Consider the following 72,089-nt stretch of genomic DNA (forward strand, 5'->3'; position numbering starts at 1 on the left):
GATGTCTGCTCATGTGTTTTCATAAAGAAATCTGCATCTGGATTCATTATAATTGTTGTGTACGTTAATGATTTAAATATCATTGGAACCCCTGAAGAGATTACAACAACTATAAAAGCTCTAAAAAAAGAGTTTGAGATGAAAGATCTTGGAAAGACTAAATTTTGTCTCGGCCTACAGATCGAGTATACAAAAAATGGGATCTTTATTTATCAAACAACATATACAGAAAAGATCTTGAAGATATTTTATATGGATAAGTCACATCCATTAAGTACCCCAATGATCGTAAGATCTTTGGATGTGGAGAAGGATCAATTCCGTCCTAAAGAAGAAAATGAAGATATCCTTGGTCCTGAAGTACCATATCATAGTGTCATTGGAGCGCTAATGTATCTTGCTAATAATACATGACCTGACATATCATTTGCGGTAAATTTACTAGTAAGGCATAGTTTCTCTCCAACTAGAAGACATTGGGATAGAATCAAACAAATCTTTCGATATCTTCATGGAACAGTAGATATATGATTGTTTTATCCATATGGATCCAAGTCACAATTAGTTGGCTATGCTGATGCTGGATACTTGTCTGATCCACACAAATGGAGATCTCAAACATGATATCTATTCACGTATGGTGATACAGCTATATCATGGAGGTCCACGAAACAGACGATAGCAGAAACCTCCTCTAATCATGCTGAAATACTAGCGATACATGAAGCAAGTCGCGAGTGTTTTTGGCTCAGAAGTCTGATCCAATATATTCTGTCATCATGTGGACTGATTGATCAGAAGATAGCTCCAACTGTTCTGTTTGAAGATAATACAACATGCATTGCTCAACTTAAGGGTGGATATATCAAACGTGATAGAACAAAGCATATTTCTCCCAAATTCTTCTTCACTCATGATCTTCAAAATCAAGGAACAATTGATGTCCAACAGATTCGCTCAAGCGATAATTTGGTAGACTTATTTACAAAGTCACTTCCAAAATCCTCCTTTGAAAAATTAGTACATCAGATTGGGACGCACCGATTTCAATATATTAAATGATGTCGATAAGAGGGGGAGATTGTACTCTTTTTTCCTTGGTTAGGTTTTTTCCATTGGGTTTTTCTTGACAAAGTTTTTAATGAGGCAGTCCCCATCAAAGGATATTGTACTCTTTTTCCTTCACTAAAATTTTTTCATTGGATTTTTTTTAGTAAGGTTTTAACAAGGTATAATTCTAAATGGTCATCAAAACAGGAGTGTTGTGATAAGATTGAAAGCTAAGTTGGATGCCCATTAATATTTGGACGACTCAGTTTCTCAATGAAAGAATGTTTACTGTGTGATTAATGAAATTTGAAAATTCAAAGCTTCGTACATATATAAATAGAGGTTTAAACCTCTGATAATAAATACTACAATAACATATAAAATTCTCTTTCCTTTCTATTTCTCTCTATAAATTCTTAAGTTACAATATATATAATATTAGTAAATATATTTATCATCTCTATTATATTAAAATAGTAAATGTGGTGAATATTATTATTTAATTATATTTTTTTATTTTATATTTATTACTTCTTCTTTATTTATTTATTTATTTTACAACAATCCTTTCCTTCATTACTATTGAATATTCATATATCTTCAATTTTTCCATTCTTACTTGCTACATGTCATCAACCGCCAAGTCAGACAGTTTAATTTTTGTCTTACCGTTACAGTTACCGCGGAATTTGACGTCCTTTCAAACGTTTCTAAATTGTAAGTTTGTAACAAAAAAATTCCTCCTTCACAAAAGAAAAAAAAAAAAAAAAAACAAAATTTTGGAGGGAAAAACGAAAACAGTATCCATTCCAATTTCCATTATCTTCTTCAACCAATTTTTCTTCTCACCTTTCCCTTTGCTCATCAGTCGTCACCATGATCCGTTCCCAAAACGGTTGCACCAATACTCACAAGAGACCTTTCGCACTCGATTCTTCCTCTTCCAATTCTAATCCGATCAAGAAGAAGAAGCCAACCGCAACAGCAACCGCCTCCGCCTCCGTTCTATTTACCCACTTCGACTCGCCCCTCCTTTCATCCCTAAACGGCGTCGTTTCCACCCCCAACTCCATCATCCTCCATCCGGACTCCCCCTACACCATTGGCCGCACTCCCCGCCACTGCGATTTCTTCTTCCGCCACCGCCACGTCAGCAAGCGCCACTGCCAGATCCTCTTCGATGGTTCCCTCCGCAAACTTTACATCCTCAATGGAGTTTTTCTATCCTGCAACGGTTCTAAAACTCGTGTCGTTCACGAGTTCAGGAAAAGGATAATGTCGTTTAGAGCCGGCGGCAGTGGCGGTGGCGGGGAAGAGGCTTTCGCGTTTCGAAAAGCTTCCAATGGAGTTTTCGTGAACGGTGTCGAGATCGATAAGGGAACGGCCGTGGAGTTGTCGGTTGGAGACAAGGTCTCACTGGTGTGTGGGAACGATGATTGTTCGTGTGGAATTGGGAACCGGGTAGGGTTTTTAGTTCAAAGAATCGTTTTCGAAAATCGGTTTCGTGAAGGGTGTGACGATGATGATGAAATTGATGGGTTAACATGCTCGGGGCACTCACAAGGGAATAGGAACAAGAGGGTTCTTGCTGTTAGGGCAAATGGGTTGCGTACCAATGTGTTTTCAAGATATGAGCGAGTTGTTGAGAGGGCGAAATTTATTTTAGAGAGGTGCAGGGAAATCTTGCTTAGGGATGATCCAGTGTCTTGCATTTTTCGAGCTGTGTCGGATACACAGTTCGGATTGAAGTGTGATCGTGGTGGCAGTTTGGTGAACAGCAGTGTTTCTGCCAATGATGTTAGATTGTTGGTGAATGCTGAAGAGCAATTTGACTGTGACAAGTCACAAAGGATGAACTTTACAGTGGAAGATAGAACTAATGACTTAGCACAGTTGAGTTCAGAGGCTCTTTGTGAAGGTAAAGGGGTGGCCGTGGAAGCTGAAGGTGATGAACTTCATCAGCATGTTTTTCATAAAGGAATTTTGGATGATAATGTTGATAAGATACCCTTGAATTCAGTAGGGGTGGAAGATATTCCTTCTGATAGGTACAAAGGGGCAAATAATGGAGGCATGTTTCATCCTTCGCCTGGGAAGAACTTTTACCTGAATCGCCTTCAATTTTTGGAACATGCTTCCTCAGAACTTCAGCATTCCATATCTCTCCCTGAACTTCTGTATCCCGTTGAAAGCATTTCAAGGATGTTCATTGCAACATTTACAAGTGACATAAACTGGTGTGATCTCCTATTATATATTCGTTATTTTGATTTTTCCCACCATTTTGTCTCTTGATTAATACCAGTAGAGCTGTGTTTTAGGTTCTTGACATATTGCAAGATTCCTTTTCATCTGCCAGTTACGGTTGCTTGTCATAACACTGAGAGCTGTTGGAGTTCAAGACCTAATGAAAGAGTATTTGTGCCCTACCAGGATTATCCTAACCTAGTTGTAGTGTAAGTGTATTTTTTTTGTTTTTTTTTTAAAGGTTCAAATATATGCAACTAAATTTATGCCCATTCTTTATGGTACTTGATTTTACCTCTTTCTTACCTTTCTTTCTTCTCTGGATGTTAGTTATCCTCCATTTCCTGAAACCATAGCATTTGGTAGTAACCACAAGAGACAGGGGATTGCTTGCCATCATCCAAAGTTGATTGTTCTGCAAAGAGAAGATAATATAAGAGTTATCATTACATCTGCAAATTTGGTGGAAAAGCAGGTATGCTGTTAGCCAAATTTACAGTTATCAACACTAATGTTAATTTGTAGTCTTAAGAATTAAAGGACTTCATGGTATTTAACTGATTAAAATGTTTAATTATGCGCTGAATACTTATTACCCTCGTGGATGAAAGATGCTTCTAGCTTTGGAGTATTTTTCTGAGGTCTGCAAACTTTATGTGTAATTAACTATTATAAATCATGCAGACAATATGTTTATAACTATAACTATGTTTGCTAGTATCAAATCTATTGATTAACTTTTTTGTCTATGTAGTGGAACAGTGTGACTAATACTATTTGGTGGCAAGATTTCCCTCGTGCTGTCTCAGCTGATTTTGCATCACTTTTCCCAAAATCGGATGAAGAAACTCAGAGAGATTCAAAATGTGATTTTGCTGGACATTTGGCTGGGTTTATGGCTGCTCTCATGATTGATATACCCAGCCAAGCCCACTGGATTACCCTGTTGACTAAATATGACTTTGGAGGTGCAACAGGACATCTTGTTGCTTCAGTACCTGGGATTCACTTGTACAAAACTTTGATCATGCCTGAATCTTTCCAGTCCAATCTTGTAAGTGCCAAAATATGTCAAGCATATGTTGCTGCATGATTGCAGTGTTGATCTCTGCCTTTACCACTCCAGTGTTTTTAGTTTTTGATATGAACTATAATCTTCTTGTGCTTTTTAGTATTTCAATGTTGCATCCACCTTGCTTTTAGTTGGGGTAGAATATGGTACCTGAAAGCCTGGCTCGTTTTTTGCTAAAGTGAGCATGTAGAAAATTAGTTTTCTTCTTGAATGTTAGTACAAATTCTATTGTCAACCATTTGTCACTTCATGGCGTTAAGTTTGATTTGCTTTCTGCTTTGGATCCTTTGACTATGTATACTCTTTTTAGACACTAATTGCTGTGCATCTTTGTCAATTGGTGTCAAGTTTCTTGGTTCAGTTGTGGCATCTGTGGTTGGTTTGAGCCATCTTTTCCGCTCTTCAGTAGATTCAAAAAGTGCAAGACTTAAAGCACTGGCTACTTTCCTTGGGAAGTCTTGTACAAATGCTTATGGGAAGTTGAAGGTTATTCTGAGAAGAAATCACAATGTTCCTGCTGACGAAAATGCCGTTAGCATTCTTGTTCCAGACCCTGATGGAACTTCTGAGGGAGGTAAAATCTACGTATGTGGGGTTCTCCATTCATCTTTTTTTTTTAGCCTAAATTTATATTTTCATTTGCATTGCTTTTCTTTCATTTCTGTCAATAACCATTATGATCTTTAATTTTCCTTTTTTTTTTTTGGCCCTTTTCCATAGATTATGTTCAACTTGGTTTTCTGCCTAGAAATGTAGCAAAATGGGTTTCTCCTCTTTGGGATGCTGGATTCCTCAGGTTTTCTGGTTATGTTTGTCCCAGAGAGGCCCTTGCAGCTGCCTTAGGAGAAAATCCAAACAAAGTACAACTGATTTTAAATGTGTCACGGGTATGTCGGGTATATTTTCTACTTTGTTAGTTACCATGCTGAATATGTAAATAAATTTATACGATTTTTATGAACATGCAGGGGAATCATTTTCAAGATACATCAAAGATGATGGAATCTGAGCACATTGCTGCTTTTGGATCACTCATTGCTTCTATCCAAAGATGCTATGGCCTATGGAGATTGCAAGAGGTAAATTACACTGAAATGTTTTTCCGTTGACTCCTATAGCTTATCTCATTGAATTTTATCTGTTGAATTTAAATACTCAGTAAGTAATTAACTTCAATGTTGAAATTAAGGCTATATTTGATCTCTTTGTTATATCTTGGTAAAATAATTTCAAATGATCCAGTTTAATGTCATCCTTATTATTTGTACCAGGTTCTGAATCGATATAAGTGGCCTGAGTCATTAGAGTCTGATATTATATATGGTAACTCTATGTTTCAAGTGTTACTTATTTTAGTGATTGCCTTCGCTTTTCCATTAGAAGTTGAAATCAAGATGATGCCATTGTTTGATTGTTTATAACTTTTTCTGCCTATCAGGTGCATCTTCTATTGGTTCATCTGTCAATTCAAAATTTCTTGCTGCATTTTCTGCTGCTGCTGGGAAGAAATCATTGCAACATTTTGATTCAGAAGAGTCTGATCCTGAAGTAATTTCAAGACTTTTGCTATTCTTTTAGATTTCCTTGATACATATATATTTTCTATTTAAGAGGCATAATCTGTTGAAATTGCATTTATTCACACTAGTTCAGCATTCTAATGATTCTTTGTTTCTTTGATAGTGGGGCTGCTGGAATGCGAGGGAAGAATTGAAGAACCCTTCTGTTAGGATCATTTTTCCCACTATTGAAAGAGTGAAGAATGCATATAATGGGATTTTGCCTTCAAGACGCATTCTTTGCTTCACCGAGGTAGAATATGACTTTCTTATTGAGTGAATAAGATCAGAGGTTTTACCTTGGATAATGTGTTTTGTTCCTTATAGTGGATTCCTTTCATATCCTTTTATTTTGGTGAGCCTACTAGATTTTAGTTCATATGTGTGGAATGCATGGACAATATTAAAGCATTTTTTCAAGACATTCTGCATTATCCATGATGGATTTAAATTCTTTTCATGCAGTTGTCATTGTTGTTGTTTTTTATTTTATTATTATTTTTCTAATGGGGAAAAGAAATAGATACAAAGATTTTTCTGGGTTCTAAGGTCTTTGTGAATCTTACTTAATCAGATCAAATTTTGTCATTTTTTTTTTCATGAATTAAAATTTTCGTTTGTGAAGTTATCTTTTGACATTGCATGTAAGATGTGAACAACGCAGAACTGATTATCTACTTTTAAACAGAGAACATGGCAAAGGTTGAAGACTTTAGATATACTTCATGATGCTATCCCTCATCCCCATGACAGAATAGGACACCCGATGCATACCAAGGTAACTAATGTATGCTCTTCTATCTTATATTTGATGATTAAACTTTGATGGGAAAGATTTCATTGGCAAGTCATTTGAGGTGCTTTTGTAATCTTTGCTCGTTATGTTGTGTATTTGGATTGGCATTGCGTGATTAGTTCCTTAATTATAAAAGTGTCTGTGTTTTTCTTTCCCCTGCATAAATATATAGTCATTTAAGTCTTATTGTGAAAATTGGTTTGCTCAGGTGGTTAGGAGACGCTTCTGGTCTAGGAGTACAAGGGATGCACCCTCCATTGGTTGGGTATATTGTGGGTCTCATAATTTTAGTGCAGCTGCCTGGGGACGACAAATTTCGAATCCATTTGATACCAAATCCGATGGACCTCGAAAAGGGGACCCTTGTTCGAATTCTGGGCTTCACATTTGCAATTACGAACTTGGGATTATTTTTACTTTCCCTCCTACTGAAGAAAATATGGATTGTCCTCAAGTTAAAAGCACAAGATTAGATGATATAGTTCTGCCATTTGTGGTGCCTGCTCCTAAATATGGATGGAGAGATAGGCCAGCTACAATGCAGGCTATGAGGGATGCGATGGCGGAGCTCAATGAGCACGAGAGGGAGAAACTTGCAGAAGAAGAAATGTTGGAGGAGGTTGTTGAGGAAGAGGAAGAAGTGGAAGGAAATGATTATGTTGGTGGTGAGGAGGAGAAGGAGGAGGAGAAGGCATATGCTGAGATACTGTGGAGCCAGGTTGATTCTTCCGATAGCACTTGAAAGAAAGCAGGGACTATTACTGAGCATTGATGTATAGATAGAGAGCCCAGTGGTGCAAGTCTGGTAATTGGGCATGAATAATAGGAGGATTGAGGAGCAAAGCAGTTGTTGAAGTGATAAGGATGTTCCCATGGTAGCAACAAAGCATGTCATCTTATCCCGTACGTGTGGTATTTTACAACACCAACTCCCGTGGTTCAATAATCAATCAGCGGCATGCAGTTATTATTGTGGCATCACGGAATAGCAACTGCCAACTAGCAAGGCATGACATGAAGCCATGACTATGCTAAGCAGAGAGCTCCATCACTTCGCTCAACAATTGATACGTAATCAATATTTATTCTTTTTTAGTCTACCCTTTGTGTTTCATATTTTAGTGTCAAAGTGATTTATTTAATAGACTAAGAATTTGAGGATTATTTTAAGTATTTAGCTCATTTGTGTTAAAGGCATGTATAATTGTATACAAAGTATAATAATAAAAAATTTTAAATTTTTTTATCTATTTAATGTTTTAGAAATATAAAAAATTATTTTTTAATAATTTAGTAAAATATATTTTTTATTAAAGACTAAATATTAGTTCAAATTTTTATACCAATGAGTTATAACTCAAATAGCATAATCTCTCCATACTCACTAAGAGATTGCGGGTTCGAATCTTCTTATTTTTGGTAAAAAAAAAAAATTTAGTGTAAATTTTTATAAAAATTAATTTGGAATATTAATCATTATCATATGTATAGTATACATCATAAATTAAAAAAAGTTAATAAGAATAATTTTTAAAAAAATCAATACGTTGAAAGAGTTCATAATCCATTAAAAAAAGTAAAAAATATTTTTATCTCAATTCTTTTAATAAACTAGTATATATAATATACAAAAAATATAAAACATGTTTTAAATAAAAACACGCATAATAATTTTTGTTATAAAAGTTGCCAAAAAATTTATAAATTTTTTTAAAGTTATTTAAATTTAAAGTTTAACTGCTTTTAATATTGACAATTATAAAATCAATGAATAATAATTTTACTCATTTTTAAAATATAACAATTATTTATTGATAGTAATATAGTTTGTGATTAAATTAAAATATTTATATTAGATTCTTATTTTTTTAATTTCTCTTTAAATAATATTAGTAGTTGAATTTATAGATATTTTTTCATGATTTATGAGTAAAACTTTCAAACTCTCTTACGCTTATATTAAAATTTAACATCGATTTGAGCAAGTATAATTTACATGAGATAAAATTTATTCTTGAATTACTTTTTTTATTATCATAATAAAAAATAACTATTTTTATTAAAATTTATCTAGAACTATTATATATTATAGTATCATATTCATTTTTTGAATTAAAATAATACCATCAACATTGATACATGTTAAAACTTATCAACATATTTTATTTATTCTTAAGTTAAAATAATTGTATTGTTGAAAGGTAGTCGAATGACAAACAACCTCTTAACATATAATATTGAGGCCTACAAAATTTCTTCTTCAAAATATTATTTTTAAGATATTTATGAGACAATTACATATGCATATAAAATATTTTTTTGATAAAGTGAGCAACAATAATAACATTTTGTAGTCTGTATAGCACACAAAATTATAGCAGCTCAAAGTAGTTGTATCATCTCATATTCTAAATTATAAAAATAGTTGTCAATTTTATTAACTCAATAGCTCTTTATATAGGATCTCTGGTATCTATGCCTAAATAAATGCATGAATGAAAATATAAAATTATACATGTAATTTATTTTAATTAAAAAAAACAGAAAAAAACTCGCCTATAAAACAAATATTATTAGTGATTGAGAAGTAAAAAAATTTTATAAAAAAAAATATTATACAAATAATAGAAATGATAATCATTAATTATACATCAATAATGTTAAGATTGATCTAGTTTAAAAAAGTCAATAATATAATAATATAAGGGTAAAACACACTAATAAATCATTTCAGATTCAAAATTATGCCAATGTCCTATTTTAATTTTTGTTACAAGTATGTTCTAAATAGTTATATGTAAATCGAATTAATTAGCATGTATATGTTGTACCAGTAGTAAATCAAATCTGATTGATTCGATTTACTACTGAACAACACATATATAGTAAATCGAATCAACTTAATTCGATTTATTACTTGTACAAAATATTGATATTTATTATTTTTAAGTTAATAATTTATTTATTCTATATTAAATTTAAAATATAAATATCAATAAAAAAATTCTCCATTTTGATTCAAATAAAATATAAAAAATCAAAACGAATAAGAATAGAAATCAAATTTTTATGTTTTAGTTCAAACTCTAGAAAATCTACATTTTTATAAATTTATGAATTTAAAATGGAATAATAAACGATTTCTAAAAATTCATTAAAAATCATCTTTTGATTTATTAGTATCTAAAGAATCATTACCGGAACTTTTGATGTTAAAAAAATTAATATAAAGTATAGTCCTCCAAGGTGACATAGGAGTTAAAACTTAAATTTTTTCAAAGTCAGAAATAACAGATAATTATACAATATAAAAATACTAACTATATTTATATAATATGTAATTTGAGAAATAATATATTTAAAGTTTTAATTACATATTATATAAATATAATTGGTCATTTTATATAAAGTATAACTATCTATTACTTCTAACTTTGAACAAATTCAAATTTTAATCCCTATGCCACTTTGGAAGGCTATAATTTATATTAACTTTTTCAACATCAAAAGTCCCGATAATGATTCTTTAGATACAAATGAGTCCAAGAATGATTTTTAATGAATTTCTAGAAATCATTTATTGTTCCATTTTAAATCCATAAGTTTATAAAAATGTAGATTTTTTGTAATTTGAACTAAAATATAAAAGTTGAATTTCTATTCTTATTCATTTTGATTTTTTTTATATTTTATTTAAATTAAAATAGAGGGTATTTACTTAGTGATATTTATGTTTTAAAGTTAATACAATTAACTTAAAAGTAGTAAATGTCAATACTCTATATAAGTAGTAATATGCTGTATTAGTAGTAAATCGAATCTAGTTGATTTGATTTACTACTGGTACAACATATACATGCTAAATTTTGGATTCGATTTACTACTAAAAAGTATAAATCGAACTTAATTGATTCGATTTATATAGAATCATTCAGGATATGCATGTAAACTGTTTTATTTTTGGACATTGGTATAATATTGGAGGTCATTTAATTTGTTTATATTCAGTTATTGGGTTGATGTGATGGTTTTGTCAGAAACATCGTTGATTAGGATAGTCGATGTTACTATAGATATACACTTCCAAATTAATGTCACTCATTTTCAAAAAAAGTCTATGCATATCATAATTTTCTTGAGGAAGTCTCATTCCAGACGGTCATAAGCATTCGTCATATTCAATTTGATTCCTATAAAACCCTTTTGCCCTGTAATCTTTTTTTTTTTTTTCATGTAGTGAAAGATTTTGAAAGCTATCAATTCATGATTTATTATGAGTTTATCCTGCACAAAAGTACTTTGAAATTCTCTAACTATATCCGGGAGGATATATTTGAGCCTATTTGCAATAATTTTGGTAACTAACTTAAAGATTACATTTCATAAAGAAATCGGCCTAAAGTCTTTTGTATGCCTAGGATTTTTAAATTTAGAAATCAAACAGATATGAGTTGAATTAATAGGGGTAGGATCAACATCATGATTGAGAATATTCAGTACACTTTCAGTTACATCCTTACCCATAATCTTCACATTTTCTGATAGAAAAGAGCCGACATTCCATTGAGGCCTGGAGCTTTTGTTGGGTGCATCTGCTTTAAGGCCTTGGCTACTTCTTCCAATGTGAAGTTTTTGTCTAAATAACTTCTCTTGTCCATGTCAATTTTTTCCCTCACCACTTTAGCCGCTTGCTTTCCTTCTATTGTTCCTTCCGTGCGAAAATATTGTTGAAATAATCTAGCAGCACTTCTTCTATCTTCTCTTCATCCTTGTGTATCACACCCATATCATCCTTGATTGTCTCAATCTAATTCCTCTCCCGTCTTTGTAAAGCTTTTTGTTGGAAAAACTTGGTAGTTCTATCACCATATTTGAGCTAATTTGTTCGAGATCTTTAGTTTGCTCTTTTATTCCACTTTTTCCCCTCAAGATCCACCGAGATTGTGCTATGATCCGACTTATATCTATTCAAGTGTTGAACAACTGTTTTTGGGAAGATTACTTTCTATTTCATGGTTTCCATTGTCTTATCCAACCTCTTTTGAATATTGTCGTCACTCTGTTGCCCGTTTGTCCATATAAAAGAGTGCCTCCACAAAACCCAAATCAAGAAGTTCATTCATTTGTATGACCTCTCTAAAGCCTTGCATCTATGAGAATGTAACTAGATTTTCTCATGTTTTTTCTTCTTGACCCACTATCTAATTGAAGTCTCCAAAAATCATCCATGCCAAATCAGAATTCGGCCTAAGTGTGCTCAATAATTCCCAGCTAAGTAGCTTATTTTCGTTTTCTAGGTGTTCACAGAATCATGTTGCTCTCTATTTTTGCTCTGTTTCTACCATTTCTACCTCTATATCAATGTGGTTGATGGATAATAATCTAATTTTCAACTTGATAGAATTGTCCCAAAGTACTACAAGTCCACCAACCCTTTGTCTCCCCTTACCCTCGCAATCAACTGCCACTATATTTGTCATACCTCCTTTGTACCTCATCCTCATCATTTTAACTTATGTTCTTCTCGTTTCTATAAGAAAAATAAAGTTGGGTCCTTGTTGTTTAATGAGCTTTGTTAAAGCTCGAACTGCCCATGGGTTTCCGAGCCCATGACAATTCTAACTAATCAGCTTCATGGTTCTTGGCAGGGCTGCTCACCAGCCTCTGCCGCTTCTCTTCTAGTCATCTCAGAACCTTTTTGTATCTTCAGTTTTAGCTAAACAATTTTCATCCCCATTGTCTCATCTGCCTTCCTCTTTTGCTATCTCATTTTCACATTTTCTTTTTCATTTTTTGTTTTTGGCAGTTGCTAGCCTCGTTTGTCTCTTCCATGCTTTTTCTGCTGTTTTTGTTGTTTCTTTCATCACATTTGTGATATCCACTAGCACCTCAAGGTATTCATATTGTTTTCGGTCTACAATCATTTTTTCTTTAGCCACATTTCCCTTGTTGTCTCCCCCTGCCCTTTTTTGCTTCATTACTCTTTAATTAGTTCTTTGTTGATACTACAGTATCATTTTTTCTATTCTTGACTTCTGGACCTCCCCTTCATTTGTTCCTTTCTTTCGAACTCCCCTTGGGGTTACTTCAATCATGAGGGTTGCTTCTTTCTCTACTCTCTCTTTTCTCCTTCCTTGTTTTGGCATCTCACCCATTGTTAGTTGCTTCAATTTTTCTAGCATTTTTTTATATGTTCTTTTTGGATCTCGTCTTTTCTCTCATCCCTTTTTTTCTCCCTTTCCTTTTTTTCTTTCATCTTTTATCATTTTCACTATCATTCCCACACTATCAGCCTTTAGCCATGTTCTCAATTCTTTGAATCTGCACTATCAGCCTTTAGTCATGTTCCCAATTCTTTGAATATGCAGCTACTTTTTTTCCATCTTTAATAGCTTTTTGGTAGTTACCTTCTTCATGCCTTATTAGTCCACAATAATAGCAGAAGTTTGGAAATTTCTCATATCTGAAGTTTACTCATATTAGCTCATTTTTCTTGTTGCTAATGATAATGCCTCTCATAATAGGTTTGTTGATGTTCAGTTAGATTGTTGCCTTGAGAAATCTGGTTTGGTCCCAGGTATTCTCATATACTTCGCACTCTTTTACTTCACCCGCTGCAGAGTCTATTTTTGCTCACAATTTCTTCGTTTTGCAATGTTCAGAAAGGTTCCAAAGCTGCATCTTTATCTCTGCATTGTCTAGCACTTTTTCTGCTAGCTCTTCTCCTTTGTTTCACCTTTTTAGGAGTACCCAAGAGTTCCTGAATAACCATGGGATTCTTTGCATTACTCTTTCTAGGTCTGCTTCATTTTGTAGGAATATTTGGTATATCTTTGGTTTCAGGTCCACTATTTTTATACCTTCTGGATTCCTCCATATATTTTGCATAGCTAGCTGTATCTAAGAACATTTGACATTTTTGTTTGATAGTAGTCTTCCCACCATGCTATTTGCACATCTTTGTACTCTTTCTTCCACATCATTGTTATTGAAAATGATAAGGGGTTCTTCTTCATCTTGTATTATTTTATTGGTTTGTGTTGTTAGTTTCTCATTTGAGGTTGACATTATTTTGTATTATTTGTAGGTGAATATAATCTAACCGAGTATGAGCTGCACTGAGGCGATTGGGTCACAACAGAACAGAGGGTTGCACTATACTATTTCAAGCCCTAGGAGAGCATTGGGTTAGAAAGAGAGATAATCTATATTGAGACAAAAAATTTGATTTTAATGATAAATAATAGATGGTGTAATATTATTTAGCTAAATTTTATTGGCTAAAATCATAACTCATAAGTGATAGCATTTTCAAAGTAGCTCGAGTTTTAGGCAAAAACAAAAATTTCACGTCCAAATATCTTACATTACATAAAAGTCTCGTTGACTCCACTAACCTCTCTGGCGTGGTGGCGCGTGCTTCACATTCGCGGCTGATTTCCTTCGTCCACCGCTCAAGGTACAATCTCCAATAATTTGAGTTAATAGTCAAAATCGTCCCTGAAAGATATCCCGATCTCCATTTTCGTTGTCGAAAGATAAAATTAATCGAATTCGTCCCCCAAAGATACCCTACCTAGTCACGTTCGTCCTTCCGTCATCTCCTTCGCTGAACTGGCAAACGTCGTTAACTTCCAACGTGGCAAACAATCAAAACGATGCAGTTTTGGTACAAGGCTCTTCTAGCCTTGAAACATTGCCGTTTAGTCTTCAGAAGAAAGATTCAAACGTTGCAAAGCCTTACCCCCATCATCATCGCCTTCTTTTTTTTCTTTCCTGAAAATTCAAACCTAATCCAACCCTTTTCTTTTCCATTTCCGATTTCATTCCAAATTGACCTTGCCTTCATGCACCTTCTCTTTGATCCCCAAATTCCCACCTTGCAAAATCTCTAATTTTCCCCATTCCAAGGAAACCATAAACCATGCTCGATCCAATGACTTTTTGAATTCCTTGCTTTCTCTCGGAGCTCCCCTTCATCTATCTTTGGATTTTGAATTCTCTCGCTTGGGTCGATGAATAACATGCTAATGCACCACTATTTCGTGGTACATTTTATGCTAAATTGAGTGGATTTTATCCATTATTCTCACACTTATGCATATAAATTGCACGTTTTATATTTTCCTTCCTAATTTTGTGCTTTGATTAAAAACATGCTTCTTTGGCCTTAAAATTGCTAATTATTAATCCTCTCTTATTACCATTCGATGCCTTGATGTGTGTGTTAAGTGATTTTAGGGTTTATAGGACAAGAACGACCTAGAGGATGGAAAGAAAGCATGCAAAAGTGGAAGGAAAACAAGAAATTGAAGGAATTACTAAGCTGTCAAGCCTGACCTCTTCGTACTAAATTGATCATAACTTGAGCTACAGAGGTCCGAATGAGGCGGTTCCAGTTGCGTTGGAAAGCTAACATCTGGGACTTCGAAATGATATACAATTTGCCATAGTTGCCATGCTGTTAGGCAACACGCACGCGTGGATCACGCGTACGCATGACCTTGCGAAAGTTCAATCGACACGTACGCATGACAAAGCCACGTGCTGTACGTATCAGAATTCGTTGGGGGCGATTTCTGGGCTGTTTTTGGCCCAGTTCCAAGCCCAAAAACACAGAATAGAAGCTGCAGAATGGGGGAATCAATCATTCATTCATTCACACAACTTTCATTCACATAATTTTAGGTTTTAGATGTAGTTTTCTAGAGAGAGAGGCTCTCTCCTCTCTCTAGGTTTTAGGTTTTTTAGTTTTATTCCTTCTCAAATTCTGAATTTTATCTTATTACAATTTAGTTTTCTTCTACTCTTAGTTGTTCTAGTACTTTAGTTTATGTATTTCTCTTGTTGATCTTTTTATGTTGCTATTTTAGTTTATGAATTCTCATGATAGATTTGATTTCCCTTTTAATGCAATTTGAGGTCTTTCATGTTTATTACTTCTTTTCTCATTTGTTATTATTGATTCCTTGCAATTGGTTGCTTAGGTTTTATTGTCTCTTATTAATTTTTATGCTTTTATGTTATGCCTTCCAAGTGTTTGATAGAATGCTTGATTGGATTTTAGTGTAGATTTCTCTCCTCTTGGCTTTAGTTGAGTAATTGGAGACTCTTGAGTTATCAAACTCCTTTGTTGATTTATAATTGAAAGTTGCTAGTTTATTTGGATCCCTTAAAAGCTAGTCTTTCCTTAGGAGTTGACTAGGACATGAGAAATCAAACTGATTCATCCACTTAACTTTCCTTCATAGTTAGAGGTTAACTAAGTGGGAGCAATGGACAATTGATGTAACAATTGATAAGGATAGCTAGGATAGGACTTCTAATTCTCATACCTTGCCAAGAGCTTTCTTAATTATTAGTTTATTTTCTCCTCATTTACATTCCTTGTTCAACCTTTCAAAAAAACCCCAAAAGATAATTTTCCAAAACCAATAATAAACTACACTTCTCTACAATTCCTTGAGAGACGACCCGAGGTTTAAATACTTCGGTTTATTTTATTGGGTTTGCTTTAGTGAAAAACAAAATTTTGTATGAAAAGATTATTTGTTAGTTTAGAAACTATACTAGCAATGAGAATTCATTGAGGAATTCTAAACCATACAAAAATCCATTCATCAAAATGGCGCCGTTGCCCATGGCACATTGGAGGAGGTTGTTGCCGAAAGGGTTGATCAAATCCTTGTGGCTCCTCCCATCTTTGATTGTTCGAACCTTGATGCATGTTCTCATTATAGCTTCCATTCCCTACAACATAATTTGAACTAAACTCATAGCCAAAGGGGTGAGAATTCATAGTAAAAAAAGAAAGTAAAAACGAAAACTAATAAGAAAATAATGAGAATAAACTCCTAAAACTAGAGACAACTAACAAAGAAACGAAAAAGCAAAATTATTCACAATATTCACAATAACCAATAATAAGGCACACGTGTGCAATTCTCCGGCAACGGCGCCAAAAATTGACGGGCGGAAAATTGCCGATTAAGAATTTATGATAAGAACATCATTGCAAGTACAGTTCTTAACCGATGAAAACTCCTTATCAATTTAGAAAGAGTTGTCACAATTTAAGAATAAAATACTAGGAGACGACCTGGGAACTCTACTCCCAGTATTTTATTCTTAAATTGTGACAACTCTTTCTAAATTGATAAGCATAATTTTCATCGGTTAAGAACTGTACTTGCAACGCTGTTCTTATCATAAATTCTTAATCGGCAATTTTTTGCCCGTCAATTTTTGGCGTCGTTGCCGGAAAATTGCAAACGTGTGCCTTATTATTGGTTATTGTGAATATTGTGAATAATTTTGCTTTTTCATTTCTTTGTTAGTTGTCTCTAGTTTTAGGAGTTTATTCTCATTATTTTCTTATTAGTTTTCATTTTTACTTTCTTTTGTTACTATGAATTCTCACCCATTTGGCTATGAGTTTAGTTCAAATTATGTTGTAGGGAATGGAAGCTATAATGAGAACATGCATCAATGTTGGAACAATCAAAGATGGGAGGAGCCACAAGAATTTGATCAACCCTTTCGGCAACAACCTCCTCCAATGTGCCATGGGCAACGACCATTCTACGATGCATCCCAAGACAATGGTTATGGTGGACCTTTTCGTGAAAACCAACCTCCACCAAATTACTATGGTCAAGAGCCATTCCAGGGTGCGTACCAAGACGATGGATATAGTGGACCCCCTTTTAGTTACCAACAAGCCCCACCATATGCTTATGAACCACCTCCTTAACATAGCTTTGAACCACCACACTCACAAGCCCCTTTCCACCATTCACCTCCATATGACCCTAACCCTTATCCACCACACCAACCACTATACGAACCATATGAACCATACCCAGAACTACCACCTCAATATACACCATCTCCATACCCTTATCAAGAAGAACTACCTCCGTATTATGAAGCTTTTCTCCCAACAGATGAACCCTCCTATCCACCCCAAGCTCCCATAGATGATACCTTGAGTGTTATTCATCGAGGGCAACAGGAGCTTCAAACCACACTCATCTCTACTTTCACTGGTCTTACTTCTACTCTCCAAGCTCTTATATCTCGTATGGATCCATCCTTCACTCCTAATACTCAACCCTCAAGCTCTAGTGCTCTTTCTTTTCACCCATGTCCATCAATCCAAGAGCAACATGATCTAAATTATGCTATTGACATGGAACAAGAGAGAAAGGATCGTCTTAGGGACGTAATGGATTGGGTTCACGCATACATACTTCAAGAGAAGCAAGAGAAGGCCCAAAAGGTGGAAGTAGGAGAGACTCTTGAAGAAAGTTGTCAAGAGGTGGAGGTCATCGAGGAGGAGTTGGATTTTGTACTAGAGCAAGTGGAGAAAGCCGAAATTATCGAAGAAGAGGAAGTGGTTGAAGATCTAGGAGATACGGAACCTCCATGAGAACCTCAAGTCATAGAGCCTCCTTCCAAAATGTTTGAATTTGATGTTGAGGAGGGTGTACAACCTCCAAGACATATCATGGTTGCAGACTTTGAGGAGGTTAATCATAAGATGGGTTCAATAATTAACGAGTTTTTACCTACAATTGAACCCTCTCCCATTGAACTAGAGGAAGAGGTTAATGTTACAGAAGCTTGTCAAGAGGGGGAGATCATCAAAGAGGAGCCCAAGAGATTGAAGCATACATTGGCAAGGCTGCCACTGGAGAAACCTCTCCCCAAGCCATTACCATCCAACACAATATTCAAGTGGGTAAAATTCTTATCCTTAAACTCTACCTTCCCACTTGAATATGGTCTGCTTGAAATGGATGGACAACTTAGAGCTATTTGTGATTTTAAGAGTAAAAGGGAGATGGTTAGCGGTTGACAACACCATCCTAGGTTCGTTATGGTTGGAAGCTCAAAGCCAAATTGCAAAGGTTGGTATAATTCTCAATTGATTGGGTCTAGGAGGATGTTTGGGTGTTTAAATGAGAATTCCAAGGCTAAACCACCCGGATGGAATCATGATGATCCACTTGAAGACGGGTGTAGAAATAAGATTTGGGATCCGGGCATACAAGAGGATCAACTTTGGGAGCTCAAATCTTGTAGAGAACGTCATCAAGGCTTGGCGAATTCACTTGGGAATGTTGAAACTTACTGGAAGTCCAAGCGTTGGTGAAAGTTTAAAGATGAGTTCAAGCACAAGCCACCATGACAATGAGCTCACCAAATGTCCAACTTAAGGACTTTAACTAAAAGTGCTAGGTGGAAGACACCCCACCATGGTAAACTCATCCAATTTTATCTTTTATTTGTGTTGGTAATAAATTGAATTTTTATTTTTAGTTAGAATTATTTAGTTTAAGTTGTGGTTTTATTGGTTTAATAATATTTTGATTTATTTTGGTAGACTATTAGTTTATTTAAAAAAAAGGTGTAAAAACGCGTACGCGTGACCCACGCGTACGCGTCAATGCGAACTTCACTCTATTATAAAAAATTATAGAGAGTTGGGATGGAACGACGCGAGAGGGGTGCCTGGCGCACAGGCCACTCCACGCGTACGCGTGCCTCATGCGTACGCGTCTCCTGCGTTTTTGCCAATCCACGCGTAAGCGTCAACGACGCGTACGTGTGGAAAGAAAAATCGGCGTTATTGGTGAAATGGACAAAAAGTTGTGCGGCCACTGTGCTGGATGTAACACCCTACCACACTAAGCTTTACGCTTAAGCCGTAAAACAGAGGTGGTGTGATATTACGACCTCTAAAATAGAATGAGTACATATAATAGCAGAAGAATTATAATATGCTAGGAGCCTTGAAGAATAGGGGAAATAAAAATCGCGAGATAAAAGCGCAATGCTCAAGGAACGAGTTAACTTGCGTGCTAAGACAACCATAACTATCAAACATAAGATAACAGAAGTAGGAATAGAGTGCCAAAGATACAAAATAACAAGCTCCTAATTCAGCCTGCGAAGTCAAGACTGGCTGGAGAATATTTACACATATATACATACATATCCAAAACCCAAAAGTACATATACACAATCCTGCCTCTCCATAGACCTCTAGGAGGATCAAAAGAACAAGATATGCGGAGAGAAAACCGAGTACATATATATATACATCATAGCATAACAAAATAGCCATGTAACCACTCTGCTTCAAGAGTCCAGACGCCTAACGAGATGTCTCTCGACCTGCATCTGAAAAATAACAACATAGTATGGAATGAGAACCGGAGGTTCTCAGTATGGTAAAGGTGCCACACACATAATATATAAGGTCCTGGAAATGCCAGAGGCAATCCTAGAACGCCGACACTCATATTATAGAGCTTAAAGTATTAAACAGAAGCCATAAAAGGTGGTTTACTAAGGATATTTAAACCTAACTTAACTTAACCTTAAATCTAAATCACATTCTGCCATTCCTCTATACCTCCAACTCCATCATACATTTCACAGACAGATAAACAGATAAAGGCAAGCACAAGAAAGTTACAAATACTGCAGGTAACAAATACACATTTAACATGGCAAGTACATATAGGCACACCCAATTAAAGCACAAGCAAGTAATTCAAGTAATATGCATATGATGCATGCCTGTCCTATGGCTAATGAGGCTCATCTGTCGGTTATCCAGCCAACCCGACAAGTCTGAATTGTCCTTAGACTGTCCCCCGACGTGCATCCCCAAGAGTCTATGCATAGATTTTTCTCAAATAATCAATATTGCTCAATGGGGGTAACATTCCCGGGAATTTATATAGTGCCCGGTCACACTTACGTCGTAGGGTCAACAGAGTATCGAGTTTTCAACCTGGTACACGTGGTGGCAAGCCACGGCACTTAATCCAGGGAATCTCGTATCTCAGATTATTCAAATTCATAAGCCATATAAATAATTCAATTATAATTCATCAACATCCACATCATTCTCAATTGCATCTCATTCATCATCATATATTAAACATATTCAATCCTTATCCTTCATTATCACACCTCCCATTCCGTCCATCAATAGTTCCAATTCAAAACATAATTCATTCTTTTCTAAGAATCAAACTTCAAACTTAAAACATACTCATTTTCTTAATAACTCAAAATCAAATCATATAACCTTTAAATCTAAATCTCTTTTAAATAATCATCTAAATAAAATCTCTAATTTTTATAAAATTTCGGCAGCATCTCCTCTAAAACTCGGACTTTGCCACCCTTTTCGGGTCCAAACCTGCATTCTTTTCAATTCAACATACCCTTCCTCATCATCATAACAATCACCACAATAAATCTACCTCAGATCAACAATTAAACTCATGCAATATTCAAATCCAACAACCAAAATCCAACTAAGAATCATAGTTCACAAATCCTAGGCTTTTAACACAAAATACCTCATTATCACAACAACCTCCACAATAATTATACCTCAAATCAATAATTCACCAAATCATTAGTTAATCAAGCACCAAACTAACCATGTTCATCAACAATAACATTCAACCATAATTCTCTCCAAATTAACATAACAACATTCACCATCCACAATTAAAAACTAATTATCCAATAAACTTCAACCAAATATATTCATCGACAAATTACTAAACATTAACATACACCTGCATTCCAACTTATCCAATGGTCATCTAGCCTAAGTTTTCACAGAACATTATATATTAAATGCAAGAAACCTAAACCATACATTGGCCGATTTTCACGTAACGACCAAAGCTATTTATTCAAAACCAAGACAGCCCCTCAAAACTCAACTAATCCGCTTCCTCCAAGTTCCAGTATTCACAATTTCAAGCTCCAATTATTTATTCACAACCTAATACACAGTCATAACACATATATATCCAATTTAATACTCAAAGCTCAAATTCAATGAAAATAAAATAGAATTATCGTATCCTCACCTTACCCAAGCTTCACATAAGCAAGAGTGAACGTTTCTCTCAAGCTAATTGGATCCTAAAACATCAAAAATCAAAGAAATTCAACAAACTCAAAAATTGGGGGAAATGAAGGCTGAGTATAAAATAACGAGTTACCTATGAAATTGTTCCAATAGAAATGTAGAGCTCAACGCGGTGAATGCGTGGCCGCAAACGGTGCGGCGATCGGAGCTCGAACGGAGGAGTTACGGGATTTGGAACTTTGCCGTAAGGGTTCGGCGTTCCTTTCCTCTCCCTGGAGCTCAGCTGCGTCGTTGAGGAAATGAGGGAAAGAAGAGCCCGTGGCACTTTTTAATGGGCTGGTCCGGTTGGACCGATAGCCCGGTTCGGGTTCGGTTCAACCGGTTCGGTCTTTTCGGTCCAATTTTGGACCGTTTTCTTCGAAATTAGTGTCAAAACTCTCATTTCGATGAGCTCTACCCTAATTTAATATAATATTCACATTTCTAATCTTCTTTATTAAAAACTAATTTATTGACTAATTATTTACTAATTTAATCGGGGTTTACATTCTACCCACCTAACAAAGAATTTTGCCCTCAAAATTCAAATCTAGTTACCTGAAAAGAGATGTGGATAGTCCTTCCGCATATCTGATTCAAGCTCCCAGGTATGTTCTTTGATACCAGCTTGACTCCAAGCTACTTTTACCAATGATTCTTCCTTTTCGCGTAATCGTTTAATATTAGTATCATCAATTCTCACCGGAATTACTGGGAGTGTTAGATCTTCTCTTATTTGGATTGGTTCTGGTTCCAAAACATGACTTGCGTCAGGAGTATATTTCTGAAGCTGCGATACATGAAACACATCATGTAAATTTGAAAGATACAGCGGTAAGGCAATTCTATAAGCCACTGGGTCAATTCTCTTTAGGATCTCAAACGGTCCAATATAACGGGGATTTAGTTTCTTAGTCTTAATAGCTCTTCCCACTCCAGTGGTTAGTGTAACTTTCAAAAAGACATGTTCTCCTTCTTCAAATTCCAAAGGCTTTCGCCTCTAGTCAGTATAGCTCTTTTGGCGGCTTTGGGCTATAAGCGTTCGGCTACGAATCTTCTTTATCTGTTCAGTAGTTTCAGCTATCATCTCAGGCCCTAATAAACTCCTTTCTCCAGTTTCATACCAACACAACGGAGACTGACATTTCCTGACATACAGAGCCTCATATGGAGCCATTCCGATGCTCGCATGATAGCTATTATTATAAGCAAACTCTACTAATGGCATATACCAATCCCAGCTCGCTGGCTGGTCTAAAACACAAGCCCTTAGCATATTCTCCAAGGTCTGAATAGTTCTCTCTGATTGACCATCTGTCTGAGGGTGATATGCAGTACTCAAGCTTAACTGAGTCCCAAATGCACGCTGAAAAGCTCCCCATAATCTTGATGTGAAGCGAGGATCCCTATCAGATATAATGGTAGAAGGCACGCCATGCAACCTGACAATCTCTTTAATATACATTCGAGCCAATTCCTCCATTGTGCAACTTATTTGGATAGGAAGAAAGTGAACTGATTTTGTTAGTCGATCCACAACCACCCAAATAGCGTCACAACCAGATCGGGTTTTAGGCAAACCTATCACAAAATCCATTGCGATACTCTCCCATTTCTATTGTGGAATCTCCAAAGGCTGAAGGGTTCCTGATGGTCTCTGATGCTCAATCTTAACCTTCTGACACGTTAAACATTTAGATACATGTAATGCCACATCATTCTTCATCCCTGGCCACCAGAACATCGCTTTCAGATCTTGATACATTTTGGTACTCCCCGGATGAATTGAGAACCCACTATTATGAGCTTCCTTCAAGATACTTTGTCACAGGTCTCCAACATTAGGCACAATAATCCGGTTCTTGAACCTCCATAAACCATCCTGACCTTCTGACACTCTCCACTGTTTTCCCTGTTCAACTGTTGGTAATACCTTATGTAACGCTTCACTATCTCGATGAGCCTTCAGAAGTTCTAATTTAAAATCACTTGAAATCTGCAACTGACTCAAACACAGGATTCCAAATTCTTCTCTAACTCCCAAATTCAAACCTTGAAATGCCTTCAGTAACTCTTCCTCCCGTAGCATCATCCAAGCTGCATATAAAGACTTTCGACTCAAAGCGTCCGCCACAACGTTCGCTTTTCCTGGATGATAATTCAATTCAAAATCATAATCTTTCAGAAGCTCCATCCACCTCCTCTGACGCATATTCAACTCTTTCTGCTAAAAAAGATACTTCAAACTCTTATGGTCTGAGAAAACAAGAAACTTAACGCCATAGAGGTAGTACCTCCAAATCTTTAAAGCAAACACAACAGCAGCAAGTTCTAAATCATGTGTTGGGTAGTTCATCTCATGCGGCCTTAACTGCCGTGAGGCGTATGCTACAACATTCTGGTGCTGCATCAGAACACACCCCAACCCTTTCAGAGATGCATCACAATACACTTCAAACGGTTCACTTGGTTCAGGTAATACCAATACAGGTGCAATAGTCAACCTGTGCTTCAATGCTTGGAAACTCTCTTCACATTCCGGAGTCCAGATAAATGGCGTATCCTTCCTAGTCAACTTAGTTAAAGGTAAGGCGAGCTGTGAAAATCCCTTAATGAATCTGCGATAATACCCCGCCAAACCTAAGAAACTCCTGATCTCTGTTACGGAAGTTGGTCACTCCCAATTCATCACTGCTTCCACCTTAGCAAGATCCACAGCTATCCCCTGCTTACTCACCACGTGGCCAAGAAAGTTCACTTCACTCTTCCAGAACTCACATTTAGATAACTTAGCATATAACTTCCTGTCTCTCAGAATTTGCAGCACAGTTTGCAAGTGATCAGCATATTCCTCTTCAGACTTAGAATAAACAAGAATATCATCAATGAAGACAATAACAAACTTGTCCAGATACGGTCGGAAAATCCTGTTCATATAATCCATAAATACTGCCGGGGCATTAGTTAACCCAAAAGACATCACTGTATACTCATAATGACCATAACGCGTCTTGAAAGCAGTTTTCGGAATATCCTCGTCTCTAACCCTTATCTGATGATACCCGGATCGCAGGTCAATCTTAGAAAACACACCGGCACCCTGTAACTGATCCATTAGATCATCGATTCTAGGCAACGGAAATTTATTCTTCACAGTGATCTTATTCAATTGCCGATAATCGACACACAACCGCATACTCCCATCCTTCTTCTTTACCAGTAACACTGGCGCTCCCCACGGAGAAACACTTGGTCGGATAAAATGCTTACCCAATAGAACTTCCAGCTGAGCTTTCAGTTCAGCTATTTCTAAAGGTGACATCCTGTAAGGAGTAATTGAAATCGGACTGGCTCCAGGCACCAACTCAATTGCAAATTCCACTTCCCAGTTAGGTGAAAATTCATTAATATCATCCGGAAACACATCTGGAAATTCACATACAACGGGAATTTGCTCTAAACTCTGATCATCACCTGATACTCCCGCAGTTAATAACATAATACCCTGACATTTAGTTCCAGAACAGTTTACTATCATAGAATTCAAATAGTAACTATTTACCACAACCGGTGCTTCTGACCCTTCTGGCATAAACTGTACTGACTTCTCAGAACAATCAAGCAAAACATGATTCTTGGATAACCAATCCAATCCCAAAATGAGATCAAGACCAGTCATAGGCAAACAAATCAAATCATGCACAAATTCACACTGTTGTACTCGAAAGGGAACTTGTGGACATCCTATCCTAGTCACCATAGCTTCATGAGTAGCATTATATACTTTCAAATCATAACCTAAAACCACCATTCTCAATCCTAATTCATGAGCCTTTTCAAATGCAATAAATGAATGACTTGCTCCTAAATCAAATAAAGCATTTAAGATTTTACCAGCCATTTCACAATTACCTCTAATAAGTGTCTCATATCCCTCAGCACCAATGGTAGAAGTGGTGTATACTCTCCCCGGCTGCTGCACCCTACCAGTCTCATACTTCTTCTTCTCAGGGAAATTACTGGCTATATGGCCGGGCTGTCCACAGGAATAGCATACTCCAAGTCCTAATCTGCATGGAACTCCAGGATGATACTTTCCGCACTTCTGACAATTCAGGTCCTGCTGTGGCTGCTTCCCAAACCTTTTTCCTTGATTAGCAGTAATATTCAGCCTTCTGTAATTACCTTGACCCTGAGTCTGCTGCGGAACGAAACCTCCACGCTTGAAATTCCTACCTCTCGGAGCAAAGTTCCTCCCTGAAGGCCTCTGAAAAGGCACCCTCAAACTCCCTTTCTCTGCTGCCGCCTTCCTCACACAATCCTCAGCCACCCTACTCTTATTCACCAATTCAGAAAACACCCTGATCTCCATTGGGGCAACGAAGCTCAGAATATCACTCCGAAGACCTCCCTCATATTTAATACATTTTCATTCGGCAAAATCTTCTGGTGCCCCTTGATAGATACGAGAAAAGCGACACAACTCCTCAAACTTACTAGTATACTCAGCAACAGTCATCTGTCCCTGTTTTAACTGCATTAATTCAAGTTCCTTGGCATTTCTGGCTGAATTAGGAAAGTATTTCTTATAGAATTCTGTTCGAAAAACCTCCCAAGGAATTGCAGCACCATCAGGATGTAGGATACGTCGTGTTCCCTGCCACCAATACTGAGCCTCACCTTGCAGCTGATAAGTTCCAAATTCAACCTATTGCTCTTCAGGAACCTGTTGGGCCTGCAACGCCCTTTCCATAGCCTGAATCCAATTATCTGCATCAGTGGGATTTGAGGTTCCCCTAAAGGTCGGAGGGCGAACTTTCAGAAATGTAGCAAGTGTCATAGGACCGTCCTCATCATTATTGTTCCTATGATTACCCTGGTTTATCTGATGACCCAGTGCCTCAGCTGTCGCCTGCATAGCTGCAGCCATATTTCCCAAGGCAGCCATAAAGTCTACTGGATCAGTCCCTGTGGGGGCAGGAGTAACGGTGCCCGTCCTACCTCTACCTCGCCCGCGACCGCGTCCGCGAGTCGACATCTGGTCCCTATACACACCAAACAAGTGATATTAAGTTTATCAGTCTCAATATCGCAAGTCTAATACTTTAAGTTCCAAATGCATGCTCACAAACGTTTATGCCATATATATCAGTCAGATATCCTAATAGCACATACACACATATACAGAGAATGCACAGAAGTACAATCAGTCCGTCTTTCAGGCTCTATAGGAACGAACTGCTCTGATACCATAATGTAACACCCTACCACACTAAACTTTACGCTTAAGCCGTAAAACAGAGGTGGTGTGGTATTACGACCTCTAAAATAGAATGAGTACATATAATAGCAGAAGAATTATAATATGCTAGGAGCCTTGAAGAATAGGGGAAATAAAAATCGCGAGATAAAAGTGCAATGCTCAAGGAACGAGTTAACTTGTGTGCTAAGACAACCATAACTATCAAACATAAGATAACAGAAGTAGGAATAGAGTGCCAAAGATACAAAATAACAAGCTCCTAATTCAGCCTGCGAAGTCAAGACTGGCCGGAGAATATTTACACATATATACATACATATCCAAAACCCAAAAGTACATATACACAATCCTGCCTCTCCATAGACCTCTAGGAGGATCAAAAGAACAAGATATGCGGAGAGAAAACCGAGTACATATATATATACATCATAGCATAACAAAATAGCCATGTAACCACTCCACTTCAAGAGTCCAGACGCCTAACGAGATGTCTCTCGACCTGCATCTGAAAAATAACAACATAGTATGGAATGAGAACCGGAGGTTCTCAGTATGGTAAAGGTGCCACACACATAATATATAAGGTCCTGGAAATGCCAGAGGCAATCCTAGAACGCCGACACTCATATTATAGAGCTTAAAGTATTAAACAGAAGCCATAAAAGGTGGTTTACTAAGGATATTTAAACCTAACTTAACTTAACCTTAAATCTAAATCACATTCTGCCATTCCTCTATACCTCCAACTCCATCATACATTTCACAGACAGATAAACAGATAAAGGCAAGCACAAGAAAGTTACAAATACTGCAGGTAACAAATACACATTTAACATGGCAAGTACATATAGGCACACCCAATTAAAGCACAAGCAAGTAATTCAAGTAATATGCATATGATGCATGCCTGTCCTATGGCTAATGAGGCTCATCTGTCGGTTATCCAGCCAACCCGACAAGTCTGAATTGTCCTTAGACTGTCCCCCGACGTGCATCCCCAAGAGTCTATGCATAGATTTTTCTCAAATAATCAATATTGCTCAATGGGGGTAACATTCCCGGGAATTTATATAGTGCCCGGTCACACTTACGTCGTAGGGTCAACAGAGTATCGAGTTTTCAACCTGGTACACGTGGTGGCAAGCCACGGCACTTAATCCAGGGAATCTCGTATCTCAGATTATTCAAATTCATAAGCCATATAAATAATTCAATTATAATTCATCAACATCCACATCATTCTCAATTGCATCTCATTCATCATCATATATTAAACATATTCAATCCTTATCCTTCATTATCACACCTCCCATTCCGTCCATCAATAGTTCCAATTCAAAACATAATTCATTCTTTTCTAAGAATCAAACTTCAAACTTAAAACATACTCATTTTCTTAATAACTCAAAATCAAATCATATAACCTTTAAATCTAAATCTCTTTTAAATAATCATCTAAATAAAATCTCTAATTTTTATAAAATTTCGGCAGCATCTCCTCTAAAACTCGGACTTTGCCACCCTTTTCGGGTCCAAACCTGCATTCTTTTCAATTCAACATACCCTTCCTCATCATCATAACAATCACCACAATAAATCTACCTCAGATCAACAATTAAACTCATGCAATATTCAAATCCAACAACCAAAATCCAACTAAGAATCATAGTTCACAAATCCTAGGCTTTTAACACAAAATACCTCATTATCACAACAACCTCCACAATAATTATACCTCAAATCAATAATTCACCAAATCATTAGTTAATCAAGCACCAAACTAACCATGTTCATCAACAATAACATTCAACCATAATTCTCTCCAAATTAACATAACAACATTCACCATCCACAATTAAAAACTAATTATCCAATAAACTTCAACCAAATATATTCATCGACAAATTACTAAACATTAACATACACCTGCATTCCAACTTATCCAATGGTCATCTAGCCTAAGTTTTCACAGAACATTATATATTAAATGCAAGAAACCTAAACCATACATTGGTTGATTTCCACGTAACGACCAAAGCTATTTTTTCAAAACCAAGACAGCCCCTCAAAACTCAACTAATCCGCTTCCTCCAAGTTCCAGTATTCACAATTTCAAGCTCCAATTATTTATTCACAAACTAATACACAGTCATAACACATATATATCCAATTTAATACTCAAAGCTCAAATTCAATGAAAATAAAATAGAATTATCGTATCCTCACCTTACCCAAGCTTCATATAAGCAAGAGTGAAAGTTTCTCTCAAGCTAATTAGATCCTAAAACATCAAAAATCAAAGAAATTCAACAAACTCAAAAATTGGGGGAAATGAAGGCTGAGTATAAAATAACGAGTTACCTATGAAATTGTTCCAGTAGAAACGTAGAGCTCGACGCGATGAACGCGTGGCCGCAAACGGTGCGGCGATCGGAGCTCGAACGGAGGAGTTACGAGATTTGGAACTTTGTTGTAAGGGTTCAGCGTTCCTTTCCTCTCCCTGGAGCTCAGCTGCGTCGTTGAGGAAATGAGGGAAAGAAGAGCCCGTGGCTCTTTTTAATGGGCTGGTCCGGTTGGACCGATAGCCCGGTTCGGATTCGGTTCAACCGGTTCGGTCCTTTCGGTCCAATTTTGGACTGTTTTCTTCGAAATTAGTGTCAAAATTCTCGTTTCGATGAGCTCTACCCTAATTTAATATAATATTCACATTTCTAATCTTCTTTATTAAAAACTAATTTATTGACTAATTATTTACTAATTTAATCGGGATTTACACTGGAAGCGTGCGAGTAGTCACGCGTAGAATGCATTTTTTGCCATCCACGCGCACGCGTCGCGCCCTGTTTTTCATTTCTTACTTCTTTCTTTTCTCATTTCTACTTCTTTCTTCCTCCTTTCTTACTTTCTTCTCCTTCGTTTCTTTAACTTCTCATCCTTATTCTCTTTTATTCTGTTTTTCTTATTGCATTTTCATACCTTCACTCATTGCATTTTAATTTTGTGCATGTTTTTATTTTCTTTTCTAAATTTGATACTTTTTCTTCGGTTTTGAATGTTCTTATTCAACTATTGCATCTTTTCTTGCATTATCTTGGTGCTTAGTGACTTGTTTTACATTGTTGGGTGATATTATTTATCTGTCAATACCAATCTTTTATGATACCTGTATTTCTTTTGCATGGACATGAATTTATATCGTCTCTCATTACCTACTATCTCTTCCCCATTGTTGCAATTTTTGCACTATTAATATGCCGTTTGATTCTATTATTTTCTCACGTACATGTTGTAGCTACCATGTAGTTGAGACCCTCATTATTTGGCATTCACCCACCCATACTTTAATTGTTTTCTTATCTTTATTTCTGGGTTACTTTTCTTCTTTTTCTTCTTCCTTCAGGATGGCCACCGAGAAGGGAAAAGAGAAGCTTTTCAATGGGTGTGACAGACAAGTCCATCTGCACAATCTTTGGAGAAAAGCATTAGTTATAGCAGCCCGTCCACTTGCACATCTTAGCATGCACCGAAGACGGTGCAATCTTTAAGTGTGGGGAGGTCGATACCGACTTCCATGGGTTAGTTATTTCCTATTTCAACACCAATGTTTAATTTTCCTTGTCAAATTAGTTGTTACATTTGCATGTTTGTTGATTTTGTGCATGTTCTTCTACCACTACTTGGTTGGAGTGATAAATTCTTTTTCAAGACCCTTTTTATAGCATTTCACTAATTTAAATTAAAACTTTTTTTGTTAAACTTTGTTTGAAGATTTTAATTTGGAACATGATTTTTGAGCTAAGAACACACAACCTGTGAGATTTTGAGCTTAATATATGGTTACATTATTTAACCATGATTTTTATTCTTGTGTGTTTTCTTCTCTATGATTGCAATCTATGGTTTGTTCCATTCTATATATCCATTGTTTAGTGTATATTCATGCATACATATGATTGAGGCCATTAATTGTTATTAGCTCACTTATCCCAAATAGCCTACCATTTCAATTACTCTTGTTTGCCACTTTAAGCCTTTTAACCTCCATTTATTCTTCATATTACCACATCACTAGCCTTAAGTGGAAAAACAATTAATTACCCCAATTGAATCTTTGGTTAGCTTAAGATAGAGATTGTGTGTCAACTAAGTGTGGGGAATTGTGGGAACTTGGGTTGATGAGAATGTATTATATTTTTACTGACAAATATTGGAAATTTGGGTGCTTACTCATGTGAAATCAGAAAAACCATATGCATTGATATATTATATTTTCATTTATGATAAATTAAAAAAAAATAAGAAAAAAGAAAAGAAATAAATGAATAGGGGATAAAATCACCCCAATGCTAAGTTCAATAAAAAGATCAATGCACATGTGATGGAATTAAAAAAAAATTGATACATGAGTATGTGAAATATACAAAAGTGAGATTTTGGGTAGTTAGGTATGATTTTAGAATTATAGAGAGTGTGTGTGTGTTAGGTGAAAACTTAGGTTAGTCAAGGATTCATATTATAGCTCACTTGGCCATACACATATCCTCACCCTTACCTTAGCCCCATTACAACCTTAAAAAGACCTCATGGTGTTTGCATTTATACATTAAATATTTGTTGATTGGTTAGATGAAGAACAAAGTTTTAGAAAGCATGACTAGAGAAGAGGAGAGTGGATTAACCCTAGACACTTGAGCAATTAGAGTGCATATACACTTCCAGTGAGGGTTTAATGCTTAATTTTGTGTTCCCAGCTTTCATGAGCTATCCTCTTACAAGTTTACTTGTCTCTTATTGTGTGATTTGAATTAGTGGAATCTGATTTATGTTTGTCTTGGAGAATTTGGTTACTTTTAATCAAGCAGGTAGAAGTATTTTTGCATTTAGTTGCATTCATATAGATAGGTTGCATTTCATAAGTTTTACCATTCCTCTTCACTCCTTTATAGCTTCTCTTGAGTTTAGCATGAGGACATGCTAATATTTAAGTGTGGGAAGATTTGATGCACCACTATTTTGTGGTACATTTTATGTTAAATTGAGTGGATTTTATCCATTATTCTCACATTTATGCATATAAATTACATGTTTTATATTTTCCTTCCTAATTCTGTGCTTTGATTAAAAACATGCTTCTTTGGCCTTAAAATTGCTAATTATTAATCCTCTCTTATTACCATTCGATGCCTTGATGTGTGTGTTAAGTGATTTCGGGGTTTATAGGGCAGGAACGGCTTAGTGGATGGAAAGAAAGCTTGCAAAAGTGGAAGGAATACAAGAAATTGAAAGAATTGCTAAGCTGTCAAGTATGACCTCTTCGTACTAAATCGATCATAACTTGAGCTATAGAGGTCCGAATGAGGCGGTTTCAGTTGCGTTGGAAAGCTAACATCCGGGGCTTCGAAATGATATACAATTTTCCATAGTTTTCATGCTGTTAGGCAACGAGCACGCGTGGATCACGCATACGCGTGACCTTGCAAAAGTTCAATCGACGCGTACGCGTGGATGACGCGTACGCATGACAGAGCCACGTGCTGTACGTATCAGAATTCACTGGGGACAATTTCTAGGCTATTTTTGGCCCAGTTCCAAGCCCGAAAATACATAATAGAAGCTGCAGAGTGGGGAATCAATCATTCATTCATTCACACAACTTTCATTCACATAATTTTAGGTTTTAGATGTAGTTTTCTAGAGAGAGAGGCTCTCTCCTCTCTCTAGATTTTAGGTTTCTTAGTTTTATTCCTTCTCAAATTCTGAATTTTATCTTATTACAATTTAGTTTTCTTCTACTCTTAGTTGTTCTAGTACTTTAGTTTATCTATTTCTCTTGTTGATCTCTTTATGTTGCTATTTTAGTTTATGAATTCTCATGTTAGATTTGATTTCCCTTTTAATACAATTTGAGGTATTTCATGTTTATTACTTCTTTTCTCATTTGTTGTTATTGATTCCTTGCAATTGGTTGCTTAGGTTTTATTGTCTCTTATTAATTTCTATGCTTTTATGTTATGCCTTCCAAGTGTTTGATAGAATGCTTGATTGGATTTTAGTGTAGATTTCTCTCCTCTTGGCTTTGGTTGAGTAATTGGAGACTCTTGAGTTATCAAACTCCTTTGTTGATTGATAATTGAAAGTTGCTAGTTGATTTGGATCCCTCTAAAGCTAGTCTTTCCTTAGGAGTTGACTAGGACTTGAGGAATCAAATTAATTCATCCACTTGACTTTCCTTCATAGTTAGAGGTTAACTAAGTGGGAGCAATGGACAATTGATGTCACAATTGATAAGGATAGCTAGGATAGGACTTCTAATTCTCATACCTTGCCGAGAGCTTTCTTAATTATTAGTTTATTTTCTCATCATTTACATTCCTTGTTCAACCTTTCAAAAAAACTCAAAAAGATACTTTTTCACAACCAATAATAAACTACACTTCCCTGCAATTCCTTGAGAGACGACCTGAGATTTAAATGCTTCGGTTTATTTTATTGGGTTTGCTTTAGTGAAAAACAAAATTTTGTATGAAAGGATTCTTTCTTGGTTTAGAAACTATACTAGCAACGAGAATTCATTGAGGAATTCTAAACCACACAAAAATTTGTTCATCACATGCCACAATAGTTTTTGAAAGCTAAAAGGTGATTTTTTTTTCATTTTTGGGTTTAGCTCTGTGTTTGAAGAGGGCAAAGAGAAAGGGAGTGACTGGCTGGTTAATGGGGATGTGTTCAAAATTGGAAGGACCATCTATCCCAGCAAATCGACATGACCCATATGAGGTGTTGTCTGTGTCAAGGACTCTTCTGATCAAGAAATTAAAACTGCTTACAGAAAGCTAGCTCTCAAGTACGTTTGAATCTCTCTTCTGAAGACTAAACGACGACGTTTCAAGGCTAGGAGAGTCTTGTACCAAAACTGCGTCGTTTTGATTGTCTGCCACGTTGGCAGTTAACGACACACGTCAGCGGACGTTTGCCAATTCATCGAAGGAGATGACGGAAGGACGAACGTGATTAGGTAGGGTATCTTTGGGGGACGAATTCGATTAATTTTATCTTTCGGGGACGAAAATAGAGATCGGGGTATCTTTAAGGGACGATTTTGACTATTAACTCCTAATAATTTATATGACAAAAGATTTAGCAGTCCTATAATATTTGGGTTATTAAATAATTCTTATTTATAGATTACTTTTTATTTATTTTTTTAATTTTAAAATTTATTTTTTATTTTATAAATATTATTTTATTATTCATCATTCATATTTATTAACAATTAAAAACAACAACCAACTATATCTTTCTCTTCTTCCTCTTTTCCAAGCAACACTGTAACCGCGGCAAATAGCTTGCAGCTCAGCTTCCAATGGCGGAAACCAAATCCACCGAAACCAGCAACGTAGCTATTGTCTCTCACTCTACTCCAATTACCTCCGCAACTGTCTTTGCACTTTCTACCGCTTCCATCCTTCCAATCTCTTCCGCTCTCTCCAACCTCGCTACTCCTTTCCTATTAATCCACCACCGCCAATGCATACCTCTTCCTCTCCCTTCCAATTTTTGCGACTCTAACATGTATGCTCATTCTCATTTTTCAATAATTCCTAACTGAATTGAAATCGAAATCACGTGCTTCAATTCTACTCGTGAATTTAATTTCTCTGCGATGTATAATGCTTTTTTTTCAAGTACAATGAATAGATTTTTTTTAAATAAAAAATATTATTTTTAAAAATAAGTTATTTTAACTTTAATTTTTGGAATGCTTTTTTTTAGTATCGTGGTACCTCTGGGAGAACTTCTATAATTTTATAAAGTTTGCTGTATTTTCTGACCAACTTCACCCACATTCTCTCTAAAACTCTGAGAACGAAATTTAAATTTTTAAGTCATTATCTCTCCAAGAATATACAGAAGTACACAGACAACAAATATAACTTCTTTAACATTGTCGACGACAATGACAACTATTATCATGGTCTCGAGAAATACACAGGTACGCAGGAATAAATCATATTTAACAAAGATTTTTTCTATTATTTCCTAAAAAAATCATTACTTTCCAAAAAAAAAATACGACTTTTTCCTTGCCCAATTTGATATTTATGAAAATGTATAGTGAAATTTGCCGAAAATACGGCGAACTATTGAACTCTATAGAAATATAGAAATTTGCCGGAAGTGCGGCGAACCTTATAAAAATAATAAGGTTTGCCGGGGGCACAAACTTGGCTGAAATTCTAAAAAAAAAAAACGTAGTCCGAAATTTAAAGTCCTAATAATTTGTTTGGGAAAATATTTTTTTTATTTTATTATAAAAAAAATCCTACCATGAATGCTAGGTTTATAAAATAATAATTATAAAATAAAAAATAAATTTTAAAATTAAATAATAAATAAAAAATTAATTTATAAATAAAATTAAATAAAATTTATTTAATAATTATTAAAAATATATTTTATTATTATGACCATATCCAAACCTTATGGGACGGTAAATCCTTATGTAGTTATGTACTGTGATTGTTCATATCTCTAATCCGTAGTAGTATTGCTATGCATAATCATTCGTTTCTGTTAATGAGCCATAACTCACACGATATTCCGCCTCTTTTTCATCTCAAAGGTTTTGGGTTCGAGTTTGTGTAAGTGTGTATTGTGTACTTAGAATTAAGAATTGTCTAATCTATTAGGGTATTTATGATTGGGTTGTCCAATCCACCGACAAAAAAAAAATCATTCGTTTCTGCTTTCATCATATTTGACTGACAGAAATCAAAATCCAGAACTGAACACGTGTTGAAATATGAGCTCTAGGAGAGGAGATGCATTTGGAAAACCTTTTAATGGTGACTCTTCTTACAAAGGGAAAACTGTGTCTGATTATCACCCAACCACTGAGCAATTGACTCAGGGTTTTGCCGAGGTTAACCTAACCCTTCACAAGATGATGGTCAATGGGAGGTTTATGTAAAGAAATCAAAGAATAGAGCTGGAAGCAGCATCACAAAACCACGAAGCCTCAACAGCTAAGGCCTCGAAATAATCGTGGAAGGTCCCACATATGCGAAATGAATAATGTGTCTTCCATTCCATTAAATCGACCTCCGTTGGAGGCTTGGAGCATAGGTGGAATTGGCAATCTAGAGCTGGTTTTAATGATGATGATGATGTCGATGATGAGGGGATGTGATCTCTGATGTTATAGAAGATACTGATGATGATCTAATGAGTGATGACTACGATTCTGACATCAGTCAAAAGAGTCATGACAGTCGCAAGAAGAACAAATGGTTTTACCGTTCTACAAATTCTTCAAGAATTTGGATGGCCTAAGTGTTGAATAGATTAATGACCCAGAAAGGCAGTGACACTGTCCAGCATGTCAAGGTGGCCCTGGTGTTGTTCTTTGGTACAGAGGGCTACAGCCTCTAATGACTCATGCCAAAACTAAAGGTTCAAAAAGAGTAAAGATCCATATGGAGCTTGCTAAGCTGTTGGATGAGGAATTGTGCAGAAGAGGTACATCTGTAATTCCACCTGGGGAAGCGTTCGGTAAATGGAAAGGTTTTAAAGTTGATGAGAATGACCACGAAATAGTTTGGCCCCCGATGGTTATCATCCAGAATTTGAGCAGGATGAAAATGAAAAAGTATTTCTATATTTTCTTATTTGTATCGAATGATGAATAATTAGTGATGTTTTGTTTTGGTTTTTATTTCTGATTTTTGTTTTAAATCCACATTTTCTTTTTTTGAAGCCTCAGCTGCAGGCTATCTTGAGGCTGACCGCCTGCACAGACATTTTGCTGATCAAGGAACTGACCGAGATGCTTGGTTTTCTCCCTGGTGGCAAGCGTTAGCTCTATGGATACATTCCCAAGGTTTTATTTCCCTCCTTAATCCTTCAGTTGTTTTTCTCGCTTTCGCCTGGTTGCTACCATTTGTTTGATGTCTATTGGTTGCATGTGATTAGAGTCGTTTCTATGGATTTCTGTCTCATTTCATCTGAAATTGTATAGGTAAATCTAGACTCTAGCTAGTATGACATGAGATCATATCAATAGATGGTTGTAAAACAAGTTTGGCAAATGAGTGAAGACAACCAGCAACTCATCTATTTGAAAGATAAGGTTGCCAAAGAACGAAGACACGCAAAAGCTCTTGAAGAATCTTTTGGTATAGTGTCCAAGAAGTTGCAAAAAACAGCAGAGAACTAAAAAGCAACATGAAAAAAATAAGGCAGAGGTAATAAGGCTATCTCCAAACATTGTCATCGTGATTTAGGTTCAGGGAGAACCTGCCTCTTTGCTTATGGCATTTACATTTAGTATTTTGTGGGAATTTACTTTTGGATTTGTTTCAGATGAAAGTAGTTATATATCTTTTTGGTCAGTCACTGGCACTAAGTTTTTCAAGGTCATGAAATATGTGTTGCTTCTTATTTTGTTCCTGGTTTCTGACTATTGTATCTTTGTAATGCTAGATGCACATGCAAGAAGAATTTTTTTTAAGGAGCAGCTTAGAAACATTCATGATTCAAGGAATGCAAAGGAAGAAGATTTTGAAAGAATGCAGCAGGAGAAACGTGAACAGGTGAAGCAGTCCGGTGCTAGTCCTTTAAATGCAGAGGAGGGGAGACGCAAGTATGACAATGTCTTGTCTTTAATTTATCTCTTAGATTCAGTTGTACTATTCAAAAAGAAGATTCATTGTCATCTGGTGATTGTGCAGACTTGAGAATTTTGGGGAATCAAATCTTCAAAAGAATGTATAGTTATGCATAGTGCATACAAAGAGATTAACGCAGCGAAAACAGAAAGTGATATATCAACATTTTTAGGAACTGAGAATGTAAAATTTAAGTGCGGATGAAAAATTTAAAAAAATGTCATGACTTGTTAGCAAATTTAGATGAGTAAATCCTCGTAGTGGTCTCTGAGATTTATGAGATTACCCAATCTAGTCTTTAAGTTCCAATTTCATCATAATGGTTCCCCAAATTTAGTTTCGAGCACCATAGTAGTCCCCGAGGTCATTTCTGTTGGTGACTCAGTTGACGGAGTACTGAACTGGCATTGTTTGTCACGTTGGAGGTTCTCAATGGTTAGATGTTGTGGCAAAATTGCAATTGGACCCAATTTGGTCCTTCTTCCATTATAAAACCCTAATTCATCCCCAATGTCTAGATTGTGTTCTTCTTCTTCTTACTCTTCTTTTTCTTCTTTTTAATCGAAGCTCTCTGATCATCTACAGTTACTTGACATTGAGAAACTATAATGGGACGTGGGAGCACTGTTGCCGGCAGTTCGATAAGGTTACCTTCTAATGAGGTATTGGGCTAGGATGACTAATCATGGGAGCACAACGCGCGTGCCGGAATGGTGTGGCAATGGCTACCGTCCGGTTTTGCAATAGTCTGGGACATATTCGAATCCAAACAAACCTTTTTTTGGTTGACCCAATTATATGTGAGTTAATTTGTTAGTGTTAAGTTGTTAGTTCTCTGTTTCTGCAGCATCTTTACATTTTTGGTTTGTTTCAGACAAATAGGAAGAGATGGTTTGGGTAGTTTGTATGGGAAGACACTAGCCAAGATGACCAAATTTCAGAGTATCCCATGGTTGTTTCAATTGGACAGGCGCGGGCTAAAATCCACCTGGAAACTAGTTATCCTTAGTTTCCGTCAGTTTGGAAGTAAAGTAGGTTTTTCATCTTTAAAAATATGAATTACTAGTATATTTTAATTTCTCACACATTAGCAAGATATTTAACGCAATCTAAACGTTTGGGATGAATTAGGATTTTATAATGAGAGAGGGATCAAATTGGGTCCAATTACAATCTTACCACATTATTACCGTTGAAAACCACCAACGTGCAAACAATGCCAGATCAGCACCCACAGAGATCACTATGGTAACTGGAGTTAAATCTAGGAGACCATTATGGTAAAATTAGAATTAAGGATCAAATTGGATAATGCGATGAATCTCAAAGACCATTATAAAATTGAATTTAAATGGGTTGAAATGGATTAGATTGCTTAATGGCGCAATCAACTTAATTAAGAGTATAGTGATGTCTGAACAACGCTCTGCTAGAGTTTCCACCCAAGAGGACGACCTAGTACAGAGAAGCACAAAAAAAAGTGAAAACTCGAGGAGAGGTTGACCTTAATCAACCGTCCGACTATATGGAGATTATTCCAGTTGAGGCAAAGGCTATACCAGCTTCGAAAGGATTATATAAGGATACTCTCTTAACCGGCCCTAGGCTTGAAGACGACCATGATAATTCTTTCAACATAGATGATGATGCTCCTAACCTTGAGGACAAATGGTACGAAGATGATGAAGATGGGGTGAATATCGAAAAATCATTTGACCCTTGTCCCACGATTCCAGTGTCAAAAGAGGAATTTAAAGAGTGGTGTAAGTCATGGAAAAATGCTCTCAAGGTCAAAATTTTGGGAAAATGTGTGACTTTTGCGTTCACGGAGCAATGCCTCTGCAAAGATTGGGAGAATGAAGGTATGATTCATGTTATTGATATGAATCGTGATTAATTTTTGGTTCACTTTTCAGATGAGGAGGACTACGCACATGCGCTTATAGAAGGGCCCTGGATGATCGCCGGCCACTATCTCATTGTTTAGAGATGGAGACCTTTCTTCTTATCCGGATCCATAGAAGTTAGAAAAAGCGCTACCTGGATTTGCATCCCGAATCTTTCGATTGAACTTTATAACCACCGCTTTCTTTAGAGGGTAGGATCGGTGATAAATCCCATTTTTAGGGTTTATCTTGTGCTTAATTTAGTAGATTTTATCCATTATTCTCACACTTATTCATATAATTCGCATGTTTTACATTTTCCTTCCTAATTTTGTACTATGATTGAAAACATGTTTCTTTGGCCTTAAATTTGCTAATTTTAATCCCTCTTATTACTATTCGATGCCATGATATGTTTGCTGAGTGTTTTCAGGGTTTATAGGGTAGGAATGGCTTAGAGGATGGAAATGAAGCATGTAAAAGTGGAAGGAACGCAAGAAAATGATGTTTTGAGAAGCTGGCAGCGACGCGTACGCGTGACATGACGTGTACGCTTGACTAGTGAAGTCGGACAGTGACACGTACGCGTGACTGGTGCAGAAGACGAGCGACGCGCACGCGTGGATGACGCGTACACATGCCCATGATTTTTGCCAATCGACGTGTACGCGTGGGCGACGCATACGCGTGACAGAGCGTCACGTGCTGCATTACACAGAAAACACTGGGGGTGATTTCTGGCCCGAAAACACAGAATAGAGGCTGCAGAGTGGGGGGAATCATGATTCAACACCTCATTATTCACACATTAGGTTTTAGATGTAATTTTCTAGAGAGAGAGAGGCTCTCTCCTCTCTCTAGGTTTTAGGGTTCTTAGTTTTATTCCTTTTCAAATTCTGAATTCTATCTTATTTCAATTTAGTTTCTCTTCTACTTTTATTTGTTCTAACATTCTAGTTTATTTATTTTCCTTGTTGATGACTTTATGTTGCCAATTTAGTTTATGAATTCTCATGTTAGATTTGATTTCCCTTTTAATGCAATTTGAGGTATTTCATATTTATTGCTCCTTTCTTCGTTTGTTATTGTTGAATGCTTGCAATTGTTAGTCTTAGATTTTATTATTCCTTGTTAATTTTCTATGCTCTTGTTTGTGCCCACCAAGTGTTTGATAAAATGTTTGGTTGGATTTTAAGTTAGCTTTCTTTATGTTCTTAGCTTAGATTGAGTAATTAGAGACTCTTGAATTGTCAAAGTCTTTTGTTAGTTGGTGATTGAAACTTGCTAGTTGGCTTGAGCTTCACTAACTCTAGTCTTTGATTAGGACTTGTGAACTCAAGTTAATTTTCTCACTTGACTTACCTTCAATTGTTAGAGGTTAACTAAGTGATAGTAAAAGGGCAATTACCATTACAAGTGACTATGATAATGGGGATAGGAATTCCAATTATCAATCCTTGCTAAGACTTTTCTTAATTATTATTTTATTTCCTTGCTATTTACATTCCTTGTTCCACATTTCAAAAACCCAAAAAGATACAATCTTATAACCAATTATAAGTACACTTCCCTGCAATTCCTTGAGAGACGACCCGAGGTTTAATACTTCGGTTGATTTTTATTGGGTTTGCTTTAGTGACAAACAAATTAAATCTGATTGGGGTTTAATTATCGGTTTAGATCTATACTTGCAACGCGATTACTTTTGTGAAATTCTTTACCGACGATTTTCCCCCATCAATCGGCTATTGGTCATATGCTAAAGGTTGATCGAACCACCTCTATCCACTCCAGGGGAAAGGTCGCGCGTATATGTGTTGAGATCAACCTAGTTAAACAACTTGAGCCCCGGATCTTAGTTCTTGGATGTGAACTCCACCTTGAGTATGAAGGTCTGTATCAAATTTGTTTTGCGTGTGGCAAATATGGTCATAGATAAGAACAATGCATGGTGAACCTAGCATCTAGTGACAATCCTATGGAAGAAGCTTGCGCCGGAGATACTTCTGGTGGAGGTATCGGCTGAGAATGCTGGTGACCAAAATGGAAAGACTGCGATTCCACAAAATTAGCGCAATCATAGTAACGATCAAACCAACCCTGATTTCGGGCCTTGGATGCTGGTAAAAAGATACACTAATAGAAAGAAAGCTCAATTATGACAGAAAAAATCTCATACCAATCAGGAGCGGGTACTAATTATAATTCTGAAGAAGAAGAGCCTCCTAAAGGGAAAGATTCTGATTCGGGATCTCAATTCACAGTTTTGCATGGAAAAAGTTTGGAGAATGCACAGGGGAGTATGGAAAGTTTGGAAAAGGACCAAGTGGCAATAGGACTTATTGGGCCACAACAATCCCAAGCACAACAGATGACAGGTAAGACCCAAACTCATAAACGGGTCCTCAAACCGGGATCTGGGAAAAACCCATAGAACTTGAAGAAAACTATGCCTCCACCAAAGGTCTTACTTGAACTGGGTGGGAAACTAAATCAAAATCGAAACAGGGTGAAGATCTCAGAGAAGGTTCTAGGTAACCCTAGAGGGTTGGAAGCACCGTCAAGAGCTATGAAAGGGAAAGACAAAGATATCGAGCTTGAAGGTATGGAGCTTATTGTCAAGGAATATATTAAAAGGATGGAGAGAGACCAATGGGAAGCCTTCGAAGCCTTGAAGGATATCCGTATGAATCTAGATCAATATGTGGTCCGCGATAACATCTTGTTCAATTCGGAGAAGAACCCATAGCCGCCAAGTGCACAGTTGGGGGTAACTGATCCCAGGGGTTACAAAGTGAAGCAATTGGATGTCCCTATGGTAGAAGCTGGTGACAGTGAAAGCAAAGAGGAATCGCCCTCCAGGGACCGGGTGAATCCGAAACAATGGGCTCTTGCCCGCAAGTGATTCTGGCCGTTGGTGGCTCCTTCTTCCTTGTCTTGTTAATGATGAACATAATTAGCTGGAACTACAGGGGCGCTGGTAGCAAAACCTTCCCCTCAATCATCCGGGATCTTCGCCAGCAGTATGGGGCAAATTTATTTTTTCTTCTAGAAACTCACATTAGTGGTACCCAAGGGAAACAGATTAGGGACAAGATGGGATTTGATAAGTCCTTTGTTGTGGATGCTGTGGGTCATGTTGGAGGCATATGGTGTTTATGGGATTCCTCTGTTTGGAGGGTGGACGTTTTGGAACATGATAAATAGTTTATTCACCTCAAAGTCTCTGGCTCGGGTAACAACTCAACCCCCTGGCTCATTACTACTTACGGTAGCCCCCAAAGGGTGACCAGAAGACCCTTATGGAACTCCATTAAATCGTATACTAGTAATATCAATCTCCCTTGGTGTCTTTTAGGTGACTTTAATGCAATGCTGCATAATCATGAAAAGCGTGGAGGGGCAAGAAATAATAGTCAAAGTGCCTGCAAGGAGTTTCAAGAATGTGTCTCAAATTGTGGCTTAGTTGACTTGGATTATTCTGGTTGGCCGTTCACTTGGAAGAGAGGTAATCTCGAGGAAAGGCTGGACAGGGGGCTAAGCAACTTGGATTGGCAAATTGCTTTCCCTGAGGCTTGTGTTAAACACCTGCCCATGCTCAAATCAGACCATTCTCCTATCTATTTGCAACTCTCCAATACTATGATACAAAATAGAGGAAGACCGTCCTTTCTTTCCTTGCTTCCTGGATCACCCACCCAGATTTTAGAAATATTGTGGATGTCTCTTAGAATGTTCAACTATCTTGGGCTGAGGGTATTTCGTTGTTTAAGAGCAAACTTAAAGATTGGAACAACTCAATTTTTGGTAACATTTTTAAACGGAAACATAGAATCCTTAGAAGGCCACAGGGGATTGCTACTAGTTTGGGGTATTCTCAGAATTCCTTTCTTGAGAAGTTGCAGAAAGACTTGTGGTTGGAATATGGACACATTATTATTCAAGAAAAAATTTTATGGTTCCAAAAAGCCAGGTGCAAGTGGATCGAGTTTGGGGATAAAAACACAATTTTTTCATGGCTCTACTATGATTAGAAGACGCAGGAACAAGATTATCTCTCTACAAAATGACAATGGTGATTGGGTAACTGATAATGCGACTCTGGAGAATATGGCAACCACTTTCTTCTTAAATCTATATACAGACAGCCCTACTCATACTCCCTTTATTCTTAAGAATATGTTTCCCACCTTGAGTAGCTCCGATAACATCATGGCCCAAAATGTGACTGATGACGAAGTGAAAGATGTTATTTTTGGCATGGGTAGTTGGAAGGCTCCCGGCAGAGACGGGCTTCAAGCCATCTGGAATAAAGTTGGCACTGATGTCTGTGAGCTAACCAGAAATATTTTTCAAGAACCGAACAAGATCAGAGAGGTAAATGAGATGCTTATCACTCTTATCCCCAAAGTTGAACCTGTCTCACATTTAAAACAACTGAGGCCCTTCAGCCTTTGTAATCTCTCCGTACATTTTTGTGCTCTGCATCAAAAGATTATCCCAACTCATTAGTATAGCAATGGAGTAAGGTTTTTGGAAACCTACTCATCTCAAAAAGGATGGTCCCCATATCTCTCACCTGTGCTTCGCGGATGACATTATTCTATTTGCCTAGGAAAATCTCGATCAAGCTAATATCATTAATAAGTGTCTCGAGGTCTTCTGTGATAGCTCGGGTTAGAGTGTCAGCAAAGAAAAAATCAGGGTCTTTTTCTCTAAGAATGAGGGACACAATGTTCGATCAAGGGTGAGCAATGTCTTGTAGTTTGCCAGAACTGATGACTTAAGAAAATACATAGGTGTTCCTATTCTTCACTGCAAAGTGTCCAAGCATACCTTTGAGGGCATTATCAACAAGCTTCATACCAGGCACAATTCTTGGAAAGCCTTCTCACTTTCTCTTGATGGAAGAGTAACTCTGGTGAAATTTGTTCTATCCTCTATGCCTGTATATAATATGCAATCTGTTGTTTTACCTTCTGCTACTTGTAATATTGTTGACCGTATCTGCAGGAATTTTATTTGGGGAGACACAAAACAAACCAAGAAGATACATCTCCTTAGTTGGAAGAAAGTTTGTGAGCTAAAAAAATTTGGGAGTCTGGGCATTAGACATGCAAGCCAAATGAATCAAGCCTTTATGATGAAGGCTGGATGGGGGCTTATTGAGAGAAAGGATGCTCTTTGGGCTAGAGTCCTCAGATCAAAATATGGCAGCGGCACGGATATCATTCCCAAAGTGGAAAGGAAGCGAAACAACTCGAATCTTTGGAAGGGTATCTGCTCTACTTGGGACAAGGTTCAACACAATTGCATTTGGAGAATTGGTGATGGCTCCCAAATTCGCTTCTGGGATCATTGCTGGGTCCCTGGTGTAGGACGTCTAAGCGAGATCGCAAGCCAGGTAAGCAATAATGTCAATTATTCTGATATGCTGATGGATTTTCTTAACGTCTCAGGGCACTGGGACATTGAGAAGCTTTAGGAGATGCTGCCAGAGGATACTATCAAGAAGATTGTTGCTATTTTTCCTCCGTCCCCGTGGAAGGGAGCTGATTGCATTCCCTGGGGACCTTCCCCAGATGGATCCTTTAGTACCAAGTCAGCCTATCAAAATCTCATGGAGGCTCACGATACTCCCAATAAGATCTTCCAGTTGGTGTGGATGTGGCAGGGTCCTGAGCATGTCAGAACCTTTCTCTGGCTGGTGGCATATAACGTAATCCTTACAAACTTGAAAAGAAGACGCAGACACTTAACCACTGATGATGCTTGTCCTCAGTGCCGTAACCATGAAGAATCAGTCATTACTTCGGGACTGTTTCCATGCTAGGAGCATATGGCGAATACTTATCCCCCCTGATGGCAACAACTCGTTCTTCAACACAAACCTCAATGATTGGTTATTACTAAACCTTACTTCTAATAATAACTGGTCATGCTTATTTGGTGTTGCTGTGTCATCTTTATGGTACTTCCGGAATAAACTTGTATTCAATGGAGAGACTATTCCTAACACTAGTGTTGTTCACCAAATTCAAGCGCGGGCTGAGGAATTCCTAAAAGTGGTTAAAAGCAAGTTAAATCCACAAAATATACAAGCTGTTAGGGAGTCTCTTGTAGGCTGGTCTCGACCTGACGGAGAGTATGTTAAGTTGAATGTTGATGGTTCATGGTATACTCAGAGAAGTAATGCTGCGTGTGGGGGAGTGTTCAGGGATTCAGCTGGGAGGTTCTTGAAAGGTTACTCCTGCAATTTGGGCAACTGCTCAATAATGCATATGGAACTGTGGGCGATCATTCACGGGCTGAATATTACTACAATGAACGGCTACCAAAACCTTATTGTGGAGTCGGACTCGGCTGCTGCTGTCAACTTTATCACTCATGGATGTCCTCCAGCTCATCTATATGCTCCTTTGATTCAGGACATCCGTAACTTGGCTGCATGCCTGCAACAAATCCTTTGGAGGCATTCGCTTCGTGAAGCAAACTCGGTGGTGGATCTTCTTGCCAAGAAGGGACAAGACCTCCCCCTTGGATTACACCTTCTTGATCGAGCCCCCCTCCCCCCGGACATTAGTTATACCCTGCTGTGTGACTGCTTAGGGACCCTCAGAGTTAGAGGGTCTTAGTTTTTCTTTCTGCTGTATATTTCTTTTCTTGCTTTCTTTTCTTTGCTGGGTCCTTGACCCCCGTAAATCACCAAAAAAAAAAGGGTTAAAAATTTAAAAAATGTGTTTTAATCATTCCATTTCAGTTCTCCACACGAGTGTATTTATTTAGTTGAGTAATAATTGAGAATTCTTTATTCTCTTAATTGTCATCATAATACTTAAAAAAGGTAAATATATATATATATATATATATATATATATATATATAATTTTAAAAAAATCAAAAAGATAAAAAATTTAAAACCTTTTATTTAAAAATGAAAAGGATAATTAAGAGTATTAGTATATGTTTCTATGTCTTGCATGAAATAATATACAAAATTATATAAAATATTTTTTTAATTTTTTAAAATAAAACCTTGTATAATTATTTTTGTTATAAAAAATTTATAAAGTTAATTGAATTTAAAGTTTAACTATCTTTAATATTGAAAATAATGAAATCAATGAGTAATAATTTTATTTGTTTTCAAAGTATAATAATTACTCATTAATAGTAATATATAGTTTGTAATTACATTGATGTTTAATTATTCTGTTAGTTCTTACAGTTTCATCAAATTTTTAATTAGGTCTCTATACTTTTTTTTCTTTTCAATTAAATTCCTACATTATTTTTAATTTTGTAATTAGGTCATTTTTATGTAAAAAACGTTAAAATTAACAGGATATTTCTCCCAAAATACATGCGGTCAAAGATCTAGTTAGGTTTTTAATTATGAATACCTTCAATTTGCGAAAAAAAAATTCAATTAACCCTAACATTTTTTTACACTAGAAAGGACCTTATTATAAAATTAAAAGCAATGTAAAGACCCAATTGAAAGAAAAAAAAAAGTATAAAAACTTAATTGTAAATTTAGTAAAACTATAAGTACCAACAGAATAATTAAACCTTAAATTAAAATATTTCCATTAGAATTTTATCTTTTCAAAGATTTCTCTTTAAATAACATTAATGGTTAAACTTGTAGACATTTTTTTATAATTCATGAGTAAAACTTTCAAAATCTCTCTTATGTTAAAATCGATTTGAACAAATATAATCTAATATGAGATCAAATTTATCCTTGAACTACCTTCTTTATTATCATAACAAAAAAACCTATTAGAGAAAACTGTTTTTGTTAAAATTTATCTAAAATAGAAAAAGAAATATAAACAATGAAAAAAAAATCTACAATTTAAAATTAAAATATTTACCATCAAGAAAGAAAATGAAGAGAAACTTTTAGTAAACAACTCAAACGTTAACGTGACAATAAATTGAATCTAATAATATATATTTGAATTAATTAAATTAAATTATTGATATAATAAATTAATTATAATTATTTAGTACAATAAATTAAGTTAAATAAATAAAAAATATCTTATAAATATGTCATATAAAAATTATACTATTTTTAAAAACAATTAATCAAGATACAAAAAAAAATTAATACAAATCAAAACAAAATCAATTCAATTATTCTTATAAAATCAAATAATAATATAATTGATTATTTAATACTGTTAAATAAATAAATAAAAAACACTTTTAAGAATAGGCCACATCATTTTTCTAATTTTTCTAATTAGTTATAGGGTGAGATAATGATAATTTACCGCGGGGTTAACCGTTGTTGAACATTTAAGAGTGACTCTGATATATGCAAGCATTTTCCTCAAGAATGGAACAACATGACATGTTTACGCGACCAGACATGTTATTTTAGTAGATTCCACTTATGACTTAAATAATGCAACGTTTTCCCTAATTTCTAGGACAAAAATAAAACGTGACAATGTTTGACGTGACCGATCACAACCCTGTAATTTTGTTTCTGTTTGACCCCTCTATTCTTAGCATGGAACGTTTAGAAGGTAGTTTCGGAGAAGCTACAACATTCCAAGAAGATGGTTCAAAGATAAATATGGTGAATGTTTATCTGCCATCTAGATGTCAAAACAGATGCAATAAAACTTTGCTTCTACATCATACATTCATACGTTGGTCATCTAGATAAGAGTTCTCTTATAAAAAAAGGAAAAAAAGAAAAAGTAATAATAGCCCTCTCAAGTTGTGTCCCTCTAGATAATAGCTAATTTTCTTAGTATCTTAGTTATGTCAATCCCCTTTTTTAGCAGTAAATATAACTATGTGGCAAAGTGGCATGGTCCATTGCCATTTCGGAGAGATTACAACTAGTTGATGTGGCAAAGCCAAATGGTTAAGACTACTTTTTGAGGTCAGAGATTCTTTGTCCTCACTGGCTCCTCGTTCTTGTAACAGAAAATCGTTAACTTACACTCACTTTCTAATAGGCCTCTCTCTTTGACAATCTTTTATTCATCTCCTGATTTTCCTTTTCTCGACCCAATTTTTTCTTTCGTGGGTCGTAAGATATCAGAAAAGGAGGATCAGGAGCAGCGTAACCTTTACTATCATCATATTCAGCACACTTTATTAGGTAAGCAAGAATTTGTTCGTCATTTTAGGTTCATAGTTTTTCATTTATTGTTTTATGAAAGTTGGTTCTGTTGTTATATCAGACGATTTGGATTCATTTAAGTTCTGTAATAACAATTTCTGGAGGTAACAAAGATGAAACCTGGTCTTCTACTTTTCTGAATGTTTTATTTATTTATCAATTTTCAGTTACTTGAGGGTCAAGTCCAGCCCCAAGGCATTAAAAAGGTCAAAGAGAAGCAGGTAAACCAGCTAATACAGATTCTGTTAAACGAAAAAAAAAAAAATTTACCAATGTTTGTTGATGGATTGGGTCAAGATTGTGCAGCTAGAGCATTATTGAGGGACATTGGTATGTTCATTTTGAAATACATGGCCCGTGTTTATGGGGCTTTATTTAGAAACAATTCTGTTCCCTAATCTCCGTGTATAAGATTTTGTTACACCCTGACATACTTTAGACAAGATCAAAAAAGCAATATGCTTTGTGGGTCATCCTGAACACTCATGAAATTATTTGCATTCCTTGGATCTCAAGTCACATGCTCTAGCTTCTCAACTTATGTTTCTTTTCTTATCTTTGATGGACTTTCCTCTTTTGATTCAAGGATATTTATTGCAGGCTGGGAATGGAGTCCTTAAACCGAACCATGACGACAATGGAGAAACCACCGATTCCCAGCTCATCATCAGCAGATTGCAAACCACTAACCACGTTCGTTCAAACAAACACAGACGCGTTCAGGGAAGTAGTGCAGCGACTGACGGGTCCATCATCTATGGCGGGAGAAGGCATGGCATCAAAAGAAGGAGGATGCACGAAGAAGAACTCGAGCAAGCTCCATGAGAGAAGGAAATACATGAAGCCAAAGGTTGAGATTGTTAAGAGTAGTAGTTTGCATTGTAAATCAGGGGCGTGTTCGCCTTCGGTTTCAAGAAGCTCTAGCTACCCTGCTAGTCCTGTTTCAGGGAGCTTCCCGGCAAGCCCTCTCACACCTTCAACGATCTTCTCCAAGTTGAGCATTCTAGAAGATGACAAGAAAGATGATCTTGATTTAGACCTTAATATTGCAGTGCCGTCTGAGACGAAGATGATAAGCACAGAGGAACAAGAAGAAGATGAAGAAGAAGAAGAAGAGAGAGCTATCAGAGAGAGGCGATTTTATTTGCATCCATCGCCTCGTCCCAAACCTGGATTTTCTGAACCTGAACTTCTGCCTTTGTTTCCCATGGCATCCACTGAGAAAGTGTAGTCTTCATCGTCGTCATCATTTGTAACTATATTATTGTTATGTATCTCTTAGCATATGCTTCAAATTACAGACATACATGGTATATATGCAACGCATTTGTAATATCAAATATTCCTCCTTCTGTTATTCTTTTCTCTGCTAATTTAAGCTACGAGAGCTTTTTTTTCTCTCCTACTTAAGGAAATTTTTATAATGTCACTTATTTTTTTATAAATTCTTACAAATATACAAATATACAATGCAAAAAATGAAAACGTCATTATTATTTTTTCTTATTAAATCCAAATTCTTATTTTGTTCAGATAATTCTTGTACACTTTTTATTTAATTTTAAAAATAATATATATACATTAAAACTAATTACTGTGGATGTATATATGGTGCGTTTTCTGATGGTCATCTTTGTTCCATAGCTATAGTGACTACAAATAACTAACAAATCACAATAAAATACGTGAAAGATAAAATGTTTGTTGACCATAATTTTGACCAGTACAATAAATTTTTTTCTTTTTTTTTTTTTGTCTTAACTTCTTAGCATCAACGAAATAATAATTAATATACTAACAAAGAAGAAATGGGATTGGAACAAGGAAAAACGTCATCTAATCATATAATTCCTCTTCTTGGATTCACTCTGGCTACTAGATTTGGTTTGCCGCTACAAGTAATAGCCTCAAGTTGGTGAGAGATATCTTCTTCTACCTGGAGTTACATGGAACCGAATGCGATCTTTGTTTCGACGGGGCTTCTTGTTACAGTCCAGCAATCGGTATCCATGGCCATCGCCACCCATCTGCCTCCGCGCCTCTTCCTTGATGAGATTGCTTCCTTCGTTCCCTGCGATAATCGGAGGCTCTATTTTCATTTACCCAATACCCAAATTTCCCTTTTTTTTTTGCCATTGTTGCCTCCATCATCTTGTACCACATACCACCATTGCTCCGTTAGCTCTTCTCACTTTTCGTTAGCTCTGACATGAAAGTGGAATGCTAGGGGCTAGCAATTTTGGTGTTTTGTAACCATCAATTGGCCATCAATAGTATTTTTAATGGTGTGAGATTACATCTAATGGTGGAAAATCACTCACTTTTGTTTTAATGGTTAAATACTGGCCAGAAAACACAAAAATTATTGGTCCCCAGACTTTTTCGACATAAAATTTGTCTTATCCATGTATTTAGGTGAAATACATTCCCTCAATTAGTTATGAGCATGATTTGAACCTAATTCAAATTTTAATCTAACTTTTTTTTATTGTCAAATATCACTTCTTTATTTATTAGTCAATTTATAGTCACATATAGTCACCATTAACTTAACCACCATAGACCTGGCATATATATATATATATATATATATATCATTTTCAATATTTATTCTGTATTGTTAAGTATATTTTATAACATTAAGCATCTCTTGTTCGGCACGAAACCAATATTCCCTATCCCTATTCTTGCTTATTCGGGACCGGGACCCCACTCTAAACGATCCCTCTCTCTCACATACGTCTTATATATGGAACAAGACATTGTCAGTGTAGGTTTTTCTTTGAATAAATGAAATTGTTTCTTACATCGTTAACTCACCTTCTTTCCGGAATTTGACACTGGGGGAGAATTCATTTCTCATATTATGTTTTACAAGTTATAATTGAATACTTATATGTTCACACTTGCACCATATATCTATGACTCTTATCTTCTTCTTATGGCTTCAGAAATGCATATTCATGCTTTTCTTTCCTTAACTTGAGATGCACATCCTATCACAGGGAACTACTTCCCAACTCTTTTCTTCAATAACACAGTAACTGAGAACTACTTCCCAACTCTTTTCTTCAATAACACAGTAACTGAGCTAGTGCTTAATCTGGAAGTTGCTCCTAGAAGCATGGTTGACCAACAAAGGATGATGGATTTGGTTTGCAGCATTGTTAATCATCTAGTTATTATTAAGAAAACTCTGCATGCATGTTGTTTTTGCTGCAGGCTTATTATCGATGTGCCTTTAATTGGTCATCGCCTTTCTGTCTTCCGTGATGGTAAGATGAGATGAGATGAATTAATTTTGCTATCTATCTCCACTATACTACTGCTACATGCATCAGTTTATTCATCTTTTGTGCTTTGCTGCCTTGCAGACCTTAATATCTTTCTCATATATCTATACCACAAGTAGTGGATGTGGAGAAGAGGATCATCAACCCGTGGAGCAACAAGAGAAGAAAATTAACTGACCTACTTTAATTTCTTTTTTTTTCTTAATGCTATCTCCCTCCCCCAGGACAGAATTTTCTTTTTCTCTCTTTTTAATTTGCTCGGAACTGAAGTGCGAGAGAATGAATAGTATTTCAAAGATTAGCTGAAATCGATGTGATTTGGATCTAAATGTGATGTCCAGATTTTTTTCTGGTGAAAGTTTTAATATCTTTTTCAACGACACAAAGCCGTCCAAAGTCTTTGATGGTGAATGGGAGTTGGTATCTAAAAGAGACTTTGATGCTTAAATTAACAAAGAATTTTAGCCAAATTTTATAAATTAGGATTGAGAAATATCTGTGTGTGATTGAGTATTTATACAGTAAGAGTGATAGCCTTACTATCATTCTATCATTTATCCACTTATAAGGATGGGTGATTTTTTTTTTTTTTTAGGGGTTGTTAGAGATCCTATATTTGAAATAGTGGGCAAATTTATTTGGATGCATGTTAGTGCAGTTAAGAAGTTAAGATTCTATATGTAAATCGAGCCTATAAAGTCAGGTATAGGTTGGTGTAGTGGATATAGACTCTTGGGTCTTATTCATTTTGGGCCTTACTTTGATACTGAGTCAGGATATAAACAGTGCCCATACTTGAGGTCAAGTTTAGTTAAGTCGGACTATAGCAATTCTATGAGTAAGTTGTGTTGTCAGTTAGGTGCTTAAGTCTAACCACTTCGCAAGTCGGTTTTTCGACATGATTCTATCTGAGGAGGTCGGCTGACTCAACGTGATTTTATGTGAGGAGGTCGGCTGACACGACATTATTTTGATTGATGTGATGTTTCATATTTTGTCACTGTTCGCGTGCCTTTTTAGTTTTCTTGGTAACTGTGCATAACATTTAAAATAGGATTAAATTATAATTTTGCCCTTATTTATAGTTATATAAACTTGATTCCCTCTTCTTCTTTTTCTTCTTTTTCACTTCATTTCCTTTGCACAAAAGCTCCCACTTCTCTTACAAAACTTTACATTCCCTAAAAATTACTTTCTCTCTGAAGCCTTTTTTGATATTGCTGTATTTTAGGATTGTGTTTTGTTGTGTAATTCTCTATCATTAATTCTTCATCAAGGTTAGCATTTTTTTTCTTTTTTTTTTTTCATTAGTTCTTTTTCCTACTTGTTGGTTACTATTCTTGCCATGCTATCTGTGTTCATATGAGAATGTCGCTTTTTATTTACTCTTTTTTTTTCTGATAATGTAGTTTCATAAAAGCATCATTTTTAGTATTTTGATATTTTTTATTGAATCTTGTTATGGTGTGCATAGTTTTATGGTTAGTCTTGTTCCTAAATGGCGCTACCATCACCGTTGAGGATGACGTCCCTCAAAATCCTACAAGCCTAGGTCATGTTTTGGCCCCTGTTTTTATTTAGAAATGGCAATTATTGTTTGTATACTTTGTTGAAAAAGAACCACTCTACTGTTATTTGCTTTACCCGACTTTTATTGTTTCACATGGCTAGTTATTTTTATTTTGTAAGTATACAACCTATATGTCTCGATCTGTAGTCTAAATAATACCTTCCAAATTTTGAAACAGTCTAGATTGTATAGATAGTATAGTTTTAGCAGTCGTGTCGGTTATGAATAGGGAAATCCTATAAAACTTCCAACTTAAGTACCCCATTTGTAAGAAACAAGAGGATGAATAGAATTACGTTCTAGTAGCCTCTGATCTTGAAGAAAAAATCTATTATGCTCAATTTAAGAAATCAGAGCCACATTTTCTTTTTATGTATGAGTGCCTTTTCTTAGGCTAGGTGTAAAAACTTTTTTTATTGATTTTGAACAAGATGTATTGTTAACTTCCCGATGTGCTCCAATCTAACTTCATCCAAACTTTTAGGACTTTATGAAAATCCACCAATCAGTTAGTCATGAGCTCGACCTTCTCTAATCCCTCAAAATTTTTTTTTATTTGTTTCAACTGATCAAATCCTTTAGCTCAAAAAAATAATAGTGGGCTTCTTTTTGAGCTATTTAAGGTAAAAAAAGTTTTCTCTATTTTCGAAGAGTCCTTTCACGACTTCAAAAATTATTACTTCAAAATCCGACCTCGGGAGGGAGACTGACCTTTTTTTATGTTAATGAGAAATCCCAATATATGTTCTGTTTGTATTAGGAGGAGGAATCAACAGTATTAAATTATAATTTTAAGGATCTTAATGAGGAGGAAGAACTGATCGTAACCTTCTTTCAAGAGTGTTAAGGTCGAGCTTTTAATCTCAACACCAAGAAATTTCTAGAAGCCAAACTGAGTTATATGCGAACCAAGTTAAGTAGATGACTTTATTTTATAGATAGCTTTTTGTATATAACACTTGAATTTATTAAGCCTTGTTTTCTTTTACTTTTATGAAAATATAGTCAACAGCTCGAAGGCTTATAAAAAGCAAAAGCAAGCCAAGAAAAACTAAGCTATTTGCCAGGCTCAATAGGTAGAGGCCGAGAAGTCAGGCAACAGTATTCCTCCTCCTAAATCTGGTCTAACCTCCTTCAAGGCTAACAAATTTGCCCAATCCCCTCCGACTTCTTCTCCCCAGGTAATTCCCCCAGTTCCTCCTTTCTCTGAACCTCCAAAAGAAATAAACTCTGGTGTCTCTTGTAAACGCAAAACTCCTTGTCTACGACCAAAGGTTTAACATCATTAGCTTTAGTGAGGAGTTCATCTTACCGGATAGCACAATCAGTATGGATGATGCTAGCATATAAAAGAATTTAGAGGTGCTGGCTAGGGGTGGTATTTGAATAGCTAGGGTTTGTACCACTCTTGAAGAAACTCATGCAACTCTTCTCAACGCTACCCAAAAGAAGGTGACCAAACTTCGCCAAAAGATGGCAGACCTTGAAAAGAATAAAGCTAAATGGGTGATGGAGAGGGCCACAATGAAATCGGATGTAGCCTGACTTCGTGCCATGGTCAAAGAATCAGACAAAAAATGTCACATGGTGGAGAATTTGAAAAAGAAGATTGAGGAGAGCTACCTTCGTGTCTTTAGGGAGAAGCTCGAGTTGGATGGGTAGCTCGAGGAGTTGAGGCAGAAGTATGAGGATTTAAAGGATTTTTCTGTCAATGGTCTGGACAAAACTATGGAGAAACCTTAAAGCCCACTTCAAAGTTTTGGCGCTCGACCTGGATATCTCGTTGATCGACCCTGACAAGGTCGTGATAAATGGTTAAATCATTTTTATTCCCGGTGATGACGAGACCGTCCAACCTGAAGATCCTAACACCTCTACTGCTGCTCCTGTTGAGGAACCTTCCCTACCTCCTAAAGACCAAGCTACTCCCCAAACTTAGTTTCTTATCTTTTCTTATATTTGTTAAGTTGATAGCCTGAGTTGTGCACCTTCTTTGAACAATAGTTATGCTATAGATACTCTTGGCCTCCTTTTGGGCTTGTTAATTTTGATTTTTACCTTTTCAAGTTTTGTGTTACTTTGCTTCCCTTATTATCTTATAATTTTCACATCATTTTTATAATAAGTTTCGCAATGCTAAGTTACTTTTGCGATTTATCTTTGTAGGATGTAGAACTCATTATTTCTGAAATGTTTAAAAACTTATTCTAATTTGCTTGTATAACTACTATACAACAACTTGGATCTCATTGTTTCATCATGCTAACCATAAGAGGCCAGCCATGATTTTCACATTTTGTCAAGTATGAGTTGGTACAAATAAAGAAATAACACATGGAAGGAAATGTACTTTATTAATTGAAATAAATTATAAACTTACTATTGCTACGAGTTCTTAAATTTCAACGCCTAACTCTTTTTATGATGCATCGTTAAAACCTCCTCTAGAAAAATTCATTGGGAAAAATCATGAAGTCCGAAAAAAGAGTACACCAAGAAGCAAGATTTGCTTTCTAGTTATAATATATCTTCATGTTGCAAGCATGCCACGAGCTAGATAGCTCGTTCCCCTTCAAATCGGACACCTTGTAGTAACCTTTTCCCAAAACGTCAATGATCTTATAGGTCATTTTCTGTTTGCTGCTAGCTTTTCTTCACCCACCTCTGCAATTTGATATTATTTCTAATTAGAATGAGTTTTTTTATAGCAAAGTTTCATCTGATAACCCTTTGTTGTACCTCGTGTGGTGTAGGAGGTCGAATTCTTCTTTCATGCTTGGATATTGCTAATTTCATCATAGAATCTAACCCTTGGGCTTTCTTCATTTACTTCAATAGAGATCATAGCCTCTATACCATATGAAAGTTGGAAAGGGGACTCCCAAGTAGTTGATTGGGGAGTTGTCTGATATGGCCATATTACTTGTGGAAGCTCTTCTGCCTTTGCTCTTTTTGCTTCTTTAAGTCTTCTCTTTAGCTTAGGCAAAATGACCTTATTTGTGACTTCTGCTTGGCTATTTGTAAGAACCCGTGTTTTCACGTAAAACCTTTTTAATAAAATAATTTTAGTGCCCAGAATAGATTCAAAATTTAGAAGTTTTAATTTGAAAATAAAAATGTGAAATTTGATTTCAGTGAATTTTTCTGAGTTGGAAAATGTATTTCTTTCGGAAAGTTTTTGTAAAAATGCGTACTAGTGTTTAAGCTGGCAGTACTGGCTCTAGACTGTACAGTACCGCATATTTAGTAAAATAATATTTTGAAAATTGATTTATTATTTTGAAAGGAGAAAAATAATTTAGAATCGAAAACCGGACACTAATCTTAAAGATTTTGGCCCAAAGTGGGCCAAACGGACCAAAAACGCTAACGGATTGGACCGGACCCAAACCGGATCTAAGGTCCAACATATATAAACTCTTTTAATGAGCTTTGAGCTCATTTTCCAGCCCTAACAAAGAGAGGGGCGCTGGTGTTGAGAGAGGAGAGGAGAAAGAAGAACACTATTTACCTACTCCTTTAAAGTTCCATAACTTTTGATCTGGAGTTCCAATTGACGAGCCGTTTGTGGCCACACGAAGCTCTTATTGAGCTCTACGTTTTTATCCAAAGAAACCTGGTAAGAAATTGCGTCTCTCTTTCCAGTTTTGTGCCCTAGATTTCTGCATTTTTGAGGTTATGGTTTTGAGTAGATTTTGTGGTTTTGGTTGTTTAGGTGATCTCTAGTAGCGGATAAATATTAGATTTTACCCCTAATCACGTTGGGTAAGGTGAGGTTTCACTAAATCCTTGTGTTTAATTGTTTTATGTATCCTAGGTTTTGATTTTAGTGATATATGTGTTGTTAGTTTGAGCTTTGGTGTTTGTTGGAGTTGGTTGAGGCTTTGGATCAAGCTTGGTAGCTTCGTTTTGATGTTTAGTGCATTTGAGAATCGGCCAATGCATGATTTCGGTTTCTATATGTAATATGTAATGTTTTTGGACACTTAGGCTAGTTGACCCTAAGATAGGATTGAATGTTGTTGGTGTATGAATATTTATATGTGAATTGATGATAATTGTGGGTTGTATTGGATTATTGTGGTTAAGGATGACTATTGGGAGTTGTGGTATTGATGGTATTGATGATTAGTATTGTTGATGAGTTTGTTGGTATTTAAGGATTGATGATGAATAATGATGTTGTTGGTATTTAATGATTATAAAGGTTGATGAGGAATATTGATGTTGTTGGTACTAATTATAAATTGTGATGTTAGTTGATATTGGTGAGTGTGTATGTTGAGTGTGGTAATATGAGTGTGGATAATGATTGATAATGTTGAGGTTAAGTGATGAGAATTTGAAGTAGTTGTTGATGTTTGATGTTAGTTAAAGATTATTTATGATAGTTTTGGATGTTGATGAGTAAGGAATTTGATGGTATTAAGTAGTGTAAATGGGATTATAGATGGTTGAGTTGGAAAAGAAAGGGTATGGGATTTTATGTTGTTTTGGTAATGTTTGGGTTGTGGTTGGTTTGGTTTTGAATTGTGAGTTTTGGAAAAATTGGAGTTTTGAGGCCTTTGGTAAAAATTGATTTTTGGTGAACTTGGTCTGATCATAACTTTTGTCTCAGTTTTTAAAATTTGTTGAATTTAGTTCATATTTGAAGATTATTGAAAACCCTTCGATTTGATATAAAGTTTGCAAAATTTGGAATTTTGTAGAGGAAGTTATGATCATTCAAAGTTAGTGTTGAAAATCTAAAATTCTGCAAAGTTGCAGAATTTCAGAATTTTCTGATATGTGCGCACGCACAGCCTTGTGCGCACGTACAACCCTGCAAAAATCTTATTCTGTGCGGATGCACAGGCAAAGGAAAGGGCTCTGGTGGCAGCGTTAGCATAGGTTGTGCGCACGCACATCAATGAAGAATTACGACCTGTGCGGACGCACAACCCTGTGCGCACGCACAAGTCGGGAATGGTTTGACGTTAGGTGAAGGATGATTGATACATGAGATGAGGAATGATGAACTTTGATATTTGGAAACTGAGTTATGAATGGACAGTGGTTGAGATGAGTCGAGGACTCGGATTGAGATGATAGATCTATGTATACTGAAAGTGTTTTCTAAAACCACTGATATGTTGTTTTTACTGTGATTATGAGACGCTATGCACCCGGCAGGGACGGTGGTTAATTCCGCCTGTAGAGGTAGCGGCGGCGGTGTAAGGACGGTGGTTAATCCCGCTTGCGCTTAGATGTGAGGACGGAGGCAAGAGATCCCGCTCGCATCCCTTCGGATCTATAGGGCGTGCAGGCCCCGGTACCTGGACAGTGATCCGAGCCCTATATCTCGGGGGTTCCCATATGAGAAAATCCGAAGGGCGACGTCTTCATGGAGATGTGTCGGGTTGGCAGTTGAACCAACAATGTGATATCACAGCCAGTAGGGCAGACATTCATCATATGCATTTTCTATCTGTTTGTATGCTGTGTTTACTTGTAATGGCTTGCCTAATTGAATAACATGCCTATCTGCTTCTTGAACTACTTGTTGTATATGAATATTATCTGTGTTTTACTTGTTTGTTTTAATTGTGATTGTCTGGTGCTGAGGAGGTTAAGTAGGCGGTGGCGATGGGATCGCACGGAGGTTAGGTTGGCGAGGGTTGTGGGATACAGCGGTGTAACTAGTTTAGTTAGAATTCCCCTAAGTTTAGATAACTCGGTTTACGGTTTAAGTTTTTTATTTATTTATTGATGTTAAGCTTGAATATCCGCATGTGATGTGAAGTTCTAGGATTGCCTTCGGCGTCCCGGAGCCTTACATCTTACATCATTGGGAACTGTTACCATACTGAGAACCTTCGATTCTCATTTCATACTTTGTTGTTGTTTTTCAGATGCAGGTCGTAATCTACTTCGGTGAGATTGCAGATATGGTGACAGAGCGGAGTATGGTTCCTCCTATTGGTTTATTTACGTTTTTCTTTATTATAGTTGCTCTCACATCTTTGTATATTTATCTTTATGGCCTTAGAGGCTTATTTTGAGAGAATAGTTGTATAAGCTGTTTCTAACTCCAAACTCTGTATGTCTGTATATATACTAGTCGGCTTAAACTCCGCAAGTCGCGACTAGTCCTCTATGATTATTATACCATTATATCTATATATATTCCATTCTTTTGCATCTATATATTGTATCTTATGAGTTAGCTTCGTGTGAACGTTTCGCGCTTTTGTAATTCTGTCTTTGAGCTATATTCTTCATCAGACTTCTAGATTATATTATTTCCCTCTACATATATATAAACATGTATAAGCCTTAGAACTGTCGTAACCTCTGATTAACCTTTGCTTTACGGCTAGAGGTAAGGCTTAGGGTAATTGGGGTGTTACACTATTGGCTTGAAAATATTCCACCAATGTGAACTAATGCTTAATCTTTAGTCTTGCCACCAAGTTTCGAAAAGTAGAATTGGGTACCATTGTTAGTGATGATCGAAAATGGCACCCCAAATATTGTCAGAATATTCTTATAGATAAAGTTCCAACTTCTTTGAGTTGTGATAGATGCCAAAGGTTCTACTTTAATCTACTTGGTAAAGTAGTCGACCCCTACTATGAGGTATTTTACCTACCCGGGTGCTTGAGAAAACGGTCCGAGTATATATCTAATTCCCACTTTACAAAGGGCCATACTGATGTGAAACTAATGTGTTTCTATGGAGGTGCTACGTGAAAATTGGCATGTAGCTAGCAAGGCAGACACTTTTTCACAAAGTCAGTCGCATATTTCTATAAAGTCAGCCAATAAAAGCCAGCTCGTAGAACTTTCTTTGCCAATGATCTTTCCCCAAGATGGTTTCCACAAATACCAATACAAATTTCATCTAAGACTTCTTTTATTTTCGAGGTCGGGACACATTTCAACAAAAGTATAGATCCCTCTTCTGTAGAGGATATTATAGACTAGTGTGTAGTTTTGAGCTTCTCTTATTAATCTTCTTGCTTCTTTTTCGCCTTGAGGAAGAATGTCAAATATGAGGTATTCTATGATGGCAGTAATCCAACCCAAATTCATGTTAGAGACTGTCAGTGTGTTCGACTTGTCGATTTCTTTTGTTACTCATGGTGATTGTAGCGTTTCTTGGATCATGCTTCTATTATTGTTCCTAGGCTTTGTACTTGCTAGTTTGGAGAGGGAATCACCTCAACCATTCAATTCCTAAGTTTTATTCCTTACCTCAGCCTCTTTGAATTTAGCCAATTAGGCTATCGTCTTCTCCATGTATTACTTCATGTTAGGATCTTTGGTCTAATATTAGCCATTCACTTGTGAAGTTATTATTTGGGAGTTGCTAAAGACTATTACTTTCAAAGCCCCTACCTCTTTAGCCATTTGTAAGACAGCAAGCACTATTCGCATTCAGCTTAGTTGTTAGAGACCGAAAAGTCAAACATGAGGGAGAGCTCCAACCGAGTTCCTTTTGTATTTTCAAGGATAACTCTTGCTCTATTGTCATCTTTTTTTGAAGAACCATCCACATACAAGTTCCAAGAAGTGGAGCTCCCTTGTTGTACTCCTGTGTATTGTGCTAGGAAGTCGACCACATATTGTGACTTAATGGTCGCCCGAGCTTCATATTTGAGGTCGAACTCGGACAACTCAATATCCAATTATAACATCCTCCTTGCAATATCTATTTTTTGTAAGATATGCTTCATGGGGTGATTTGTTTGGACTTTGATTGTGTGAGCATGGAAGTATGATCACAGTCTTCTGGAAGCCAAAAGGAGGGCGTAGGCAAATTTCTCAATCCTATGGTAGTTCAATTCAACCCCTTTGCAATGCTTTGCTTGTAAAGTAAACAAGACTCTGCCCCGCTTCATCTTCTCAGACAAGAGTGAAAGCTATGGCCATCTCAGCGACAACTAGATACAGCACAAGCTCTTTTCCAACCTCAGAACAGGTTAGAATGGGAGGTTGACTCAAAAATTTCTTAAACTCTTGAAACGCTTGTTCACATTCTTGAGTTCATTGAAAATTGTGCCTTTTTCTAAGGATTTCAAATAGTGATAGCAACTTCAAGGTTGAACTAGCCAATAATCTAGATAGAACAGTCAACCTACCATTCAGTTGTTGGACTTTTTTCAAGTAGGTCGGGTAGTGCGCGGAATTACACTTCGCACAACTGAACCATCAAGTACCCTGGGTCGTCTAAGTAATACCTGAGTGAGTCAGGGTTGATCCCACGAGGATTGTGATTTGAAGCAAGCTATGGTTATCCTGTAGATCTTAGTCAGGCGGATAGAAAAGTTGTTTGTTTGTTTAAAGCGCATAAAAGGAAAATAAAGAAAACGTTACTCAATTGATGGTGAAAGCAATGATAGGAAGATGGTTAAAGCTTGGAGATGCTTTGTTCTTCTGGATCAGTCCGATCTTACTGTCTACTCTAACTGTGAATGATTTCTTCTATGTTAGGCTGTATGTGATCAACACCTTTCTTGAGAGGTCACCGATTCTCCTCCAGTGTTGAACCCCAGGGTTAGTGCGAATCCAGTCTGATTGAGGGTGAAGCTCTTGCAGTTCATTTTTCTTGATGATCCTACTCAAAATGCCACAGAAAATGTCGAATCTTCCGGATCAGAGAATGATGCGCCTTTGGTTCTGGCCTCTACCACAAAGACTCTAATCTCCCCATACCTCGGCTGAACTTGTGTCTCGAGAAGTCCCCAACGAAGTCGTAAATTAGTCGTCTAAGAGATGTATAATCTAGCTAGTGATTCATCATTGTCCTATGAAAGACTCACTCTGAACCCATGTAGAATGAGATAACCTTGTGCCGGTTCAACGCATTCATATTGATGAAGAATGAAGATACATCTTAGAATAGAGAATCAAACACGAATTGAGATAGAACAATAATACTTTATTAATCCATGAAACTCAGCAAAGCTCCTCCCCTCAACCTAGGAGGTTTAGAAACTCATACTGATAGAAAATACAATGATAGAATTTGAAATATCCTAGGTCTCATGTGTTGTTTGAAAAGTGTAAAAGTTCTCAAATAAATACTGGACTTATGACTAAGGATTACATAAGAAGGGTAAAATAGTCTTTTAGTGCCAAAATAAACTTTCAGGACCCACTTGGTGAGTGTTTGGGCATAGCTTAGTTGAGATCCACGTACTAGGAGGCTCCTTGGGCATTGAACGCCTGCTTAGGGGTCCTTTGTGGGCATTGGACGCTGGCCACTGCTCTCTGGGCGTTGGGCGCCAGAATGGGGCAGGAGCCTGGCGTTGAACGCCAGTTTTGGGCCTTCAATTTTGAAGCAAAGTATGGACTATTATACATTTCAGAAAATCTCTGAATGTTAGCTTTCCATAGCTATTGAGAACGCTCCATTTGGACTTCTGTAACTCCAGAAAATCTCTTTTGAATGCAAGGAGGTTAGATCCTAACAACATCTACAGTACTTTCTCTGTCTCTGAATTAGACTTTTGCTCCAGCTCCTCAATTTCAGCCAGAAAATACCTGAAATTGCATAAAAACACAAACTCAAAGTAGAATCTAAAAATTTGAATTTTGCACTGAAACCTATGAAAACTTAATAAAACTTAAACAAACATACTAAAAACTATATGAAAATGATGCCAAAAAGTGTATAAAATATCCGCTCATCATCGGGTTCCTCATCTCTAAGACTACTTTTTATTTGTTCGGGTTAGCTTCAATGCCTTTCTAAGTAAGCATGAATCCAAGAAAATTTCCTGTTTTTACTGCAAAGGCACATTGAGTGGGATTTAGCTCATCACATGTTGTCTAATGGTGTTGAATACCTCGAATATGTCGGCTAGCAAGCTGGTCTTACTTTGAGTTTTTACCAGCATGTCATCCACATTGACCTTCATCAATTTTTCAAGTGGGAAGAAAATACTTTGTTTATCAGCCACTGGTATGTTCTCCCTCCCCCCAATTTTTCAACCCGAAGGGCATGACTATATAACAATAATTGGCCCTAGAAGTGATGAAGGATGTCTTTTCTTGATCAGACTTATACATCGAGATTTGATTATATCCCGAGTAAGTATCCATGAGGGAGAAGAACTTGTATCCTGAAGTTGAATCTACCAAAGCTTCAATATTCGGTAGAGGATAAGGATCTTTATGGCATGCCTTGTTAAGATCAATATACTCTACATACATCTTCCATTTTCCATTTTACTTTTTTACTAGAACGACATTTGCTAGCCATAAGGAGTATTTTACTTCCCTTATAAATCCAGCTTCTAAGAGTGCTTGTACTTGCTTTTCCACGACTTGTGCTCTCTCAGGACTGAGCTTTCATCGTCATTGTTGAACAGGTCAAGATCTAGGATAAATGGCTAGCTTGCGACACATGAGATAAGGGTGTATGCTAATCATGTCTGAAACTTTCCATGTAAAGAGATCAGCATTCTCTTTCAACAAGCCAATGAGGTCTTCTTTTAACTTTTGATCCTGATTGGCCCATATTGGTCGTCTTTTGGGACTTCATCACCTATATGGACTTCTTCCATTCTTTCTTCAGGTTGGAGCCTCATGTCCTCTCGAATTCGAACCCCTCCGAGCTCTATTGAATTGACCTCCTTAATCTTTGTACAACCTCGTAAGTTTAAGTTTTCATTATAACATCTTCTAGACAACTTATGATCTCCTTTTATAGTATATATTCCTTATCAAGTGGAGAATTTCATACAAAAATAATGAGTTGACACCGCTATTGCAAGTCGGTTAAGGGTTATCTGACCTATCAAGGTATTGTAGGTTGATGCTATGTCTACCACAATGTAGTCGACTTACAGTTCGTACTTTTAACCCCTTACCAAAAGTTGTGTATAGAGTAATATACCATAGTGGTCGGATGGAGGAATCTCCCAACCCAAAAAAAAAGTGTCTAGATATGCCTTCAACTCCATTTTTTCTAAGCCGAGCTTATCAAAGGCTGGCTTAAACAAAATGTTAGCCGAATTTTTCTGATCTACCAATGTCGTGTGAAAATTAGCATTTGCTACTATCATTGTTATCACTATCAAATTATCATGATCAAGGATTACACCTTTGACATCTTCTTTTGTAAAGGTTATTGTGGACAAATTAGAAGCTTCTTTATTTTTTCCAACTTGGTAGCCCCCTTTCAAGTGTCTCTTGCGAGAGAGCTTAGTTATTCCTCCTATCACGAATCCACCAACAATTATATGGATGTGCCTCTCGGGTGTTCTTGGTGGTCGTTCACATTTTTCTCTATCTTCCTCATCTCTTTTTCTTTTGTTGGTTTCATCTGACCTCCCAGTAAGGTACATGTCCAATCACTTTTTTTTTTTTTTGCTAATTTTTCTATTACATTTTTCAAGTTGTAGCAATCATTAGTAGAATAACCATAAATTTTGTAATACTCACTGTATTCTGACCAATTTTCTTTTTTCTTGCTTTGAATCGGTCTTGGAGGTGGCATCATTTCAGTGTGGCATATTTCTCTGTAAACATCGACTAAAGAGACTCGTAATAGGGTATACGAGTGATACCTTTGAGGTCTTTCGAAACTACCATCTTCTTTCTGCATTGCTATGGGCATCCTTAGTTAGCTAGTCTCCTTCATGTTGATATACTTCTCAGCTCATTCCTGAACCTCATATAAGAAATTCGGGTGTCTTTTTAATATAGACTGTAAGAAGGGTCCCTCTCTAAGCCATTAACAAGTCCCATGATAGTTGCTTCAGTAGGCAAATTTTGAATTTTCAAACATGCTTTGTTGAACATTTCCATGTAAACCTGAGGGATTATCTGCCCTCTTGCTTGACACCCAAGAGACTCGGTGCATGCTTAGCTTTATTTTTTTGAATGAAAAATCGGGTAAGAAAGATTTTTTCCAAGTCATCAAAACAAATGATCGACTTGGGTGGAAGACTGTAAAACCACTTTATGGTCGCCTTAGTTAACGTAGTTGGAATGCCTTGCAACTCATTGTGTCATATGCATCTGCCAGGTATATACAACTTTTAAAATTGCTCAGATGATTTCGAGGGTCTGTAGTTCCATCATAAAGATCCATATTTGGGTTTCGAAACTCTGGCCCACATGATTTCTTCTGAGAAAGGATCGTCATTCCCTGAAGGAGTAGTATCTCGTTCAGTGCGAAATTTTCTGCTCTTGAACTCGGACTCCAACCTTTCTAATTTTTCTTCGAGTTCCCTTCATCTTCATATTTCTCTCCGTAGGGACCGTTCAAACTCATGCTGTCACTCTAACTGGATCTCGGGCTATTCTAACCAACATTGATATTCGTGAACCAGTCCCATGATTTCTATAGCCTCTCTGTTTCCTGATCCTTCAAGTATGTGAACTTGAGAGCCCAACCTTAGTCCTCCTAAGTCGCTTCTTCCTCCATCGTTAGCCGGACCTTTACCCCTTTCTGAATGTTGGGGTATATAGAGAGCTCAATCGTTGTTTAAGCATTCCCCATTATGGGATTCTGAATCAGAGGTTGTTCATCCATCTTCCAGTTGTTCTTCCGCCATGGTTTCGTGTTGACTTCTAGGTCCTCGACAACGACGCCAGTGTTCCTAGGATTACTTGAAACTAATGTAAGTGTTGGGTGAATGTAAGGTCCAAACTTCTTCTGGTGAAGGTCCCAACATCTTTCTCAACGAGGCAAAGTCGTCCGAGGTCTTTGATGGTGAATGGGGGATAGTACCTATAAGGTTCTCTGATACTTAAGTTAACAAAGGGTTTTAGACAGATTTTTTATGAATTAGGGTTGAGAAATACCTATGTATGATGGGGTATTTATAAAGTAAGAGTGATAATCTTGCTATCATTCTATAACTTATCCACCTATAATAATGGATGGTTACTTCTCTTTTGTTTAAAGGTTGTTGAGATCCCATATTTAAAATAGTGGGCGCATTTATCGGGATGCTCATTACAGTTAAGATTCTATATGTAAGTGGGGCCTATCAAGTCAGGTAAGTTGGCTTAATAGATCTAAACTCTTGAATTTTATAAGTTGAGTCTTATTCATTTTAGCCTGGCTTTAATATTAGGATAGTTAGTACTTAGTAAGGCCTTCATGGTAGATTGAGGGTTTTAGAATATATTTGATTTGCATTTTTTTTAATATTTTCTATTTTAAAAAAAAAACAAAATAATTAAAACGATAAAATTTTATTTTTTATTTTTACTTCATTTTTTATAAAATTTTAAAAATAAAAAATACTGAAAAAGAAAAATAAAAAATAAAAATGTAAACCAAATATAGTTTCCAAACATTTGTGTATTACACATGCAAGCTCCATAATTTTCTTCTCTTTCTTTTCTCATTACATGGATTACTGCCAATGGGCACGTGAAAAGAGGAAAAGAGGAGAGGGGGGGGGGGGGGGGAAGAAAAAGAAAAAAGAGTAAAAGAAGAAGAAAGATTCCATTATGTTTTCGTTGAAAATTAGTAAAAGTAGCTGTCCCACATGATTTGGAAGAAAGCTATTAGAGATTCTTAAGTGACATCCCACAGAATGATGAATGCTATGACTAAGAGCAAAAAGAAGAAAACGACTTTAACTAAACATCTATCCTTCCGACACTCATCCCGTCTTCACCGTTATCCATGGAGGATCGGATCAGATAATATCAGAGAAAAATCTCATTTCATAATTTCAATTATGCTATTCTTACCATACGTAGTAGTAGAATAATATAATGAACTGATATTAAATGTTCATATAATAATATTTAATTCCAAAATATTATGAACCCTCTTCTTTTTCTTTTTATAAAAGTAAAGGAACCCACTTTAATATGTACACAAGTTATCAGAACTTAGAATAATAAAAAATACTATTGAAACGATTGAGATTTGAGGCAGCAACTATAACGTCCGCAAAGCATACACCTAAGTATCTTCTGTTCTTTGGATGGGCCATTTTAAAAAAACTTCTTTTAAAATATGAGTCTACTAATATAATAGTAAATATGCAAGAATTGGTCAGAAGGCACCAAATTATGCTTGTGTCAATTTTTATATATATATTCTTTTTTTTTTTCTGTCAACAAATAAAATACTAAAGGTGACCATCAATATCTTGATTGGCTCCATTGCTTACTAATCCAAAAGCATCTCTAAAATTGAGTGTTTTTCTCATGGTTCTCCTTCCTATCCCTCCATTCCCCTTTCTCATCATCGCAGCAAATTCCCCATAATCTATTTGTCCATCCTGCATCCACCACGAAACCAAACAACAAGTTGGTATGACAAATACTAGTATGTTCTTGCCAAATCTTTGTTCATAATAATTAAAAACATATTTAAAATTATAAATAGATGTAAATATTCTTGGAGCATGCACTATACATGATGATGAAGCTAGCATAACAAAATAGGAGACATTGTAAGAAAGAAAACAACACTTACATTGTCTTGATCTATTTCTTTGATCATGTCATCAATATGTATGTCATCTAAACCGAAGTCCTTACAAGCTTGTTGAATCTCATCAATGGTTATGTAGCCACTACCATCTTTGTCAAAATACGAGAACGCTGACAAAAGGTTTTCCTCTCTCTCCAGCTTATTTAAATGAACAGTTGCAGCAATGAATTCGCCATAATCAATTGTCCCACTTTTATCAATATCCGCCTGTCACAGTCAAAATAATAAGATATTCTATGCGCAAATTCAAAATTTGACGAAGAAAGATCATATCATCAAAATGGAGTAAACTACAAATTAATCCAAAGATAAAAGTATACAAAATAAATATTTTAGCTTACTGCATCCATCAGATCCTTGATTTCAGACTCCATAAGTTCGGATCCTACTCGCTTTAAGCCGTCCTTTAACTCATCAAATGTTATGGTTCCACTGCTGTCTGTGTCAATCATCTTGAATAACTCTTTAAGGCCGCCGATTTCTTCCTCAGAAAGCCGCTCGGCAATAACCTAGGAAAGACCAAGCAAAGCTGTTAAACTGTTTGGTATTGGGATTAGATAAGCAGAAATGACTTTAACTTCCCAGCCATGATCCCATGACTCATGTTAGCTTCCCAACTTTTTTATTCAATTACTTAGCAACAACCAAAATTTGCATGAAAAGAATAAGTTCAAGTTCCTGCAGAATTGGACCAGAGCAAGCCCTGTCTTCCAATTTTTGGACTCGTGAATAAAAAGTAATGTAAAAAATTATATGAAATCGGGTTGTCCCATAGTCCACATCCAATACTCATACCAGACAGAATTCACAAGTGAGAACCAAAATTAAGAAATGAAAATCCAAAAGGGCATGTATTACAGGCTTATAAAAAATTCAGTAAACAATATCTAGACTCTTTGAAGGCTTTGAACTTTGAAGTGAAGAACAGCTTCTCTATCTATGAAATGGATCTAATTGATGAAAGCTGTCAAGAAAATCATTAGGATAAAATACGATTTTTCCAGTCCAAACATGTTGAATTTTCAATTTCCAATGCATCTAATCCTTGTATTAGGAAATATCTTTAAAAAACTTAATGCTGCAGCCAACTTATGTATCATTTGAAAAATAAGTATCACATTCCTTGAACTTAAAGAGTAGGTAAGGCCGTAAGGGATAGCTGTCTTTACAGAAATTTAATCCCTGATGGGGGGGCATCTTCCTTTCCAGCAGGCACAAAATGCCCATATACCAATCTAAGAAACCCCCTCCTACAGCCATGTGAGACATTCATGTATAATGCTCAAAATAAGAATAGCAAGATTCTCTGGCATCTTGCTTAGGAATCGAGAAACTTTTTTATGGGTCTTTTTCAAAAGAATTCATTTAATATGACAGTAACAGCCTTTCAGAGGACCTGAAATACCACTTTGAAATCTTCTTAGCCCAGTATCAAATTTTTTTCCTTAAAAAAACACCCTTTTTTTTGTTATATTAGAAAAGCAGATGACTGGGGTATCCGTAGTGATTATTAGAACAAAGAACTCATCTAGACTTAGGAAAAGGTACACAGAAGCCTTACACGCAAAGCCATCTTTTTCAGCTTATTCATTGCAGAGAATTGCTTCAGTCTAGACAAAACTGCAGAGTCAAGAGGTTTATCTGGTGCAATGTTGTCATCAACAATCCATGGGTGGCCTGAAACAAAGAAGAATGGTAGTTTCACAGTCTTGTAATATGTATAAATCTTAACAGCTGTTAACCTATTTGAAATACTAGTGCTGCAAAACTCAGCATGCTATGAAAATGGTTCACCATAAAATTTACTAGACTTACGAAGTACTTCATGTGCTGTGAGCCTGGTTTTTGGATTTTGATCAAGCATTTTCCGAATTAGATCCTTGGCGCTGTCCGAAATGCTAGGCCAGGGTTCAGACTGAAAATCAATTCTTCCTAGTAAAATCTGTCGGAAGATCCCAGGTTCAGTTTCTGAAGGTGAAATTTTCAGAACAATATTAGCAATGATAAAAGGAGAAACAATGAAAAAAAAAGCTGAATCCTGATGCTCCCAAATTGATATGCATATACCTACCAGCCCAAAATGGTGGCACCCCACTTAATAAGATGTACAAAATAACCCCTGCACTCCACACATCTGATTCTGGTCCATAATGCTTGCGCAAGACCTCTGGTGCAACATAGTATGGGCTCCCAACAACATCACAAAACGATTCACCTGAAAACTTATATCACTTCATCAGGCATGAGAGGTAGAAAATATTCAAATCATAGCAATAAGACAAGATTGCATATCTATGATTTGTTAAACAAGTAACCCAAACTTGCATCAGATAGAAAGCCAAAAGATTTGATGTCTGTAGACACCAAATTCATTGGACAGAGCAACTACAGCCAAGAACATAACCAGATTCACCCGAATTCAACAAAGGTAAAAGCAATGAATCCAATTGAGAACACAGAAATAATTACTACCCAAACGGAAAAGACAAAATCTTTAGAAAAGATGAGACAACCCACCAGGCTTATAGAAGACAGACAATCCAAAATCTGTGGCTTTGAGCTTAGCATCTTCGTCAACGCTATCGAACAAGAAATTCTCAGGCTTGAGGTCCCTATGCATGACCCCAAGAGAGTGGCAAGATTCAACAACCTCAACAATGGTCTTGATAAGCTTTGCTGCTTGTCTCTCACTGTAGTGACCCTTGTGAACGATCCTATCGAAGAGCTCGCCGCCTTCACAGAGCTCCATAACGAGATGAACGGCAAGGCTGTCCTCGAATGTGCCATGGATTCGAACCACGTTGGGGTGTTCTGAAAGATGGTGCATTATCTGAATCTCTCTCCAAACGTCGTCGTAGTCTTCTTTGCAGAAGAGCTTGCGCTTTGGGATGGACTTGCAGGCGAAGATGCGACCCGTGGACTTTTCGGTACAGTGGAAGGTTGTTCCGAATTGACCTTGACCCAGTTTTCTTCCAAGCGAGTACAGTTCCGTCAGCCTCGGGGTTCGGTGTGGGAGAACCCACGCTGGCTTCAACGGTGCCGCTGTGCTTCCCGCTTTCGACATTGCCTGATCTGGAAAGCGATGGACTTTAATCGATTCTGTGTGTGAGATAGTTTTAGTTTCCGTACTGTTATTATTACTGTGCAGTGTTTATCTATTTTGACTCAGACTAAGATGAAGAAGAAGAAGAAGAAGTAGTGAAGAAATGGGTGAGCGGTGAGCATGTTTATTGTGTTTTCATGTTGCTGAATTCTTTGTTTTCTCTCTCTTGCGCTTGCGCAGACACCATGTTTTTTTCCCTTTTTGGCGCATTCTTCCTTTCTCTCTCTACTATTATATAATTTTTTTTTTATAAAATAAGAAAAAGTTATGAATGCCATAGGTAAATACTTTTTTTAATAAATTATTAATGCACTGAAATCAAATGTTAACATTAAGATTATATTTCTAATTAATCTCATGAATTTCCATTGTATTGGCTAGTACTATTTGCTAATAAAATAGAGCACAAGTTTTAATAAATTAAACAATGTTAGTAGCGTATTTCAATTGTTTAGTTAATTTAGATGGAATTTAATTTTGAACTCACTATATGCTATAAAATATTTAACATGAATAAAATCTGAGCTTTAAGATTTTTAATTGCTGTTCATTGAATTGGTCAAATACAAGTTGTGGACTTGTGGAATTTCCTCAAATGAAATTATACCCTGCTTCTCTGGTCTACCACTTGTGTTTCGTGTCTATTTCTATGGGCTCTACTTTGAAAGTTTGGTGTGGACAAATAAATTATTGATGATGTGTTTCGGATAAACCTCTCTCCATCTCTTCGTCCACTTGAAAGTTGAAACCTTCAAAAAAACTAAATAAAAAAGTAAAAACTTATAAAAATACTTTATACACTTATAGGCTGATTTTTTTGGATATGGAAACTGTAATTGTGTTGTGCGTGGTTATGGTATACAAAGGTGTTAGACTAATTTGTGGGACAGTTTTTGTCAGATTTGGTTTTAAGAAATCGGACCATCCGATTTTAGTGTTGTTAAATTTTTTTTAAGCAATCGGAGGGTCCGTTTTGTATGGAAGGAGTACATGAAGTTCACATCAAGGTTATCGGACCCTGGGA

General features: G+C 36.4%; 4 protein-coding genes and 2 pseudogenes across 9 annotated transcripts; 4 read left to right on the forward strand and 2 right to left on the reverse strand.

The window, feature by feature from the left end:
* Positions 1-1,841: 1,841 nt before the first annotated feature.
* Positions 1,842-7,970, forward strand: LOC107633547 (forkhead-associated domain-containing protein / FHA domain-containing protein). Its single transcript, XM_088510076.1, has 12 exons — positions 1,842-3,287; positions 3,372-3,506; positions 3,628-3,772; positions 4,052-4,351; positions 4,718-4,943; positions 5,090-5,256; positions 5,338-5,448; positions 5,641-5,692; positions 5,808-5,917; positions 6,053-6,181; positions 6,617-6,706; positions 6,933-7,970. The coding sequence occupies exons 1-12, from the start codon at positions 1,927-1,929 to the stop codon at positions 7,464-7,466; spliced, it is 3,360 nt and encodes a 1,119-aa protein (XP_088366202.1). The 5' UTR covers positions 1,842-1,926; the 3' UTR covers positions 7,467-7,970.
* Positions 7,971-26,103: 18,133 nt separating this feature from the next.
* On the reverse strand, positions 26,104-26,712 carry LOC148572305 (uncharacterized; annotated as a pseudogene).
* An 8,968-nt stretch (positions 26,713-35,680) lies between these two features.
* LOC107633548 (protein SUPPRESSOR OF GENE SILENCING 3-like) lies at positions 35,681-37,730 on the forward strand (annotated as a pseudogene). The gene is made up of 4 exons (XR_015907491.1): positions 35,681-36,638; positions 36,673-36,817; positions 36,956-37,181; positions 37,420-37,730. The product of XR_015907491.1 is annotated as a protein SUPPRESSOR OF GENE SILENCING 3-like (transcript).
* Positions 37,731-42,373: 4,643 nt separating this feature from the next.
* On the forward strand, positions 42,374-44,975 carry LOC148572306 (uncharacterized). The gene is made up of 3 exons (XM_088507449.1): positions 42,374-42,635; positions 42,849-43,867; positions 44,256-44,975. The coding sequence occupies exons 1-3, from the start codon at positions 42,374-42,376 to the stop codon at positions 44,973-44,975; spliced, it is 2,001 nt and encodes a 666-aa protein (XP_088363575.1).
* Positions 44,976-48,184: 3,209 nt separating this feature from the next.
* Positions 48,185-49,981, forward strand: LOC107634604 (VQ motif-containing protein 31-like). Of its 5 annotated transcripts, none has more exons than XM_016338028.3 (3): positions 48,185-48,620; positions 48,809-48,862; positions 49,228-49,981. In XM_016338028.3, exon 3 carries the CDS (start codon positions 49,249-49,251, stop codon positions 49,870-49,872), a length of 624 nt encoding a protein of 207 aa, XP_016193514.1. In that variant the 5' UTR covers positions 48,185-48,620; positions 48,809-48,862; positions 49,228-49,248; the 3' UTR covers positions 49,873-49,981. The 5 variants fall into 5 exon arrangements, with proteins under 5 accessions (XP_016193514.1, XP_016193515.1, XP_088365763.1 ...); XM_016338029.3 differs by having other exon boundaries at positions 49,242-49,981; XM_088509637.1 differs by having other exon boundaries at positions 48,185-48,398.
* A 17,534-nt stretch (positions 49,982-67,515) lies between these two features.
* Positions 67,516-71,320, reverse strand: LOC107630893 (calcium-dependent protein kinase SK5). Its single transcript, XM_016334173.3, has 7 exons — positions 70,480-71,320; positions 70,034-70,177; positions 69,778-69,930; positions 69,524-69,639; positions 68,304-68,471; positions 67,945-68,169; positions 67,516-67,747 (listed from the first exon to the last, which is right to left on the reverse strand). The coding sequence occupies exons 1-7, from the start codon at positions 71,024-71,026 to the stop codon at positions 67,595-67,597; spliced, it is 1,506 nt and encodes a 501-aa protein (XP_016189659.1). The 5' UTR covers positions 71,027-71,320; the 3' UTR covers positions 67,516-67,594.
* Between the last annotated feature and the right edge of the window lie 769 nt (positions 71,321-72,089).

Source organism: Arachis ipaensis, chromosome B3, assembly GCF_059453495.1.
Source record: "Arachis ipaensis isolate K30076 ecotype BB chromosome B3, ASM5945349v1, whole genome shotgun sequence".
Lineage (NCBI taxonomy): Eukaryota > Viridiplantae > Streptophyta > Magnoliopsida > Fabales > Fabaceae > Arachis > Arachis ipaensis.

Excerpts from the sequence above, each read along its gene's own strand:
- LOC107633547 (XM_088510076.1), top strand. The coding sequence starts at position 1,927 with ATGATCCGTTCCCAAAACGGTTGCACCAATACTCACAAGAGACCTTTC. Across the intron at positions 3,288-3,371 it reads TTTACAAGTGACATAAACTG|GTTCTTGACATATTGCAAGA; the intron begins GTGTGATCTCCT and ends GCTGTGTTTTAG. Across the intron at positions 3,773-4,051 it reads CAAATTTGGTGGAAAAGCAG|TGGAACAGTGTGACTAATAC; the intron begins GTATGCTGTTAG and ends TTGTCTATGTAG.
- LOC148572306 (XM_088507449.1), top strand. The coding sequence starts at position 42,374 with ATGGGCTCTTGCCCGCAAGTGATTCTGGCCGTTGGTGGCTCCTTCTTC. Across the intron at positions 42,636-42,848 it reads TGCTGTGGGTCATGTTGGAG|GTGACTTTAATGCAATGCTG; the intron begins GCATATGGTGTT and ends GGTGTCTTTTAG. Across the intron at positions 43,868-44,255 it reads AACCGAACAAGATCAGAGAG|TTTGCCAGAACTGATGACTT; the intron begins GTAAATGAGATG and ends AATGTCTTGTAG.
- LOC107634604 (XM_016338028.3), top strand. The coding sequence starts at position 49,249 with ATGGAGTCCTTAAACCGAACCATGACGACAATGGAGAAACCACCGATT.
- LOC107630893 (XM_016334173.3), bottom strand. The coding sequence starts at position 71,026 with ATGTCGAAAGCGGGAAGCACAGCGGCACCGTTGAAGCCAGCGTGGGTT. Across the intron at positions 70,178-70,479 it reads GTCTGTCTTCTATAAGCCTG|GTGAATCGTTTTGTGATGTT; the intron begins GTGGGTTGTCTC and ends ATAAGTTTTCAG. Across the intron at positions 68,170-68,303 it reads TCAAGGATCTGATGGATGCA|GCGGATATTGATAAAAGTGG; the intron begins GTAAGCTAAAAT and ends TGACTGTGACAG.